Below are 60,948 nucleotides of genomic sequence, written 5' to 3'. Positions count from 1 at the left end.
ATAACAAGACTCACCCTTTTCACTAACCTTTGTTTTTATATTGACAGTCATGAATATAAAGCTTCATTACAACTGTCACACAAACTTATGATTCACGGAAAATGACCTCAGTCAGGAAAATTAAACTGGAAATAGATGCGCCCAGGGACTTCCTATACCAGTATAGGAAGTCCCTGGTACAACTTTTAAAATACCATTCCACATACTAGTACCTATTTTTTTTAAATATAGTTGACGTATTGCAAAATGTATCTTATCAAGGAAAACTTCCTGATCATCTGATGACCTAAGAAAATTAGGTCATGTTCAGATGATAACTTTCAGATGGACAAAAACACATTACAATTATTCCATACCCCAAATGTTGCTGACCTGTGGATTATAGAATTGGAAAACCCAAAACTAAAAATTAAGCAATGAACCTTTAAAAGAAGGGGTGGTTAAATAAACCATGCAAGACTCATATCCATGGTAATATCTTAACCTTTCAAGAAATTATTTAACGCCAGCTGAGCATTGCCCCTTTGTCAACCTTTCTGCAACATTAGTAGCCTACTCAACAAAAACTCCAAAAAAAGTCGGCTATAAAAAGATGGTCTAAATTGGTTAGCATGCCCCATTTTGTAAACATTACAGATCATTTAAACAACTGTCTTACAAGTAAGCCATCTATAAAACAAGAGTGCACACGCTGAAATGTCTCGTCTTCTTTAGTAGTCATTGATATTATGTTGATAGTCCTAAGTATAAAGCTTTATTAAAAACTGTAACATAAACTTAACATTAACCAAGATAACTAAAAAAAGACCAATGAACCATGAAAATGAGGTTAAGGTCAGAAGAACCATGCCAGGCAGATATGTACAGCTAACAATGCTTTCATACAACAAAAACAGTTGACCTATTACTTATATTTCAGAAAAATAGACCACAACACAAAAACTTAACATTGAGCAATGATACGTGAAAATGAGGTCAAGGTCAAATAAAACCTGCGCGACTGATATATAGATCATAAAATATTTCCATACACCAAATATAGATGACCTATGACATATAGTATTACATAAAAAGACCAAAACTCAAAAACTTAGTTTTGACCTCTCAACCCTGAAAATGAGGTCAAGGTCAGATGGCATCTGCCTGATAGACCTGTACACCTTACAATCATTACGTACAACAAATATAGTAGATCTATTGCATAAAGTATGAGAAAAACAGACCAAAACACAAAAACTTCCCTATAAGCACTGAACCATGAACCAGGGATATCGTTACCAGAAATTACAAAAAACATTTCCTTAATTTTTCCTTAGATATAAAGATTTGGTTTTGAAGTTTGGTTGTACCTGTAGAAAACTTATTTCAAACGTGATAGCACATAGTCATTTTTACAGAAATGTTGTTAATCATTCCCGGAAATTTAGAAATGATCCATGTAAACTTGTTGCTCCTTTAAATAAACTTATTCTAAAAGGTTACCTTTTCAACACTGTAATAAGTTCATTGAATATTGTTTTATTGGTATAAATATTGATTTTGTTATCAGTTGATTAAAAGCTGACTAAATATCACTAGTATGTTATATACATAAACATTTTCATGGATCTACAATCTGTCGATACCTGAAACTTGGCATTGCACAAGGTCATGTTCTTCTCTGGCTGTTTATGACTTCTTTACACTAAATCCATTGTATGTTGAATGTGTACGGATTGAGTGTTTAGTCTTAGAGGCATGATTTTTTTAGTAGTTGTTAGTGGCTTTGAACTAGCTGTCAGATAACTGCGAGTACTCTCAGATCTGTTCATTGTGTTTTTTTTGTCGGGATGTATAAGTACCCGGCCACGTCCACTTGTATTTTTTGTCCATCTGATGACTTAAACCTTTTTCAACTGATTTTTATAGTTCATTCATATGTTGTACTGTTATACCACATTATTTATGTATGTGCCTGTAATTCTGTGGTTGTCGTTTGATAATGTGTTACATATTTGTTTTTCGTGCATTTCTTTACACCAATGAGGCCGTTAGTTTTCTTGTTTGAATTGTTTTACATTGTCTTATCGGGGCCTTTTATAGCCGACTATGCGGTATGGGTTTTGCTCATTGTTGAAAGCCGTACAGTGACCTATAGTTGTTAATGTTTGTGTCATTATGGTCTTTTTGTGGATAGTTGTCTCATTGGCAATCATACCACATCTTTTTTTTATATTAACCAATTTTTTCTTTAGAAAAAGCCTGTACCAAATCAGAATTATGAAAGTTGGTTTCCATATTTTCCTTAGGTTGATATACAGTATTTCTAGTATAATATCCAAGTTGCTACTAAATTAGGTTTCCAGTGTAACTGATGGATCTTCAACGAAAAAAGAAAACAAATAGGACAGGCTTGTCTACAAATATATATATACCATACCCCTGCAAACTTAAAACCAAGTATACAGAAAAATTAAACTTCCAAAAGGATTTGACAAGTAGGTATCCTCATTGAGAATAATCCCCTTCCCTATTCAAAAATATGACCAACCAAATTCGACTATTTTCTGTGTTTGTAATGAGCAACTTGATTGGTAACATTTGTTGATCAGGATCTTCTTACCCTAACTGAGTACCTGAGATGACTATCACCTATTGGATTTGCTCTAAATGCTATTAGTTTCAGGGATACTTAAACAAACCTACGAAATCGTGGGCATTTAGAGCTTAGTTGAAAGTATTGTAGGGTGAATTTCTTGGTTCTTGTAGAAAGTATAATTTTTTCCAGCCCTCTCCATTTTTCCATAGTCAGTTTTTTTTTGGTTTTCGTGTTTCTGTATACTTTGAGCATATATATCATAAATAAAGAGCCTTTGCTATTAACTATCCATTTCAAGTTTCTTTTCCATGATGATCACTGCTATATCATATAGTCTCTTTCAACCCAAAAATTATAGTACTGTTATGAAAATAATGTTCAAGTTTAAAACCAGAAGTCTGTTTGTCAGGACGCCTTTAAAATAATTTTTCTGCCAAAATAACACAAACTGAATGACCATCAGAATAGGTGACAAATGTGACCATGCATGGCACCTATAGAACACAGAGACATGTTAAATTTAACAGGTGAGGTATGGTTGACTACAGACGCCAAGAGATGAGAAAAGCTCACTTGAAGTTTCATGCCAGGTAAGCAAAATATATAATTGACACCATTCACATCTTTATTTACAGTTTCAGTACAAGGAGAATAATAAGTGCACTAAATGTGAAGTTAAAGTATAGGAATTGTATTTTAAGATATAATGATGATAAATTTTACAAGATAAACTTTATCACCTGATGAAAAATGTATGTGTCAAAACACTTACCACTTGTAAAACCAGATGCTCCCCAGGGTGCAGCTGTATACGACCACAGAGGTCAAACCCTGAACAGTTGGGGCAAGTATTATAGACACAACATTTAAGCTTGATACAGCTCTGAATTTGGATTGTGATGAAATATTTGACACAACATATGTTTTTGACACATAATGAATGTGGTATAAGAACTTAAGGTGGTACCTAACACTACAGGGAGATAACTCTGTAAAATCAGCTAAACGTTTTAATAACGTTGTGTTGTAAAGGGAATATTAAGCTTTTCAATGATCAAAACTGGTGTTTGTCAAACTGCTATATAACCAGTGTAATTTTTCTGACAAAACAGTTGGTTCAAAATATTTGATTCTTTTTATATTTTTGTTAAAGGATCAAAGTGAATACTTTGTCAAAATTTTATGAAAATTAAACGAGTCAAATTAATTTTAGTGAAAGTGTTAGGTACCACCTTAAATTAAAATTTTTTTTTTTTTTTAAATTGAACATTTATCTATTATGGTGCAATATATATCCAAAATCTAAATACATGGTTAGTTTCGGCATATCATAGAACCCCAAGAATTCAATTCTTGATGAAATCAAATGATGTTCAATTTTAGACCCATTAGACCTCAATGTGGACCAATTTGATTACCGCGCCCAATATTAAAAATGTAAATACATGGTTAAATTCAGCGTATTGAATAACCCCATATATATTTTTTTTTTTTTTAAATCAAACACAGTTTAATTTTGGACCCCGATTTGGACCAACTTGCAAAACTGGGCCCATAATAAAAAATCTAAGTACATATTTAGATTCAGCATATAAAAAAACCCTGAAGAATTCAATTTTTTGATAAAATCAAAGTCAGTTTAATTTTGGACCCTTTGGACTTTTCTGTCGATCAATTTGAAAACAGGACCAAGAATTAAGATTCAAAATACATGGTTACATTTGGCCATTAATTCATTTCTTGATGAAATAAAACAAAGTATAAAGTTGGCCCCTTTTGGCCCCTAATTCTTAAACTGTTGGGACCAAAACTCCCAGAATCAACCCCAACCTTCCTTGTATGGTCATAAACCTTATTTTGAAATTTCATAGATTTCTGTTTACTTATACTAAAATTATTGTGCGAAAACCAAGAAAATGCTCATTTGGGCCCTTTTTGGTCCCTAATTTCTTAACTGTTGGGAACAAAATTCCCAACATCAATCCCAACCTTCCTTTTATGGTCATAAACCTTATGTTAAAATTTCATAGATTTCTGTTTACTTACACTAAAGTTATGGTGCGAAAACCAAGAAAATGCTTATTTGGGCCCTTTTTGGTCCCTTATTTCTTAACTGTTGGGACCAAAATTCCCAGAATCAATCCCAACCTTCCTTTTATGGGCATACACCTTGTGTTTAAATTTATAGATTCTATTTACTTTTACTGAAGTTATAGTGCGAAAACCAAATGTCTTCGGACGACAATGAAGTTGAAGACGACTCCAACATTATACCAATATATGACCAAAAAATACGGGTTGTATTAAAACCCTGTACACATTATTATTTGAACAAACTTGCATCTTGCGCACCTCTTATACTGGATGCAAAATATTTATTTAAAATCAGAATTTTTTTCTTATTGAACAAATGAAAAAGTGTTGTTACAGATCACTGTAACTGAAGTATACTTCGTCATAACAGGTGAAGGTTGTATTGACTTCATCAGCCTGAAAAAGTAAAAACATATAGATGTACATATACTTAAACTAATGTTTCAAACTTCTTGTATTAAAACCTTCAATCAAATTTGCTGTGATAATTACAGATATGAAATTACCATCAATGTTCTGGTAAAATATGTATTTTATAAAATTAAATGTAAACACAAGGACATGTTTTATAGTATAAAGCAAATGTTATATATTTTTGTATTAAAAATCAAAAATTGAAATATTTAATATTCAAAACATTCCATGTTAATAAACTGTGACTGAAGGTGCATGAACAGGTAACCAGTTCATTTTATTTACGCACATTATAATCACATTTGTGTGCAATTGTACGAAATAAGTAGTATGATTCCACCTAGACACTTGTAGGAATGTAGTAAAAATTAACCTATAATCAAATATTCTATAAAGAAAGTAGGCCAACATTGAAATTGAACAAAATTCTGCTTGATTTTTGTTTTTACACTGAAAAATCCTACCATCCAGCTGTAGTTTAAAAAATCTGTATGGATATTTTCCTGTTTTGTAAATGTTAAGTTGTAATTTGATTAGATGTATGCACTAAAAAAAGGAAAGCATTATGGCTATGAAAACAAACTTGAAATATAAAAACAACCTTGGGTAAAGAAGGTGTCATTAAGGTAAATGGCACAGTGGACTTTTATGTTTCTGAATTAGGGTTGCTAATTTGTGTACTGAATTCAATATAACTTATCTGTGTGATTAGGCCAAAAATGCAGTAATTACTGAAACATACTTTCCAAAACTGAGGGACATATTAAGTGTAATATATATGAAATACTTTTATAAACCAGTGAAAATGATGTTTTGAAATTTTTTTGATATTTTGTATTCACTGCATGATAAAATACTGTAATGCTCTAGTGGCCTTAAGTTCCGTAATACAAATGTAGTCTAGAACAGTAAACATTTGTTATACATATTAACATATTCAAATTAATTTCTGAATATGATTTTTTTTTTTAAGTTAGTATGCAAAATTTAAGGCAGTGTTAGAAATTGGTGGGATATCTAAAAAGGCTAGAATTATACCAGGATATACTACTGTGCCACTATAATCATCAATGCCAAACTGTTTGGATATTATAGGCTTAGCACGAGTAGGTTAATATTACTGACAGCTTCATTGTATCTTCCAAGTCAATAAAGTGATTTATTGTCAACATCAAACAGCCAAGTTAAATTAATGATTTGTAGAAGTTAATATCTATTTCTCAAAACAAATTGAGGGGCAGTTGTCATGATAAGCATTTTTTTATAGGTGAATGTTTATTACATTTGTGACCAACGTATTTAAACATAACTATTATCTTATATAACTCTAGTAGGCTAACAATACCTTATTGAGTTTGATATCCATATACTTACAATTGGTGAGATAACCAAAGATGATGGGACAGAGATCAACAAAATGTCTCTGTCCCTCTCATCAGTTATGGGAAACTGATGCCGGCAATCTGTTAGTTCACATACGTCTACACCTACACATTGTAAAACGAACCTTGCAGGCACTGTCTCATAGGGTATGGTGGCAACTAGCCAGTTATAAAGACCCTGTCATCAGAAAAAAATATTGCTTGAAAGCGTTTGGGCATTGAAACATCTACATGTTCTGAAACAAGAACATGTCACAAAAGACAGATTAATTTTTTTGCATTGTAACATTTCCATATTAGCATTTATACCATGATCAAAAATTATATCCTAGTTTATACCACTTGATATGAATAATTGATCTAATTATATGTGTAACATTCCAACTTTCATAGAAATTTGAATTTCTTCAAGACATTTTGTCAAACAAAACAAGAACAGGAATCTTTTACAGGTCATTCAGAAAGAGAAACTCTTAATTATCTGAAGTAAGCAGAAATGTTCAAATGACATGTACATGTACTTTGATGCATTCCCAAAATATCTGTTTCTTTTTTCATAATTACTCTCCAAATTCTTCTTACACTAATCAAACTTTATTCAGAACAAAAGTCCACATACTGAAATGTCTTGTTTTTTTTTACAAACCATCAATATTATGTTGATAGTTCAAGATATAAAGCTTTACTAAAACTGTCACATAAACTCAAAATGATCCAAGAAAATGGGATCAAGAAGGTTAGATAAACCAAAGGAGAAATACATGTACACCTTACATTCAATCAATGCACTTAATAAAGTTGACCTTTTGCTCATAGTTTCTATGAAACACTTCATCAATAAAAACATTAACATTGAACAATGTTATGATGAACCATGCCAGATAGATATGTACAGTTTTAATCCTTCAATACAACAAATTTAGTCTACCTATTGCTAATAGTTTTAAAAAAAAAGAAGACCAAAACATAAATTTTAATTTTAAGCATTGAACAATTAATGTGAGGTCAAGGTAAAAAGAGACCTTCCAGACCGAAATTTCCATTCTTTCACCAGTTTAATTCACCTATTGTAAACAGCATGTGGACCTTGCAAGATAGGCATATACCAAATATAGTAATCCTTTTACTCCTAAGAGAAATGAACATGACGATAAATCTTAACTTTATTTTGAGTCACTGAACCATGAAAATGAAGTCAAGGACAATGGTTATGTCACAAAAATTTGTAACATAAGGCATCTATATACAATGCATGGAGCATCCAGGTATTCCACCTGAAATATAAAGCTTTTAAGAAGTTAGCTAATGCTGCAGCTGGATCACTTTCTCTATGTTTGGCTTTCCGTGAAAAGAATTGCAGGCTTAAAACAAGTAAACTGCGAGCTACTGCTCACTGATGATACCCCCGCCGCAAGTGGATAATATTAATAGTGTAAAAATATGCAAGTGTTTGGTAAACAGGAAGTTGTCAAGTGATCAATCTGAAAACCCATCACACGGTATAGCTGACTTATATAAATCCTGAAACAAAATTTCAGAAATCCTTGTATTGTAGTTCCTGAGAAAAATGTGACGAAAATTTTCAACTTGGCTATCATGTGTAAAATCGTACAAGTGTTCGGTAAACAGGAAGTTGTCAAGTGATCAATCTGAAAACGCATCACACCGTATAGCTGACTTAGATAAACCCTGAAACCAAATTTCAGAAATCCTTGTATTGTAGTTCCTGAGAAAAATGTGACGAAAATTTTCAACTTGGCTATCATGTGTAAAATCATACAAGTGTTCGGTAAACAGGAAGTAGTCAAGTGATCAATCTGAAAACGCATCACACGGTATAGTTGACTTAGATAAACCCTGAAACCAAATTTCAGAAATCCTTGTATTGTAGTTCCTGAGAAAAATGTGACGAAAATTTTCAACTTGGCTATCATGTGTAAAATCATACAAGTGTTCGGTAAACAGGAAGTTGTCAAGTGATCAATCTGAAAACGCATCACACGGTAAAGCTGACTTAGATAAACCCTGAAACCAAATTTCAGAAATCCTTTTATTGTAGTTCCTGAGAAAAATGTAACGAAAATTTTCAACTTGGCTATCATGTGTAAAATCATACAAGTGTTCGGTAAACAGGAAGTTGTCAAGTGATCAATCTGAAAACGCATCACAGGGTATAGCTGACTTAGATAAACCCTGAAACCAAATTTCAGAAATCCTTGTATTGTAGTTCCTGAGAAAAATGTGACGAAAATTTTCAACTTGGCTATCATGTGTAAAATCATACAAGTGTTCGGTAAACAGGAAGTTGTCAAGTGATCAATCTGAAAACACATCACACGGTATAGCTGACTTAGATAAACCATGAAACCAAATTTCAGAAATCCTTGTATTGTAGTTCCTGAGAAAAATGTGACGAAAGTTTCATGGGACGGACTGACTGACGGACTGAAGGACTGACGGACGGACTGACGGACAGACAGAGGTAAAACAGTATACCCCCCCTTATTTAAAGCGGGGGTATAATAAATTAATTGAAAGGGTTTCTACTCTGGTCAGCCATTTTTCATATTTTATGAAATACTTAAGAATTATAACAATTCGATAACATTACTTTTTTTTACTTTTTTATGCTTTCTTGGACTTTATCTGATAAAGAAAAAACTAAGAATTCACCTTGAACTCATTAGGAATTTAACTGAAAATAAATAATCCATTTTATATCTGTAGGGACTCTCCCTTGAAAAGCATTTTTTTCCTAAATTTGGTTTAATTGTACTTTTATTACTTTGAACACTAACCTTAATTGGGGTTGTTAAATCGAAATGACGGGAGTATATGGCATTGTCATTTAGAATCATAAACTCCTTGGAAGATCTTGCCCCTGGTTTTGGTGGGATGAAATCCTTTGCCATCTACAAATAAAAATTGATCCTGTTCATATTGACCCTCAATACTACTTGGAAGCCTGAGGTCCTGTTTACTCCTTTAGGAGTAACATTATCTGATATTCAGCTCTCAGACAGGGTATATAACTGTGACATTCCCAGCTTAGAGTTTATATCCCTTGAGTCAAAGACCATTGGAATTTTAGCAGAAAGTCTGCAGGTCCCACACCCAGTATGTGTCCATCTGAGACCTGAATTACACATATATTATCCTGGTCTAAATTTTTATTTTTTTGCTTTCCAGTGCAGGTGTTTGTCAAACATGCACAATGCAGCATGTACATTCATTACAAATTTATTGTTTCTTAATATTTTGGCTATCCATTCATAGGCACTTTTTCAATCTGGAATTTTTTTATTTTTTTTTAAATGTTTTTAATACAGTTTTGAGATTTTTTGCTATGCCTGCATGTGGCTTTGTTTTCTTAACACATAAGAAAAACCTAACTTATTTGTTATGCATACCTGAAGGAATTAATAACTTGCTGTGAAAATAATTCATATTTCATGAGAATTTATAATAACACTTTAAACAAAATAATTTAAGAATTTGAATGTTAAATTGAGTAGCTTTGAAATCAAAATGTATTTTAAAGACAGAAGCAGGTTATTGTTGACCCTCTGTGAGCCTACGATGTTCTGTAGAGCTTTTGACAACTCCATATAGTACCAGGTGTTATGGAGACTTATTTGAGGTTGCAATTGGTGATACAAATATCTTTTACACCCTGGCAGTTTCCTGATTATACACTGACATCTCAGAGTTGTTATATCAAATTACAAATCTTAACAGATTTGTAATTTAATTTCTATTATATCATATAAATAAGCGTCACAGGACCAGTTATACAGATTTATAAAAGTATGTCCATAATCAAAATTAACATATGAAAAGGTCAACTGTACCTCACTAATGTTCATATACAAAATGTTTCTGTTTAACACTTTGAATTAAAATAGATAAATAATGCATGAATGTAGATGTTGATTTGAATGTTAATACAAAATGTTTGGTGCTCTAATTAGTATTTTCTAATAATCATGAACAAAATTTCTTGTCATAACAATTCATTTATTTGTTAAAGGTGTTACTCAGTTCAGTTTTCTATCCGTACAATATGTTTAAAACTATAAGTTAAAAAACTTACTTCTTGTCGTAATTTTTTTTTTTCTTTCAAACTCAGCTTTTTACAACCTTCAAAGAAATGTATATATATATATATATATCGACGCTAGATTAAAACTGATGTGAAAAGGTAACACCCGTTCACCGAAAGCTTCATTTTTATGAAGCCCAGGTGGTTGTCTTGTCTAGCGGGACGGCTACAGTGCAGGCGATTAGGTGTCACGATATCTCAGTAGCATGGGTTCTAATCCCAGTCCGGGAAGAACAAAAAATTTGCGAAAGCAAATTTACAGATCTAACATTGTTGGGTTGATATAAAGCTTTCGGTGGCCGTGTGTTACCTTTTCTCGTCAGTTTTAATTTAGTGGCGTACTAGAGTACATGATATATAAGGCATGGAGATGTTATTGGTACATATCAGCTCAATTATCTAAATAATAAAAACTATAACACAAATTCCTATACGTTTTGGATATTACGGCCTTCTTCATTGGAATAAATTACAACATTAAAACAACAATTACATTGCTTGGAAACATTACGTTATAGAAACTTTTGTGATGTTCATTTGCCTGGTTTTTCTCAATTCAAAAAAAAAAAATCATAAATGTAAAACAATTTAAACTACAAAAAACATACCTGGTGTTCCTGTTCTAGCTCTTTTTACAATATTCATTGTTGCCAACTGAAAAGAAATACCAAAACAAACCATGTTAATGCTAAGCAGGTGTTCATACTGCCCATATATATCAATACAAAATATCATATGGCATGTTCAGTACCACATCCGATTGAAGCAGAGACAACAATACAGCATAATAGGTCTGCTCGATGTAATTATGGCATGTTTATATATTGAAAAAGCCATATCATTTACTTTTTAACATATCTAATGTTGTAATTTATTAAAAATCAACATAAAACCATACCAATAAGGAGTTTAATAGAGTATTTACATCATTGATTAATATCTTTGGCATGACATTATTGATAATACGTGTTTATATAATAATTTTTTTAAAGCGGGGGTATAATTACATTATTCCATCAAAGATGAACTATAGTATAATCTTTAATCAATAAGATCAAAAACATAATGCCCTGTTATCATAACTGGCCCGGACATATGCTGTAAACCAACTTATTTTCTCGAGCAATTTATTTTCGTGAGTATAAAAAATTTGCAAATATAAATCGTCGCGTATATTTAAAATTTGAATTTCTCCTTATTAAACTACACCAAATAATTAGGAATATCGCGAAATCAAATAGCCCAGAAGTTAATAAGAATAGGTTAAATAAAGTATCCGCGAAATTAAGTTGTTTTACAGTAATCTCTTTGAGCGAAAGAAGATTCTTTGCAGTCAATACCCACTTGATACAAATTGTACAAATGAACATCTTATAGGTTAATATGATGCAATTATAAAGATTATCAATACATGAGTAATGTATTTTTTTGTAAATCACAGTTCAACAACTATCAATTAAAATCTTGCGCTAATTAACTATGAAGCAAATATAAAAATATGTAGTCATGGAAAGCACAATGGTTAAATTAGTAACACAAAATTTAAACTAAGATAGATATAGGAAGATGTGGTGTGAGTGCCAATGAGACAACTCTCCATCCAAATAACAATTTAAAAAGTAAACAATTATAGGTTAAAGTACGTCCTTCAACACAGAGCCTTGCCTCACACCGAACAACAAGCTATAAATGGCCCCAAAATTACTAGTGTAAAACCATTCAAACGGGAAAACCAACGGTCTTATCTAAATAAACAAAACAAGAAACGAGAAACACATATATATTACATAAACAAACGACAACTACTGTACATCAGATTCCTGACTTAGGACAGGTGCAAACATTTGCAGCGGGATTAAACGTTTTAATGGATCCAAACCTTCTCCCTTTTTCTGAAACAATAGCATAACATCACAACATAGAAAAACACACGATAAAATATCAATAGGCAGACTTAACTCAATAAAAAAACGTATGATTACACAATGAACGAATAAATTTGATCTGTGATATCTGAATACAAATGCAGTTAATTAAATTTTGGAGACAAACATTCATGACCAAAAAGCTAACAAACAAATTCAAACAAACCATGGCAGGACATCACTGAAAGACAGATTATTCCACAAAATTATCAGCTTGTTATGAAAAAGTGAGATGAGATGCATGTTATTGCTTATCTAATTACCAGTACCTCATTTTCACTGGTATCAGCATCACTGTCACTTATATTGATGAACTGGGAATCATTCTGGAAGGAAATAGAACACAATTTATCATCCTTACACTAGAAAATGAATTTATATTTTGAAACATTCTTAACAGCATTCTCTCTTTTTAAAATTGAAAAAATCCATCAGACTTGGGCAAACTATGAGGCAGGATTGCAATTCATTTGTTGTCATGCAGTTGTTTAGTTACTTGTTAACTTAATGAAAACAGAAATTGTGGTTTTACTTGACTATTTTGTATTTTTCAATAATGAAAAAAGTCATCCTGATTAATGGAGTTAAACATTGTTTAACTTAATTAATAAAGGGCTGCGCTTTAGGGCATGATACGCCTGTTGCTCTTTTAACTTGTCTTTTATGCTTTAAATGTATTGTCCCAAAATTGGAAAATCACCCCTTTTTTAAGCATAAAAAATCATAACACGGAAATGTAAAATCTTAAATTTATAAAAATTGAAAGGGAGCTTACATCAATAGATATAAACAATTCACCAAAGTTTCATGGACATTGGTGAAAGCCTTTTTGAGTTATTATCCGAAGTGTTAAAAATCCCCCTTTGTTTATGAATAAAGCCCCATAAATCCAAAACTTAAAATCTGAAATTTATAAAAATTGAAAGGGAGCTTACATCAATAGATATAAACAATTCACTTAAGTTTCATGGAAATTGCTGAAAGTGTTTTTGAGTTTTTGTCCAAAGTGTGGTGACGGACGGACAGACAGACGGGCAACAGTATACCATAATATGTCCCGTCTAAAAGACGATGGGTGTATAAAAACCTTAGCGGAGAAATAAAAAAAAAATGAAGAAAAAAAAATGAATCATAGTTTCCTATAGGCACATCTACATAGTATGTCGTTTTTATCTTAAAAGGAATTTATGAAACTATGTTGTGTGTTTTCAGAGGGGTTGTGATAACAAACTGTAGCAGCAATATATATAAGCAGAACCCTTAAAAATTGTTTTTCAATATTCAAGGGACAGAACTTCATTGCAAACAACAGTTACTGGTGGAAACTTCTTCAAAATCTTGTCAATACAATTGATGAAAAAGTACAATTCAAGGACACATAACTCTAGTAAAAAGATGGATTTTTTTTTAAGCTATATGGCTATACATGGTCAAAGAGAAGTTGGATTGAATTTTTAAGCTCAATACTTTTAGATGAGAAGATTTTGTGTAAATTTGAACAGAAAATGAGTGATGAGTGAAGGCACACGTTTGTGTCATGGGAAGAACATCTCAGATACTGTATAGTAAATCAGGTTGTAGGCAAGAGATTCTCATTTTAAGACATAAACATACTATCAAAGTGATGAATTGCATTTATTTTTTTATTTGTTTAAAGTCATATACTGATTTCACATTAGTTTATACCTTGGCTATCTGTACACTTTTTTTAGCTGTGTGAGTATCTGCAGACTGCTTTGGCTTTAGAGCTGTTGTTTTGTACTGGTCTCTTTTTGTCTCTGTCATCTGCTCCGTCTCTATTTCTAAAACACAGACACCATAATTATAAGTCTCCTAATTTGCAAGTTAATTGCAGTCACTAAATTCGGAATGATTATCAGATTTATGATTGATAAAACAGTTTATATAAAATCATTTTGACTTTGGATTAACTTGTAATTGGATTAAAATTTTACCATTAAAAGCGATTTCTGATGCCAATGTATGTTTTATCTCTTTAATCTTATAATCACTAAAATTAGGATACAAACAAGAATGCGTCCACAGTACACCGATGCCCCCCTCGCACTAATATTTTCTATGTTTACTGGACCGTGAAATTGGAATAAATTCTCTAATTTGGCATTAAAATTAGAATGATCTTATCAAAGGGAACATGTATACTAAGTTTCAAATTGAATGGACTTCAACTTCATCAAAAACTACCTTGACCAAAGACTTTAACCTGTAGTGTAACAGATGGACAAACGAACAGATGGACGGACAGACGGACGAACGAACATATGCACAGACCAGAAAAACATAATGCCCCTCTACTATCGTAGGTGGTGCATAATTAATAGGACTTCAATAATAATCAGATGAATATAGGCAAACCCTGAAGGGATAATGAGACTGTATGTCAACTGTGTTTTGAATTTATTGGCCTATAAACGAGATCTAGAATAAATACCATGTGAAGGTGATGTTGGTTCATTGTTAAATCTTAGGATTTGTTGTGAAGAAGGTGATGCTGAAGCAATAGGCTGTTTACTTCTTCTAGCTGTGTGAGTATCTGCAGACTGCTTTGGCTTTAGAGCTGTTGTTTTGTACTGGTCTCTTTCTGTCTCTGTCATCTGCTCCGTCTCTATTTCTAAAACACAGACACCATAATTATAAGTCTCCTAATTTGCAAGTTAATTGCAGTCACTAAATTTTGAATCATTATTCGATTTATGATTGATAAAACAGTTTATATAAAATCATTTTGACTTTGGATTAACTTGTAATTGGATAAAGTTTTACCATTTAAAGTGATTTCTGATGCCACTGTGTTGTATGTTTTATCTCTTTAATCTTATAATCACTAAAATTAGGATAAAAACTAGAATGTGTCCACAGTACATCGATGCCCCACTCGCACTATCATTTTCTATGTTTACTGGACCGTTAAGTTGTAATAAATTCTCTAATTTGGCATTAAAATTAAAATGATCTTATAAAAGGGAACATGTAAACTAAGTTTCAAGTTCATTGGACTTCAACTTCATAAAAAACTACCTTGACCAAAAACTTTAACCTGATGTGTAACAGACGGGCAGATGAACGGACGCACAGACCAGAAAACATAATGCCCCTCTACTATCGTGAGGGGGGCATAGTTAATAGGACTTCAATTATAATCAGATGAATATAGGCAAACCCTGAAAAGATAATGAGACTGTATGTCAACTGTGTTTTGAATTTATTGGCCTATAAACGAGATCTAGAATAAATACCATGTGAAGGTGATGTTGGTTCATTGTTAAATCTTAGGATTTGTTGTGAAGAAGGTGATGCTGATGCACTAGGCTGTTTACTTCTTCTAGCTGTGTGAGTATCTGCAGACTGCTTTGGCTTTAGAGCTGTTGTTTTGTACTGGTCTCTTTTTGTCTCTGTCATCTGCTCCGTCTCTATTTCTAAAACACAAACACCATAATTATAAGTCTCCTAATTTGCAAGTTAATTGCAGTCACTAAATTCGGAATGATTTTCAGATTAATTATTGATAAAACAGTTTATGTCATCAGCGTTTAAACATAAACCTACTGCAATCTTTATTCCAAGATTAATTTCAAGAACTGTTCCTTTTTATCTGTTTTAAACAAGTCAAAAAATCAAAAACGTATGAAAAGCAGGCTTGTCAGATAAAATTTATAATTTTTTTGTTTGCAAGACTGTCAAGAATTTTTACCTTAATGTAACATTTCTTTATTTGTAACAGTTTTACAAAGATAACCATCAACAAAGAGAATACATCAAGAATGGTTGGTCTAACACTTTTCAATGTACATTATCAGAATAATCAATATTACAATTTTCAGTTGAAATGAAATTGTGATACATGTGTGTATCAAAAATCTGATTGACTTTCTTCCCTTCTTTGTGTATGATGTTTGGGGACACTGTGACATTGATAACTTGTGAATCCATGTCCTGTGAGACTGTTAGAAAATTTTATAAAATATTGTAGGGCTGTAACAAAATTCTTATCACAGTTTCATTTAACATAACATTGTTGTAGTGTGTGATTATACCTGGTATTCTAGGTGGTATACCACTTTCATCCACTACCTTTCCTTTCTGTGCCTGCAGTAATAAATCTTGTATTGTCTGTAAATATCAGGGGAAAACATATTGTAAATAAAGAACAAGTTAACTGCTTATACCATATCAAAATAAATCATCCACTTGGCTAAATGAGAACAATGCAGAAATGGTTATCCAAGTCATATGGAACTTCAAGTTAAAAAAATATGCATTATGTTTTTTCTTACTTAATGGCTACCTTTATTATAAAATTATAATTTTCTATGAAGAATTTTAGAAGTTTACTTTAAAATTGTTTAATTGTTTCCAGCAAGAATATCTGTGCTGCTTTGTTGATAATTTATTAATAGGTGACAATGGTTAAACTTCGGCTTCAAATTAGCTGCCATATTTTTACAAATATATAATTGAAATATTTTTGACGATTTTACAACATGTATGTGAAAAAAATGATTAAACCATGCACAGAAGACAAGTTTATGATATATGTATGCATTAATTGGATTAATTTTTCATCGATTACTCGTTTCATATGACTTTAAACCAGAATTTGTCCCTGTAGCACACAGATTAACTTGCTCATATGAACCTTAATTCTCAGATTGGAGAAAGCCTTGATAGTTTGTTCCTGCTAAAAAATGTGTTGACATTTAATGTAACACACTGACTGATGAAAAAAAATGCAGACAGAGAGATGGGAGTGTAACAGTATTTCAATACCTGTGTAATGTTTTTTTCTTTATATTTAGTCTTTTCTACATAAGTCTTTAACGCAAAATAAGAAGCAATACCAATCCTTCTTTCATAAAAGCTGCATATTTCATAAGACAATTCATGTCAGAAAATAAGAAGAAAGTCGTGTCTGTCATTTCATCTAAAAATACATAATGTACCTTCAGGGCTGTACCATATTTTTTCTGCTTAGAGGTATCACCTGCTGACTTAGCACTCTGAACTCCTGACTCATACATTGACAATCTTTCAACCAAAATTAATACTTTATCTTCATTTCCTCCTTCCTGACTAGTAAGTTGGAGTGCAGTATCTTCATCTGATGATAAACTTTCATATTCAGCCTGGTAAATTATAATAGATATAACAAGAATGGGTCAATAGTATGATGCCCCACTTGCATCATCATTTCTATGTTAAGTTGTCAGTGATAATATTGGTTCAAAACTCTAATTTTGCATTAAATTGTGTAAAAATTTTCAAGATGATTGGACTAAAACTTCATAAAAAACTACCTTGACCAAAACTTTAACCTGAATCAGGACATACAGATGAATGGATAGTTGCACAGACCAAAAAAGTAATGCCCCATGTCTAGTCTAGAGCATTATGTGTTTTTGTTTTCAAAGAAACCAACTCTAATTCATCCTAAAATTATAAATTGGCTTTTTATAAATTGAGAAAAACACAGCAATTGCTACATGTACTATTTAAAAGTCTTGTTTGAAATAAGGAAGTAAAATAATCCATAGGGTATAATGGTATAATGGGAAAATATTATAGGTAGAATCTCCAAAGAGACACATTTTATACCCGGATTGCACCTGCTTTGATGGCTGTGCCTTCTTTTCTTATTTTCATCTCAATAGATTTCTCCTACAATGATAAAAGTGAAATAATCATGATCATCAATTATAAGGTTTGTTAGAAATTACACAAAAATAACTGTATATATATATATGCTATTTGCTAATAAATCAAAAAGCCTAACTACTGAGCATCAACTATTTCTTTATATCTTAATCATACCATAAATCAGTATTTCAATCACTATATAATCTGTGTAACCAAACTTTTGATATGATTTGTGCTTCAGTATATTTCAGTTGAGATTTTTTTTTTACAATTTCATTCAAAGCAAATATAACTGGATATCATTTACATGGGAACAATTTCTGTGGGCTATGCTGTGAAAGATTTGACAATGACTGTTGACATTAGGAACTGGAAGTTTATGAGACATCCACTGGTGTTGGTCAATATACATGAACTTGAGTGCCTGTAGAAAACCACAACCTGTGATTGGAAACTAGGGAAAAACTACCACCATATACATGTACATAGTACCTTGAGAGCAATAGTTGAAGTTGTCCTTGATTCTGTTACCCTGGCAACATCGTCCTTGTCTTTTTTAACACAGGGTCTTTCCTAAAATTATGATTTAAGGGAATTAAGTTACAGTCAAGTGGATCTGATGATAAAAAAAACCAAACTTAATCAGCATTTTCACAGAAAAAAGTTACTTAGATAAATATAGATAACCAAAACACAACAGGCGTATTCAAGGTTAGGTTTTTTGTTCCCTGAAATCAGCCAGTATGAACATTTGAAACATAATTGAAGACAGTTTTTAATGTTGATTTTTACGATATATAATTGATTTTATAAATTTCAACAGAAGAACAATGATTTTAAAGGTACATGTAAGGATTATATTGGCACAAAAAATTATAAAATCTGGCCTTAGTGAATTCTTGCACCTAAACATTATTATATAGCTTTTATTTTTAAATTCCTTTATCCAAGTAGGTAACAGTCTAGTTTAATATAAATCATTTAAGGAATGACTGTAATATTTTCTGTCTATGAAGAAATATCATAAACTCAAGAGCCTGTGTTGCTCACCTTGGTTTATGTGCATATTAAACAAATGGACACAGATAAATTCATAACAAAGTTGTGTTTTGATGATGGTGATGTGTTTGTAGATCTTACTTTACTGAACATTCTTGTTGCTACAATTATCTCTATCTATAATGAACTTGGCCCACTAATTGCAGTGGAAAATATTTTCTAAAAATCTTCCAAATTTATGAAAAATGTAAAAAAATAACTTTAAAGGGCAATAACTCCTAAAGCGGTCAACTGACCAAATTGGTCATGATGACTTATTTGTAGATCTTACTTTGCTGAACATTATTGATGTTTACTGTTTATCTCTATCTATAATATTATTCAAGATAGTAACCAAAAACAGCAAAATTTCCTTAAAATTACCAATTCAGGGGCAGCAACCCAACAACAGGTTGTTCGATTCATCTGAAATTTTCGAGGCAGATAGATCTTGACCTGATAAACAATAAAACCTTGGTCAGATTTGCTCTAAATGCTTTGGTTTTTGAGTTATAAGCCAAAAACTGCATTTTACCCCTATGTTCTATTTTTAGCCATGGCGGCCATCTTGGTTTGTTGAACGGGTCAACGGACCCAATTTTTAAACTAAATACCCCAATGACGATTGTGGCCAAGTTTGGTTCAATTTGGCCCAGTAGTTTCAGAGAAGAAGATTTTTGTAAAAGTTAACGACGGCAGACGCCGGATGCAAAGTGATGGGAAAAGCTCACTTGGCCCTTTGGGGCAGGTGAGCTAAAAATGTGGTATGCACTGAATTAAGCGTGTAGCGGGTTATTTAACAGTGTGCACCACATTTTTTATGTTATTTCGAATAGACTGATAAAATATTACAGTTATTTCTTATAATTTAATTCTAAATTCTATTTTATAAAGGAGTAAATCACGAATCTTTGATGACAGTATGGTAACATGACAAAAATGTGTCTATGATATGATAAACAAAATGATGTCATCCAATCAGAAGATGTGTTACATTCAAATTCAAATTATATAAAAATAGTGCACAATGTTGATTGTTCTATCTGTATCATTGTCACAAATTACCTATCATATCTTTTTGAAAATCACTGAAAACTGACAATGACCATAGAAGGAAACGTTGTTAATAAATAGTATCAGATATATGGCATTTAAGGAAAACAAATGAAGTGTATTTAAGTATAATATCTTCTAATATACTATAAGAGAGTTTTAATGTTAAAACAAATCAGTCAAATCTAATTTCTCTCTGCCCTGAAATGTTAAGTTAACAAACAAATGCATTTACCAAACGTAAGAAAATATTTTTCTGAAGGAAGTTTAAGGAGATTCCAGTATTTTGGCACAAAAAGGCTATAATTAAATATATTATCAACTATTAAAAATTGATAACTGGAATATCCTTTAAATAAAAGAAACAAAACAAAACAAAAACCAAACAAAACTATTCTTAGTAATAGAAAAGCACCTGTTCTCTCTGTGATTGATTACATGTAACTAACTTCTTAAGTTGTGAGCGGTCTGGGAGAGAAAAATAAAATGAAATAAATTATAAAATCCAACTAATCATAAGAACATATCAAGTGTCAGATATATGTAAAGTAATATGCTTCAAGTAACAACTTCAAACAAGAATGTGTCCACAGTACACGGATGCCCCTCGCACTATCATTTTCTATGTTTACTTGACTGTGAAATTGGAATAAATTCTCTAATTTGGCATTAACATTAGAATGATCTTATCAAAGGGAACATGTATAATAAGTTTCAAGTTGATTGGACTTCAACTTCATCAAAAACTACCTTGACCAAAAACTTTAACCTGAAGTGTAACAAACGGACGAACGAACAGACGGACGGACGAACGGACATACTGACGCACAGACCAGAAAACATAATGCCCCTCTACTATCTATTTAAAAAAGCGAAATAATACAAGAAGTTGAATTAAAGTTTTATAAAATATAAATTTTATGTTCCATAATTGGACTGATGACTGCAACAGGTCATCATGGCCATAAAAAAATTTTTGTTAATCAAATCTGGAATTACTCATATTCTTACACAAGTGACAGTGAATTCTCAGTTACTTGTTATATTGTATCTTTTATTATTTTTTTGCGAACCATGAAAATGGTGAATTAACACACTGACTTCATTATTACACAACCTGTTTAGCATGTTCGTATTACTAAACCTCCATTTTTTACTTTTGAATTTAAATGTATAAATAAACATGTTAAAAGGATAGAATGCAGCAATCTCTCTTCTTCTGTCAAAGTATCCAAGGTAATGACAAAAAGCAATACAGAGCTGTGCAAATAGCAAATTATAAAAAAAGTCCCACAACTCAACATAAATGTAAAGTAAACAACACTTTTGAAATTCATCTAAATTGAAATGTATATTTATGCTATTAATTTGAGTGTTGAAACTGAATTTCATAAAATTAATAAACTGTTATCAGTTATGTCTTTCTTTTTGTAATTTTGATTATTCAAATGTTTAAATTAAAATAGCCATACCTTAACATTTTATACAAGTTATGCAAACATTCAAAGTCAATGAACCATGACTGATTGACATGACTTAACAATCTCCATGTAAATGAGATGTGCCAATGCTAATTCAACTGCATACCAAATACCATTGACTTATGTTATAAGTTGTTCCCAAATTAAAATACAAAAATTAACTTGTAAACTATGTAATAAATTCAAAGTCAATGAAGCATGAAAAAGGGGGGGCGGCTATGTAATCTCCATGGAAGCAATACTAGCAATGTTGCATACCAAATATCATTGATTTAACATTAAATTACAAAAAAATTCATGTAAACTAAGATAAATTTCAAAGTCATCAGACTATGACTGAGGGTCGAGGCCAAATATTATCCATGGAAATGAGATGTGCCAATGCTTATACAACTGAATACCAATTTCCATTGGCCTACCACTAATGGTTCCACTTGAACTGACCTAATCACAAATTAATACATAACTTTCAAAAATTTTCAAAGTCAATATACCATGACAAAGGGGGCGTAGCCAAGTTATCTCCATGGAAATGAGATATGCCAATGCTGATACAACTGCATACCAAATATGATTGACCTACCACTAGTGGTTCACCATAAACTATACCTAATCACAAACTAATACATTTTTGGCGCCATTGCTGCCGCCACCGGAAACAGCATACCTATGTCTAGCTTTTTGACTCCATCAAGGCAAGACAATAAATCAATTTGACAATAAGACATCCCTATTTAACAGTACAGTCAAGTTAATCAAAATTTTTTAATGTTATTCAGTAATTTCTGGTCTTTAATCCAAAGTGAGGGCAATAATTATACTACAGCCTGTGCTTACAATTATCTCTATCTATAATGAACTTGGCCCAGTTAGTTTCAGTGGAAAATGTAAGTGAATATTTAATGGAAATTGTTAAAAAGTGACTATTAAGGGCAATAACTCCTTAAAAGGGGGGGGGGGGGTCAATTGACCTTTTGGGTCATGTTGACTTAATTTGCTGAACATTAGTGCTGTTTACAGTTTATCTCTATCTATAATAATATTCAAGATAATAACCAAAAAGAGCAAAATTTCCTTAAAAATTTCCAATTCAGGGGCAGCAACCAGTTGTCAGATTCATCTGAAAATTTCAGGGCAGATAGATCTTGACTTGCAAAACAATTTAATTCCCATTTCTGAATTGATCTTAATGCTTTGGTTTAAGAGTTTTAAGCCAAAATCAACATTTTACTCCTATGTTCTATTTTTAACTATGGCGGCCTTCTTGATTGGTTGACAAGGTCACCGCACACATTTTTTAAACTAGATACCTCAATGATGATTATGGCCAAGTATTGTTAGATTTGGGCCAGTAGTTTAAAAGGAGAAGATTTTGGTAAAAGATTAGAAATTACAAAAAATTGGTAAAAAAATGACTACAAAAGGCAATAACTCCTGAAGTGGTCAACTGACCATTTTAGTCACATTAACTTATTTGTAGATCTGACTTTGAGGAACATTATTGCTGTTTACACGTTATCCCTATCTATAATTATAATCAAGATAATAGCCCAAAAACGATGTATTTTCCTTAAAATTGCCAATTTCAGGGCAGCAACCCAACAACTGGTTGTCCGATTCGTCTGATAAACAATTTCACCCCGTGTCAGATTTGCTCTGAATGCTTTGGTTATAAGCCTAAATCTACATTTTAACCCCTATGTTCTATTTTTAGCCATGACAGCCATCTTGGTTGGACATCAACTAGATACCCAATGATAATTGTGGCCAAGTTTGGTTGAATTTGGGTTATTAGTTTCAGAGAAGATTTTGGTAAAAGCTAACGCCAACGGAGGACGACGCCGGACGCAAAGTGATGAGAAATGTATACGGGTAGAATTTTTTGTAGTGGAGACTCAGACAAGATCAATACGGCCTACTGCATTTCTCTCGATGACCATTGGTAAAAGAAATTTACAGTGAGAATTTGTCTTAAATATCTATGGGTTATTCATTTAAGAATTTAAAAATCAATCAGAATTAAAACATCATTTACCTTTGTCTACAAATTTTATGTATGCTTGCAAATCACCGGCCTTCTTTTTAAACTTTTTCATTTCAAACTTCAGGTTTGCAATTTTGAAATCTTCTGGATTGTCAACAACACTGTATCCAGAAGAACAAATTGTCATAATCTGTAGCTTATAATTGCCCTGAAAATATTCATTAACTTTCTTCATCCAGTAGACACCAGTAGACTTGATTGGCACTGTAATAGATATCTTCCCAGATAATAAGTCTTCTGATGTAGGGAAAACTCTTTTCACAGCTGTTTCATACTTATCCAAAATTTGGATTTGTAACTGCACTTGTATATCCTATAAAATTAATAAAGAAAAAAATGAAAGACACTTTCATGCAAGGTTTGTTGTACGAGTATTCCCTATACATGTACTATAGGAGAAAATTTGGAAGATTTGGATATGCAATATCGATTTTATATCAGATACAAATCTAGGACTTTACAGTACTTCCTAATATAATAGATGACTGTATAAAAATGACCCGGCTGATATACATGTAATAGTGAAAAATGGACATTAGGTACAAAAATGTATCATCATGATCATCATCACATCATTGTCAAAATCCAGTAGAAAAATGCCAAATTATGATAAGAAATTAAGGAAAAATGAGCTGGCCCAGCTTTGAAAGATACTGAAGAGGATTATGAATTTATAAATACATGTGAGTATCTTTGTTTTTGTGATTGTGTTGCTCACCTTGTCAGAAAATTGTGTTAATGAGCTTGTTGGAAAGAATTTGTTTTTCTAAATTATTTCAGGCATGCAGAAAGCTTCAATTGATGTTGACCCATACTGGCATTTCCAATTATGAAGTTATTAAGGAGATGTAGGATATATTGCTTTTAGATATTTAAAATAATTCAATCGGTTGAAACAGCCTAGGTGATTATAATCAGATCTTGTGGTTTGACTTATCATTGAGCTTAGGTACTAAGTTTGAAGAAGTTGTTACAGCAACTTCATCAAAAAGGACTTTAACGTGATACCAGACAGAAAAATGACAAAAGGATACCTAGAGGGACACACAGAACGAAACATATAACTCACCTCTAATATCAAAGGTGATGCATAAAAAGTTATCAAATACTAAACCACCAAAATATTTTACCTCTTTTATCTCTTTCATCTTCAAATCTGGCTTCACGCAGCTTTTTTTAGGTGGTGAAGCTTCAGATTTGTTAGTGAGAAATCGTTTTCTCAAAGCTTCCAGACTTTTGCTGCCATCTACAAAAAGGAAATAAATCTTTATCCTGGCCAAATGATTTCTGATTTTGGTTTGGTTTAAACAGAAAAAAACAAAAAGTTCCCTCTGATGTCGGTTCGCAGGGTTAAAGTTTCAAAATCATTTATGATTTATAATATTTCTAATCTGTTCATATTCGACAAAATTATATTCCAAAAACAATGAACTAAAAACTAAATTTACCTTGAATTACCACAGAAAAGCAGTAAAAATCACTATTCATGATGGCTTTTCATGCAATTAAATGAATGATTAGTCATGTTAGCATTATTCTATAAGCATAGTAAACAACAGTAGGAAAGAAAATGAAGCTGGTGTTCAAATGATAAGTAAAGAGCTGCTAAACTAATGCCTCCTAAATGGTAATGGAGATGAATTCTATATTTTGCTGATATGTAAAAATGAAAATATTGTGTCATTTTAAAAGAAACAATCACATACCTATGTACTACACAGCTCATCCGAGCTCATCAAGTTTGAATGTTTACTGTCTTATTGTTATAGTTAAAGTTATACTGAACTATACAAAATTCAATTTTTAATAGCTTTCATCAGAACAGCCAAAACAATTTTTTGAATTATGTCATATCCAACTATATATATATAATAACAAAAAATTTGCGAAAAGCAAATTTACAGATCTAACATTGTTGGAACATCCCATGCTACTGAGATATTGTGACACCAAATCGCCTGCACTGTAGCCGTCCCGCTAGACAAGACAACCACCTGGGCTTCATAAAAATGAAACTAACGGTGAACGGGTGTGACCTTTCCGCGCCAGTTTTTATCTAGCGTCGTACTAAAGTACATTATATAAAAGGCATGAAGAAGTTATTCTTACAGATCAGCTAAATTATCTGTAGTAAAGCAAATAATTATATTCATAAGTACGTCTGAGTCAGTGACAACTCTTCAACCGATTTATCCATCGGATCACCACCAGTGATGGTGATACATGGCTGTGTAAATAATGTATATATATATACAACTTGTCTAGACATCAACCCAGCAATGTTAGATCTGTAAATTTGCTTTCGCATTATCACTGTGGGAATCTAAAGAGCTATGAAATGACTTTAATAATAATCATCTGTCATGTTATTTACATTGTATTGTATTTTTGACCTTATGGTACACGTTTATATGTGTGTCTGAGTAATTTCTAATAAATCTTATCAAATCATACTTTCATTTAGGTACAAAATATGTGTACATGTATCGTTCTTTGACCTGAAATTGTTATCTTTTACATTCATGACTAGAGACTTGGAGAGTTGTCTCATTGGCACTCATACCACATCTTTTTATATCTTTATAAAATTTTATAGCAGTGAACCTCCTTAATAATTAAAAAAGAGTCTGTATCTAGAATCAATTCAGATTAAATGTCTTATAGGAAAAGTCTGTCAGGAATATCAATTCAATCTTGCCTATCATTTCTTTGCAAGGCTCATCCGGCATTGCTTTTATGGCCAAGTTTTTTTTTGGGGGTCCAATCAGTTCATTTCAAAGTGGGTCTCATTGGGGTCTAAGCGTGACGTGGGATTGCCGATTATTTGTAAGCGTGACACATGACAGTCAAATTATTGTGTCCTGAAAACGGGAAATGAGGTCTTGCGGGACCCGGGAAATGACAAAACTAGCTCACCTTGGTCTATGTGAATATTAAACAAAGGAAGCAGATGGATTCATGACAAAATTGTGTTTTGGTGATGGTGATATATTTGTACATCTTACTTTACTGAACATTCGTGCTGCTTACAATTATCACTATCTATAATGAACTTGGCCTAGTAGTATCTGTGGAAAATGTTACCAGTAGTAAAAATTTAATAATTTTAGGAAAATTGTTTAAAATTGACTATAATGGGCAATAACTCCTTAGGGGTCAACCAATCATTTTGGTCATACTGACTTATTTGTAAATCTTACTTTGCTGAACATGACTGCTGTTTACAGTTTATCTCTATCTATAATAGTATTCAAGATAATAAACAAAAACAGCATAATTTCCCAAAAATTACCAATTCAGGGGCAGCAACCCAACAACTGGTTGTCTGATTCATCTGCAAATTTCAGGGCAGATAGATCTTGACCTGATAAACAATTTTATCCAATGTCAGATTTGCTCTAAATGCTTTGGTTTTTTAGTTATAAGCCAAAAAACTGCATTTTACCCCTATGTTCTATTTGTAGCCATGGTGGCCATCTTGGTTGGTATGGCTGGTCACACCACACATTTTTTAAACTAGATACCCCAATGATGATTGTGGCAAAGTTTGGTTTAATTTGGCCCAGTAGTTACAGAGGAGAAGATTTTTGTAAAAGTTAACGACGACAGATGCCAAGTGATGAGAATTGCTTACGTATATAGTGTAAGCGGGTTAGGGGAATATGACAAAACAGTAAGCGAGATCCAGGATTGGAACCCACCGATGAGACCCCCTTCAAAAATCTATAACCAACTTAACTAGAGCCTCTAAAGAGCCTGTGTCCCTCAACTTGGTCTATGTGAATATTAAACAAAGGACGCAGATGGATTCACAACAAATTGTTAAAAATTGACTATAAAGGACAATAACTTAGACCATTTTGGTCATGTTGACTATTCTTAGGTCTTATTTTGCTGACTATTATTGCTGTTTACAGTTTACCTCTATCTATAATAATATTTAAGATAATAACCAAAAACAGCAAAATTTCCCTAAAACTACCAATTCAGGGGCAGCAACCCAACAATGGGTTGTTGGATTCACCTGAAAATTTCAGGACAGATAGATCTTGACCTGATAAACAATTTAACTCCTTGTCAGATTTCCTCTAAATGCTTTGGTTTTTGAGTTATAAGCCAAAAACTGCCTTTTACCCGGGTCCCCTATGTTCTTTTTTTAGCAATGGCGGCCATCTTGGTTGGTTGGCCGTGTCACGCCACACTTTTTAAATTAGATATCCCAATGATGATTGTAGCAAAGTTTGGTTTAATTTGGCCCTGTAGTTTCAGAGGAGAAGATTTTTGTAAAAGTTAACGATGCCGGACGCCAAGTGATGAGAAAAGCTCACTTGGACTTTTAGGCCAGGTGAGCTAAAAACAGGTATGAAATATACTCATTTTTGGTGGATTTGAACAAATGTCTGTATACAAATGATATAGGCCCATATCATTTCAAAGATGATTCATTTCACATTTTGCACATGCTTAACAAGACAGTCTAGCACACTTCAGCATAAGTCTACAAACCTGACGATAATTCGGTTGGCATTAAGCTTTCACATTCTGCAAGAAAAACATTTAAATAAATATTAAACATGACTGAAGGGAACATCAGACACTATATATATCTGGTATCAAATGGTCTACTTTTCAAAGAATTTTATAATATATCTGGACTTTAACATGTATAATTTTCTTTTATATTATTCAAAATAAGTGGACTCCTTTTTTTAAAAGTTATCCCCCTTATAAGTTTTTCTATTATCTTTTCTACAACAGTAAAATGGCCCTTTCATGAGGAAGGGCTGTTCCCAACCTGATAATAACAAATACATACATGTATTACATGTATGGCATGTTTTACAAGGCTTTGACCAGACCAGACAGCAAGCTATAAGGGACTCCAAAATTACTAGTGTAAACAATTCAGAAAGAAATTATATAGTACATATGCAGCAGGTATGGATAATTTTGTTCCGCCACATATATAGAGGATCCAAGGACCCTGTACAGTCTCACTCAGCTGATGTTGTTATTTACAATTGATGCATAAAATAATGGATAGTTTTGCAAAATAGTGTCAGAGATATAAATTGAAACTGCATTTCCCCCTTAAGTTCTGTTGTAAGCCATGACTGCCATGTTGTTTAACATTATTGAAATTTAAAAAGCTTTGGCTGAATGGTTCATGAGTACATGCAACAAAATCAATGGAAATACAATTTTTCACTATCACAAGAACCATAACTCCTGATCAGAAAAAGTGAAAATCACAATTTTATTAAGATTGACCTCAATTTTGTCATCAGTAACAAGATATTGAAATTGGAAAAGCTTTGGTTGAACAGATCATGAGTGATTACACAGACACGACTGGAAACATCATTTAACCATTTTTCAAGAACCATAACTCCTGAACAGGAAAAGTCAAAATTGCCATTATTGATCTTGACCCCATTTTGTTGTCAGTGACAACATATTATAATTTTAAAAAAAATACACAGACAACATTTGGCTGTCATTTACCAGACCCACTGCCTGCCATTCCTCTCCAGTAAACAATTACAAAAAAATGTAAAATTTGACAATAACTCCTTATTACATGTATTAGGTCAATTGAACATATTTGTCATGTTGACTTATTTGTAGATCTTATTTTGCTGAACATTATTTCTGTTTACAGTGTTTCTCTATCTATGATGTCTATATTCAAGATAAATTTCCTTAAACATGATAAAATTATTAATTCATGGTCAGCAAACAAGAAACAAATTGTTTGATTCGTATCAAAATTTTAAGATAGAGAGTTTTATTTTCACCTACTGTCAAATTTGCTCTAAATGCTGAACTTTCAGAGATATAAGCCAAAAAACTACTTCGTCGATACACCTGCATTGCTGCAATATTGCTCAAAGAACTTTAAAGGTATCGTCTGAAAACTGGAAAATCCCATTTTTTTAAATGTCTATGGTAATTAATTTACATACAAATGTCTTTTCATGTGTTCAAATAAACCTATTAAAGCCAGGTGAGCAATTCAGGTTCTTCAAAACATTTAGTTTTGTTTTGTAACGAAAGATTTCAGAAACGCTGAATGTTTTGTTCATGTAATATGTTAACATGTACATATTCGTGATATTCTATCTGTCCAATTAAAAAAAAAACAATTTCATCATGTGATTTTAACATGTATACAGGAATAATAAATGTTGAATTATGACTTTGTGAATCGACATGCACTTATTAAACACATGTGTATACATGGTATATATCTCTTACCTGATGATGTGGGGGCTGATGATGTGACAGACTTGCCACAATTTGTGCAAAAGTGTGCACTTTTGGCAAGATTTTCCCCACAGTGTTGGCAGTACATTGTAACTGAAACATAAATTAAAACATACAATCTGATGTACAGTAGTTGTCGTTTTTTTATGTAATATACATGTGTTTCTCGTTTTGTTTATATAGATTAGACCGTTGGTTTTCCCATTTGAATGGTTTTACACTAGTAATTTTGGGGCCCTTTAAAGCTTGTTGTTCGGTGTGAGTCAATTCTCCATGTTGAAGGCCGTACTTTAACCTATAATGATTTACTTTTTAAATTGTTACTTGGATGGAAAGTTGTCTCATCGGCACTCACACCACATCTTCCTCTATCTATACAATTGTATGACTATGTCATGGTTGAATTAAATTTTTGAAGTTGTAACATGTAATTGTTAAATGTGTTACCTTCGTTAAATAAAGAATTTTATTATTATTATTAAAGTCAAGGAACATATGCGCATATTAAAATCTTTAGACCAGAACAAAATTCTAATCATAACTTGATCTGTAACTTGTCCCATTCCAATCAAAGGCATGGACATTTGAAAGGGGCTAAGTGATTTCATTGTAAAAACTCAGGCCCCCCTTTTGAGAAAAAAAAAATGTTTATCATATAGGGAATCACTGAAGCATTACGCATGCCGGCCACCTTTATGAAAATTTCTAGATTTGCCCCTGGGGACATAGAGTTGGGGAACCCCCTTTTGAGAATGGCTAGATCTGCCCGGGAAAATGCTGTGGCCATCACAGGTATTTGGGGAATGGACCCCCCTTTTTTTTGGACCTCACTAAAATAAAATTTTGGCGTTTCTTTATTCATTTACAATTTTCTACAATGTATAAACATATATCAAGTCTCAAAAATCCATTGCTAGTCGATTACAATAATTTTTTTACTATCCATACGAGCCCCAAGTGAAAAAAGAAGAAGGTAATTACCTTCGATGAATTACCTACTTTCACTTGGGGCTCGTATGGATAGTAAAAAAAATATTGTAATCGACTAGCAATGGATTTTTGAGACTTGATATATGTTTATACATTGTAGAAAATTGTAAATGAATAAAAAAACGCCAAAATTTTATTTTAGTGAGGTCCAAAAAAAAGGGGGTCCATTCCCCAAAAACCTGTGGTGGCCATGAAACTTAATTATGTTTACAAAATTGTCAGAGATAGCCTGACAAACAAAATTATGCATCTTAATTAGATCATCTTACCACAGGCACAGGAGTTTGAAATCCTATCAATAAGGGGATAAAATATACCCTTATTGAAAGGATTTCATTACGGACGAACAGACGAACGGACAGTATATATACACCCAACCTCTATTTTGTTACGGGGGCTTAAAAAATATCAATTCGCTTACGCACACACTTACAAAATATGTAGTACATGCATACTTACTATATAGTCTGCACGTGTTTGCGTGTGTAAGTTTTCCAGTTGTAAAAAAACACCTACATATCTCAAAGTTTCTTGATATAATGAGCCAAAATATGCAAATCTAGAGAGCTTCGAATGTATTTCTCTGTCCCGCGCACGTTCCGCGTCTGCATTTTATGATAATAATCGTCGGTGAAATTTTAAAAGCCGAAGATTATAAAAAGCCGTAGATTTTTAAAGAGCCGAAGATTTTGAAAAGCCGTAGATTTTGAAAAGCCGAAGATTTTGAAAAGCCGTAGATATTGAAAGGCAAAGATTTTGAAAAGCCGAAGATTTTGGAAGCCGAATATATTGAAAAGCCGAAGATTTTGAAAAGCCGAAGATATTGAAAAGCCGATGATTTTGGAAAGCCGAAGATATTGAAAAGCCGAAGATTTTGAAAAGCCGAAGATATTGAAAAGCCGAAGATTTTGAAAAGCCGAAGATATTGAAAAGCCGAAGATTTTGAAAAGCCGAACATTTTGAAATGCCGAATATATTGAAAAGCCGAAGATTTTGAAAAGCCGAAGATATTGAAAAGCCGAAGATTTTGAAAAGCCGAAGATTTTGAAAAGCCGACGATTTTGAAAAGCCGACGATTTTGTAGTACATGCATACTTACTATATAGTCTGCACGTGTTTGCGTGTGTAAGTTTTCCAGTTGTAAAAAAACACCTACATATCTCAAAGTTTCTTGATATAATGAGCCAAAATATGCAAATCTAGAGAGCTTCGAATGTATTTCTCTGTCCCGCGCACGTTCCGCGTCTGCATTTTATGATAATAATCGTCGGTGAAATTTTAAAAGCCGAAGATTATAAAAAGCCGTAGATTTTTAAAGAGCCGAAGATTTTGAAAAGCCGTAGATTTTGAAAAGCCGAAGATTTTGAAAAGCCGTAGATATTGAAAGGCAAAGATTTTGAAAAGCCGAAGATTTTGGAAGCCGAATATATTGAAAAGCCGAAGATTTTGAAAAGCCGAAGATATTGAAAAGCCGATGATTTTGGAAAGCCGAAGATATTGAAAAGCCGAAGATTTTGAAAAGCCGAAGATATTGAAAAGCCGAAGATTTTGAAAAGCCGAACATTTTGAAATGCCGAATATATTGAAAAGCCGAAGATTTTGAAAAGCCGAAGATATTGAAAAGCCGAAGATTTTGAAAAGCCGAAGATTTTGAAAAGCCGACGATTTTGAAAAGCCGACGATTTTGAAAAGCCGTAGATTTTGAAAAGCCGAAGATTTTAAAAAGCCGTAGATTTTGAAAAGCCGAAGATTTTGAAAAGCCGTAGATTTTGAAAAGCCGTAGATTTTGAAAAGCCGAAGATTTTGAAAAGCCGTAGATTTTGAAAAGCCGAAGATTTTGAAAAGCCGAAGATTTTGAAAAGCCGTAGATTTTGAAAAGCCGAAGATTTTGAAAAGCTGAAGATTGTAGAATTTATAATAATCGGCGGGATTGTCAAAGCCGAAGATTTATTTGTATCCATGTATTTCCAAGGGGAAAAAATAATAATAATAATAATAATCGGGGGGTTCACTGTGGCTTTCCATAGTATTGCATACATGCAATTGTTATTGTTAATAATACAATTGTGTGTATGCTATATGCCCTCCTTGAGCCCTGATTTGGTAAATAAAAATATTCTATATTATATAATACACATCAAGGCACCACCTGTAATAAGCAAACACCTGTGTCAAAAGACCACCAATTTTAAACCCCTCTGTAGTACATTTCATATAAATTGAACCTATATTAAAATACCAGCTTTTCTTCAGATACCACTTATTTGCTCTTCCTTAAAGAGGCACTAGCTGTCAAATTCAAGTTTACCGATTTTAATTAAATTCTTATATTTGATTTATGACAATGTGAAACATTTATCCAAACCACTTTTATAAAGTATAAAATAATCAATCAATAAGTCACAGACATGAAAATACGTAGATTCGAATCGTTTGTATTCTAGTATATACGCCATCTAGTTAATTATCGAGTTGACCTCTAAAGTTATTCAATGACCATGTAAGCGATGTAAACATAAATATAGATATCAATAGATTGAGCAAACTCATGCTGTAAGATAATTCTAGGTCTATTTAATTTCAAATTATCATAATTAATATGAATAATAAATGTTTATCATCGTTTTTACGTGTATAAGAACGATTTGTTGTCGATCGAATCATCAATGAAATGATTTACCTCTGTTTCACTTTCAATATGGACATTCGTTTCCTTAAAATAACTTTACACATACAATTCATGTGTAAGCAATGATTCACAATCTAAGGGGTTATATTGAAGCTCACATAAAATACGGATTAAATGAGGTCGAATTCAGAATCAATGTTTTTGAGCGTATTCTGACAAAATTGAACCATACTGGCTGCTAAAAGCGAATTACTATTTGACTTTTTTTCATTTCATTAATGATTGAGCAAAAAAGATAAAAATATTTTAGTTTTTTATATCCCGTAGCTACATGTACTGCCCTTTAAGTTATCTCTTATAAGAGGTTAATTTTAAGTACATGTATGCACCTGTTTGAAGGCTGTACAATTTTAATTTCTATCGATTCCTTAATGAGGTTTACCTTTTATCTTTAAATATTCACTAAAAGAAGAATACACCGTAACCTGCATATACCATTATAATGAATAGTTCTGTTTGGACGAGGACACTAAGGTTAATGACCCCTTCTGTAGGCATTTTTGTACGAAATTTTCCAACTTCAATATTACCAAAACTACAGATATAACGAATACTAGAGATAGGCCATTTTGTACATATACCAAGGGTAAACTTGATGCAAAGTATAATTATTTACTGTTTCATTGCATTTAATAGAAATTGAGTACTTTGTGGAAAATAAACCAAGATTTTTATAGAAAATCCACAGCCTTTAATTCATAGATTTCTATTATAAAAAATGAAACATAGATTACTCACTTGTTTTTCTATGATTTGCTAGCGTTTATAGTTTACAAAAAGTTCTGAGCAACCTGTAAATTTAAAAAAAAAATCGTGCTGAGTCATTAAAGTCGTGTGCACCTTAAAAGGTAATTTTGTCCATATACATATTTGTTTTAACCAATATGTACATTAATAGACTTGTTTTAAGGAAATCAATGCTAGCACTGCATGCAATGATCATATATCTATCAGTCACCAAATTGCCAAATATGAGAGTTCAAGGATAAAGGCTGTGGATTTTCTATAAAATGTCCATATGTTGAGCATTGAATCATCACAAGGGTACATAATCCTTACTAAAATAAATTCGACTAAACATAAATGTATTCAGTTTGTCATTGTGCCGTAATCTATTAATCAAAGTTCATCCAACTGTCTTTGAATGCACATGCATAGTTCCCGATACACCTCAAAACAAATACGGAAGGATATGATCCTTCTCGTCTGTATGTAGATCATCTGCCGGGATGGGAAATTTTATTTAGGGAAGAAGTTTTTTTCAATGAATTGCTCTGCAACTCGCTAAGTCTTAAGAATCAATAATTTATAGATATAAGAACCATCTTGTGTCATTTTGTTATTGGTTTTAATTTAATTGGTTTTAAGGTTACTGTCTTTTTAACTACTAGACAATATACAATGTAAAGTTCAAATATTACCACGTGCCGAATAGCTACCTGGTGAAATAATAAAAGGATGTATATGTTTTTTTTATAATATTAGTGTAAGCCGTTTAACCGATATGCGAGGAAAAAAATGATTTATCCATACATATGATTTTGTATAAGCCTCCTTTTTGAGAGTATTAAACTAGGCAAAGGCAATAATAATCAGTTATATGCAACCAACACTGAGTTTGAAGCGGAACAGACGAACGAACGAACGGGAAGACGAATACACGAACGGGCGCACATACCAGAACATATAATGCCCATAACTGATGTATACAAATTCAATTCATTGATATGTTCTAAAAATATTTTAAGATAAATGGCATATCATGCCAGCAGTTGCAGTTTATAAGATATGTTCTTGTATACACCTGTTTAAGAGAGAACTGAAAGGGCCACTAGCTACGAGATAAAAACAACTAACATATTATTATTACTTTGCTCATTCATTAATGAATTGAATAAAAGTGAAAAAATAGTTCGCTTTTAGCAGCCAGTATGGTTCAATTTTGTCAAAATACGCTCAAAAACATTGATTCTGAATTTTACCTCATTTAATCCGTATTTTATGTGAGCTTCAATTTAACCCTTTAGATCGTTCGAATGTAACACACACAGAAACGTACTATAATATAACAATGGCCATATTCCTGACTTGGTACCGGACATTATTTAAAGAAAAAATGCTGGGTTGAACCTGGTTTTGTGGCATGCCAAACCTCCCTGTTTTATGGCCATGTTTGAAATTGTAAAAAATGACAAAAGAATTATGTAACATTTGAATTTGTAAAACAGATCATCAAAAATGAAAAAAATGACGTCACATTTGAATAAATAAGATAGAATTTGGATTGATTTAAGATTATATTTGAACTAAATACTGACATTAAATTTAATAACAATGCACACTTCAATACTTATTAAAAGCAAACTAAGGTAGCAATAACTATATATGATGCTGTATTGACAAGAGGACAATCCATTATTTGAATATATTTCTCTAAAAAGTGTTATTCGTAATCAGCTGATCATGTTGATATGGTTCGTGATTTTCTAAAGTTAAGAGAGTGCAATATCTTATTAAATGCTTCCCTAAAAGGTATTTAAAATATACGTGTATGTCACTGTAAATAGTTTTGTAAGTTTAATAATATATGGGTGTTTAAACTTTAAAGAGGAAAACGTCACGTACATACAAAAGATTCATAAATAGAAGTATTAGTTAGTACTTCCTTGTTTGACATTTGCACTATTTACATGGTTTAAGGATGAAGCAACTCAGTGTAGTTGTGGTGTTAATCTGGTATATATGTGTACATGAGAATTATTTATTCACAAGAGCTGGTAAGATACTGAAAGACTTCTAAATATTGACATATTCTTTATTTCGTGTCTCCGATATTTACAACACATATTGCAGGACAGTAGAGGTTCATCGAAATGATTACATTTTATTGCGAGTACTTTTCAAATACAGGTTGAAAAACTACAAGTCTAATTTTCTGTCAACTTGAAGTACACGAGAAGAATCAAAATGTATAAGCTGAAAGATCAATCTTTTTACTGTTTATTGTACTTTTGTTTTGTGCGAAACGATCTCTGACAAATGCGAACAACATCGTATATACATCCCCATTTCCATTCTCAATTCTATCTTCACAAATCTGAAATGTAGAACCCATTTCCAACTTTAAGGGGGCTCGCGGGTCTAAAATCAATCTTTTTATTTAATATAGGATTTCTCTATATTTTTCTATAAATGAACTTTGTCTTATTCTTAATAGAAAAATGAAATAAAAAAAAATTGAGTCACCAATCATTTACACTCACAATTTGCCTTCGAGAGAAGCATACATTTTTGTTAATGTTCTTTTTTCTGTAGATCTAATAGGAGAAATAGCGGTAATATCGAGATAAAACAAGAACTGAATAACAGAAATCGCTTAAATTTTACAATTATTTACTTTATGTACAGCTTATTCGAAAACAACAATAATAATATAGGTCACCGATAAGTTAAAAACGATATTTCAATTTTAATGCAAAAAAATGGCATTTTTGCACCAAAGGGAGATAATTTTGAGCTTTTTGAATGATATCTTAATTTTAAAAGTCACCTTGGGCAAACACGAAATGATTTTTTGGAATGATTTTTGTACCATATGGTAAAGAAGGAACTGCTTAAGGTAATAACAAAACAATGTATAAAATTTTCTTTAGGTGGGGGGGGGGGGGGGGGTGCCCCAGTCCATGTCAATCGTCTACATCCATTTAAAAAAAAAATCTTTATTGTTCGTATTTGACAATTTTACAGCACAATGACAGGTTTTAAATTACAAGTAAAAATGACGAAGCACATTGAAATCTGGGACATACTATATTCATGGTTAGTATAATAGCCAGAGCTTAAATTAATACTATCTTCGTGAAAGATTACATTTGAAAAATAACCTGAATTTGTCATTTTATTCAGACAGGTAATCCAGAATATCTTTTCTCGTTAAAACATTTGATATGAAACTGAAAAAAGAATGTTTTTCTGAGATAAGTATCGATAACATCTTCTTTTTCCAGTAACTAACCCCTCCATGCTAAAATAAAAAAACATGCGTTACGAACTCTTGAAAGAGAAGCAAAACTTTTCAAGATTATTTAAGGATAAGTATAGTGATGTCTCTTCTTTAAAGGAGCATTATCTACGATTAAGACAAAAAAACACCTGAAATTAAACGGGGTGTTTTAATGGCAAATTCAAACAGACTTTTGAAAAAAGTGGTCAGTTTGGTCATAAATTGTCAAAATATTTTCAGAAACATAACTGATTTAGTATTGACTTCAAGTCAATCTCTTAACCTCATTCGAATTGTATACATGTGATCTTCAAAATAACTCTATTAGAAAAAGATGGTTTTACCCATGCACTTGGGTTGTAAAACTATCATGTTCTATAAGGGAAAGAGTGTCAATATTGAAAGTGAAACAAGGGTGAACTAATTAGCTTGATGATTCGATCCACAAACATTCTTTCTTATTAACAAGATCAAGACGATTTTTTTTAACAATAAAATGAAAGAAAACGGGAATAGAAAAGTCCAATTCAATTGCAAGGGCTTAGCTATCCATCTAATATATTTATAATTTTATCGCACATATAACCATCGCCGTAATCGGAAGTCAACTTGGCGGTTAATTAAATTGCGTTTAGACAGAAATACATGCAAAATGCGTAAGTATATCGTTGATGCCATACAGTGTTAATAATTAGACATTTTGTGAATTGGGTATACGATTTCGTATGTTATAAATCAATTTGAGTCAAATCGGTGAACACGAATTTGACAGTTAATGGATCATTTCATCTTTCGAAAGAACCGTGATAAAACGTATGATGAAAGAACCGTGATAAAACGTATGATGAAAGAACCGTGATAAAACGTATGATGAAAGAACCGTGATAAAACGTATGATGAAAGAACCGTGATAAAACGTATGATGAAAGAACTAAAGGATAGTATAAAAGAGTGTTTGTTTTAAATAGCTTTCATCCGAATCGCCCAGTTGAGTTAAGTTTTAAAGTTAAATGCAAACCCTAGAATCATTATGGTTCTCATACCTGATAACGTTTTTTTCCAAATTACTTCTGACCGTCTATCATCAACTTATTTTGAATATCAATTCGACCAACACTAAAAGCAACAATTTTAAAAGCTTCAAACTAAAGACATTATAAATTCATTGAAGATATCGATCACCAAATTTGATAAACGTCATGCTATAAATATTTTTAAAATTTTTAAATGTGGCCCAGTATGGCAATACAGACACACCTTTTAGCTCACCTGACTCTTTATGCCATGCAAGCTTATGTCATCAGTTGGCGTCCCTCCTCGTCCTCTGTTGTCATCGTCACATTAAGCATTTTCAAGAATCATAACTTTGGACATGTAGATACAGATGTATATAAAATGATTTTCTTTCTTTCTTTTCTTTCTTTTGATAGATTGTAATTTTTAAAATGGGTGTGGCTTATATTTGAATATATCTTCTTGGAACCAAGAAAACCTCATCGAATATAGGAGTGAGATTGGAACTAGGTAGACTTCCAGTTGAAAAAATTTATTACAACCCAATCTATTTGCCCTTGATTTACAAGGTGTATAGTATTGGTATACATGGCTATACATGTCTTACCAAACAAAAGCATCAAAGACAAAGCGGCCAATTGTAACATTATTACAGATGTAAGCCATTTAAAATCACAAATTAAAAAAAAGAAATAAATTTTCTATTATAAAGACTTATATAAAACCAAAATAGAAAAAGATGACGACAGAAGCAAAATTTTTCTGTATTAAAACTTAAAACCTTCACTTGAGGCAACTTTTTACCTATTCATCGGTTTAATGATTTTTCTTTCACAACTATTGTAACTAAACTTCGTAGACTTGATAATGATCTTGAAACAGAAAATGGTCGTTACATTCCTACAGAACAAAGATTATGTAAAACCTGCAAAAACATCGAAGAAGAATTTCATTTTGTTCTCAATTACAAGGTAAACGAAAATATCAGACATAATTTTATGATGATATACAATTAGATGATAAACATTTTATCCATTTCCCTGATGATCAAAAACTATTCTATATATCGGACACCACTTCCTTTAGACATGTTAGAAATATTGGCTTCTTTACTAAAGGGTCATTAGAACTGAGGACAGAGGTCTTATTGTAACATGTCTATATTAGTAATTGTAATATTATGAATTTAGTTTTTGTGTCTACATTTGATAAACGTTCGTATATTATTGTGCTTTTCTTTAGTTGTTTACTGTTTGTTTAAATTTATATTGCCACAAACATTGTAAATGTTTAATTACATTGTATTTCATGTTTAGTTTTCGTTAAGCGACTTTTTAAAGAGGCAATATAATGATCATCATTTGCAAATCAATATAATATAATTCCGATTTACCTTTTTTTTAAATACTAGAAAAGGGTATCTGATGTCAACAGAACAGCTGAAAGGCGATTGATAATACCAAAATGTCGTATATAGATAAAGGAAGATGTGGTATGAGTGCTAACGAGACAAATCGTCAATCAAATAACAATTTATTAAAGTAAACCATTATAGGTCAAGGTACGGCCTTCAACACGGAGCCTTGACTCACACCGAACGACAAGCTATAAATTACTTATGTAGATCCATTCAAACGGGAAAACCAACGGTCTAATCTATATAAAAATTTGTAAGGGTTCCGCGGAACCCAGTGTCTCGCTTACTTTTGCTGTAAATTGCAGGCTCAACAAAAATGAGGAAAAAACCCAAAAAATATTCCTCTTGATACAATCTTCCAATTGTAAGAAGCTTTTGTCCAATGTTGGTTTAAATCCAGGATAGTTTATGAATCTAAAAATGGTTTAAAAACAACTGCAGACTGTACATGTATGTATGGGTAACTGGAAGAAAATCTAAGTCCATTTAAAAGTTAAATACGGAAAAAATTGATTTATTTTTTTACAAAATTTTCTTCTGGTTACTATCTTATGATCATAAACAAGCTTCTGTCCAAGTTTGGTACAAACCCAGGATAGTTTAAGAAAGTTATTAAAATTCTAAAAACTTTAACCACAGGGTGAATGTAATGTTTCCCCACAGAAAAACTAAGTCCATTTAAAAGACAAATATGGAAAAAATGGATTTATTTTTTTACAAAATTTTCTTCTGGATACTATCTTATGATCATAAACAAGCTTCTGTCCAAGTTTAGTAGAAATCCAGTATAGTTTAAGAAAGTTATTAAAATTTCAAAAACTTTAACCACAGAGTGAATATTTGTTGACGCCGCCGACGACACCGACGACGACGGAATGTAGGATCGCTTAGTCTCGCTTTTTCGACTAAAGTCGAAGGCTCGACAAAAACGAGAAACGGGTATAACTTCACAACATAGAAAAACACACTATAAAATATCAATTGGAAGAACTCAATAAAAACACGCAAATTAACACACAATGAACGAATAAATTTGATCTGCGATACCTGAATGCAAACACATAGTTCCAAAGGATTAATCATTAAGGTCAAAAGTAACCAAACAGGTTTAAATAAAGTTAAAGTTAAATATCACTGTGAAATATTAAACATTTTTTAGAAAATCGTCACTTTACGAAAAAAAACCTGCGTCATATCCTACACAGGTAAATGAAAATCAAGTACCTGATTTGTGGTACAGACATTTTTATTTTTCATTGAATTGGGTTTTATATATGGCATATGGATATACCTCTTAACAATAGTCTTCTGTTGATGATTTTTTTAAACTAAATGCAAGGTATCACATAAAGTTGCTACCCGATGTCATATCAACACTGGTTCAAATATAAATCAAAGTGTAGACCACACATAAGTATTTGCATCATGTCACATACGGGAATATATGCTACCGAGAGATTAAACTCATATATATGTTAACAGCGGCAGAAATTGTCGTGTATCATTCTTATAAGGCTTATATTATTTAAAATGTAAGCAGAGACGCATCTTAACGTACCCGTTCATGTGATTTAGTATTTCCCTTATTTCCCCTAATATGTTAACAAATTAAAACAAATTTCTAGTTGTAGGTTCACATTCTATTACAGAAAGAACTTTCTAAATACACTCTGTAGTTCAAAAGTACAAATCCTTGGACTAGTATAGATTAAAAGACTTAAATTGTATTAGTTGTTAGTAGCTTCAAACTAGCTGCCAGTAACTGCTAGTACACTCAGATCTATACTAAGTGTCTTTTTGGTGTTGGAATATACAAGTACCCGATCACGTCAACTCTATGTAGACAAGTATTTGTATTTGTATCCATCTCATGGTTCATGGTTAAATCTTTTCAACTGATTTTATACAATGTAATTCGTTCTTATGTTGTACTGTTGCACCACTGTCCCACGTTACGGGAGGAATTGAGATTCAGCTAACATGTGAAACCCCGCCCACCTCTGTATGTGTCAGAAGTGAGTAAATCGATGGTAATTGGTTGTTTATGGGTTACATATTTCTTTTCGTTCATGTTTTGACTCAAAATGACACAGAAATTTACAACTATGGGTCAACGTACGACCTTCTACAATGAGCAAAGCTAATACCGCATAGTCAGCACAAAAGGCTCTGAAATGACTTATTTAAACCAATTTAAACGAGAAAACTAACGAGCTTATTCATATGCAAAAGTTTTGAACAAAAGACAAATCAATTTATTATACTTCACGTTAAAATGACATATTTTGATTGGCTAAGACGAGGGTGTCAATTTACTCTATCACATGGCTTAGCGGGTGACCATTTTTTTAATGTTACCCTCTAGTCTAGACCAATCAGAAATCGATAATTCAAAGAACAATGAACTGAATTTACATCAAGGAATTAAATACAATGGTAAAGTTCTACGTTTTGACTCAGATTTTATTATGGACTGTTTAAATAAATAAAATAAAACATCTTGCTTGACTTTTTTTTTTATAATGCCCGTAACGTTGTTATGAACGTCACGTCATAGAAAATACTTTTAAAATAAAAATAATCTGTAAAAGCCAATAATAATAGGACATTCAGTATAATAAATTAAATAACACATAGCTGAGAGGACAACAGAGCAGATTGCAACCCATCGAAAAGGCATTGTCAACCTTGGCTTCGCCGCGGTTGACAATGTTTTCTCGGGGTACCAATCTGCTCTATCACCCTCTCAGCTATGTGTTATTTATATAATGTAACACAGCAATTTAAAAAATCAATCAATACAGGTGAACCGTGACCGGGTACTGTACACACCAACAACAAAAAGAAGCTAAGTTTCAGGGACATGCATATGTTCTTACAAACTGTATTTTTTCTAAATGCTCTACAGATTGCTCATTGCTTTTGATTATATAACATTAAATTACACCAAAAACATTGTGATAAACATTAGTTGCATTATCAATCTATCTCACTATAAAAGTAGCGACTGGATACATAGCACTGAACATATACGTAGACGACTGGATGGGACTATTTAGGTATCACAACGCATGAAATAAGTAAATAAGCAAATAACTCTTTTAATTCACACACAGTATTACATTTCCCATGAAAACCTTAAAACTTGTTTAAACAGGATTAGAAAGTGTAATCCATGGAAAAAGAACTATTTGAACCATAACGTTTTGTTCATAATTTATATTTAATGATTTCCAATTAGAAAAAAAAATAAAACACTAATTATGTCAAGAAATATTAAGGCAAATTCGGCAATACATTATTTGGTCGTTTGAAATTAAAACAAGGATAAAAACAAATAATTATAGAGTTTGCAATGAACCTTTTTCGCATTTTGTGTAGGTTACTATAGAATGGTTCTATAAACACTGTAAAAAATTTAAAGTATTTTTATTTCATTTTATAGATAAATTGATAACCCTTAATTTAAACGAAAAAGTTGCTGTGCCGTTGTCCTGTAACACTTTCTCTAGGATACGTATAGTTGATATATATATCGACAAAGAAAGCGTGCCATACAGTGATACGGAATGTAAATTGAATGCAGCTGACATTGCTCATATACATAGTACGTGTGATGGAAGAAATGAATGTATACTTGGAATGGAATGGTCTACATCATGTATTCGAGAATATGGTTATTACAACGTTTCATACAAATGCAACGGTATATATAAATATTATTATTTATTTGCTGACTCAATATTTTTGATTTTTGTGTTTGTTTGTTTGCATGTTCTTCTTTACAAAAAAATGTTGTACATCAATGTTTTTAATATACCTAAACACAGTCAGGGTATCTGTTTAGTTCATATGGTAACGCTTCCATAATTATTTTATTTATACATTTATCTAGTTTATAAATAAGAATGTGATATGATCGCCAACGAGGCTTCTCAAAAGAGACTAAATGATACTTTTACAACTATAGGTAACCTTACGGCTTTCAAAAAATAAAATAGGGAAATATGTGGTACGGTTGTCAATGAGACAACTATGCACCAAAAGCTCAAATGAATCAGTTTGGTTTTTTTTCAAAAGTTTGACGAGGTCAACTTCTACAATTGAATTCAATATATTTCAAAGTTTTATTCAAAATCGATATTTAAAAACAACACGAGCTCATATTTGATTTCATGGTTTTGCCAATCTATGTATACATAGCCTTTTGGTAATATGTTATTTGTTGAACATTTGAACCCACGATTCCAAAGAAAATAGGTGTCCAACGAAAAAAAATGAATCCACAGTATGTTGGAAAGATAAAGCCTTTTGAAAAAAATGTTATTCGTTCAACATTTGAACCAACGAACCCACGAAAATTGGTGTCCAACGAATAATAATGAATCCTCACTACGCTAGAAAGATAAATAGCAGATGATAGCGACTACAAAAGTTAAACAAATAAAACAGTAAAAAGAACATAAAAAAGTACAATCATAAAAACACTATATGCATGCCAATGTCATGAGCTATTAATTGAAATCCCTTTATGTACAAATTTCGAAATGGTAAAAAAAAATTCCATTCGACAATGATTATGCAGCTCATTTCAGATTTTTGCCGCATTATAGCGAAACGATTACATACATGTACCATGCCTGGTAGTTTTATACTCATGAATGTTGATTGCAATCGAATCTGGAAGATAACTTGGAGTTTTTGTTAAATTATTGTAAAAGTTTCTGATAGAAAGCCACAGTGAACCCCGAAATATGCGATGACACTCAGATCCTATTGGATTAAAAACTAAAAACAAAGTATTTATTTTCAATCATGTATTCTAAACACATTGTGTTGGTAAAAGACTTTTTAAATTGACATGACCGTCGATAAATTGTAATAAGTCAGGTGGATGAACCTGAAAATTACAATAAAGAGGACATTTTGTTTACAGGAAAAGAAAAAAAGCGGTTATTTACCGTAACTATTGAATAGTAACGGAAATAATTCTTAATTTTCTTTTCTTTTCATCATGTTTATGTCATTTAAACTCCATTCTTTGTGCTCTGGTGAATGATGAATAGTATTACTTTTGTATGCCCCGTTTATGGGCATTAGGTTTTCTGGTCTGTGCGTCGTTTGTTCGACCGCTCAGCAGTTCGTCCGTTTATCCATTCGTTCGTCCGACTGTCTCGCTTAAGTTTTAGTTTTTCTTAGAGGTAGTTTTTGATAAAGTTCAAGTGCAACCAACTTAAAACTTGGTAGAGAAGTTCCCTATGATATGATCTTTCTAATTTTAATGCAAGTTAGAGGTTTTACCCCAAATTCATCGTCCACTTAACATAGACAAATGTAAGTGCGGAGGGGCATCGGTAAACTATAGACACATTATTGTTTATTGTCTGTTTCAATTAATTCGATTGAGTAAATAACATCTTGTATCTTACTTGTGTTCTTCTAATACATGTAGTCAATGTTTGTTAAAAAAAATAAAACGTCGGGTTTGTGTAAGGAATAGTCATCCAGCATCAACAGATGCGACAGCGACGTAATCTATTCGATTCTGACAGTTCTACGTAGAACAGTTCTAGGGTAGAACTGTTCTATGTAGAATTGTTCTAGGACAGGTTAGAACAGTTCTATGACAGATTATTCTGACAGTTCTAATGAGAGGTTAGAAGTGATCTCCACTGTATGTGTTCAAGCCATATATTAGTAGATATAAATTTTCTGCACACTGCCTTAACATTGAAACTGGTAGATTTCGAAATATCGTAGTATTGTGGTAAAACATGATTGAAAATGAATACCATTATATTTTAGAATGTGAGAAATATTCTGATGTAAGGAAAACATATATAAAACCATTTTATTGCAAAAAAAACATCTTGTTATAAACTTATACAATTATTGTCTGTTCTAAACATAAATTATAGAGCTTAACAATCTAGGTAAATACCTATATTTAGCTAATGAGATTCGTTATTCATAATATTATACTTATATTTCATTATTTATATTATTTGTTGTCATTCTCCGCCATTGATACAAACTATTTGTAATTATAAAACATGTATGTAATTATTCACTGATGCTATTATATTTGTAAATGTAAATTCTATAAGCTGTATTGCTTCTGAATAAAAGACGATTATTATTATTATTATTATTATTAATATTAATTTTATTATTATTATATATCTCAATTCATACGTTATGCTCGTGAATGTTTAAACTATACGAACTTCATATGCAGGAGTGCGATCCTTATACATAAAAAGGCTCAATAGAGATGAATATCATCACGAATTTGTTGATCTGGAGGGTATGTCTGTGTTAACACATCCTAACGAGTTTTGAGTCTAAGATTGAATTTCTATCTACGTAGTCTCGTCTGCTAAGTACCAAATGTGAATTGTTCCCTATTCTTGTATCGATAGTTATTAAGTGGTTAGCATGATATAATTAACTATAGAATGAAATTCAAAAAAGTGTGGTTGTGGCTATTGATTGACACATTAAATTCATCCATTGACCGGGACAATTTAAGTAAACGTTTGTCTGTAACGGCCACTGTTAACGACGTACCTACGATAGACATTTAAACTGTGGGGTCGCCAAAGGTTTCTAAACGCCTTTAATAATAAAAATAATTCGAAAAATTAATCATGAATAACCTTTATGTTTTGAATTATATAATTGATATAAATCAAAACATCGTGTTATTTCTGATTAAATTTTCGAATTACTTTATTTAGGTGTTTAAAACCATCGGTGACCCCATAATTTAAGAGTCTTAAGAGTTTTAAAGTGCATAGTGAGCAGTGGTCGTTACATACAAACGTTCACCTAAATTGTCCTAGTCAATGGATAAATTTAATGTGTCAATCAATGGCCACAGCCACTCTGTTTTGAATTTCATTCTAATTATATTGATTATATATGTATTTCTTATTCCTGCGTGTTCTTATGTTTATTTGTATTGTATTCCTGACACGCTTTGTTGCCATTTTAGCGGTATTTTTAATATTGACATATACGCAGGAGGTTTGGCACAATATAACACAAGGTTCAATCCAGCAGTTTGTGTCTTAAAAGGACCTTTATCAAGTCATTAATATTGCAGTTATAATACAATTGTCCATGTTTCTTTGTATGTTGGTGTTTGTTTGTTGTTTTATTTAACACCGCCACAGACAGCTAAAGGGAATTTTGTTAATGCCTGCAATATTTGCTATTCTTTATTTGTTTTGTTATAAATCAGGTCAATATATTTTTACAATGTTCATCATGTTCATAGCCAATCAGCAGGATATTTTATAATTTTTTTTGCTAAGTTTTAAAGGCAAAGTGACTGCCTATAGGTGTTTACACCCCATCATTTGAACTTTTATGGATAGTTATCTCATTTGCAATCACATCACATCTTCCATTTTAACATTTATAATGTTGGGATTTTTGTTTGTCTTTTAAAGGCTGTTTTGGTCAAAATTACTGTAAAGTTTCAGATCAAAATTGGTTTATTAATAATGCTTGCTATCTGTTGAATGCCGGCGTTACACATTGGCGTATAGACCAGCGTGCACCAGGCGTACAGAGAAATGCGGTATATGTTAGTTGAACGCCCGAGGAACGCTAACGATCGTAAAACGCACGTTAGCATAAGTGTGAAGTACGTCAAAAGGCAAAGATATACGCTTGGTGATTTCTATAACTTCAGATAGTTTTTATGCAGCATAAAAAAATGCATCCAGCCCAAGCATTTGTCTAGCGTATACCTGTACGCTACACTCGCGTAATACGTAGCTATTGGCGCGTTAAAAATGCTACTGATAAGATTGAAACATGTTTAGGGCACGTTGTATACGCTTCAAGATCGTTTGACTTTTTTCCTTCGTATATCTATATTAGACAAGCGTCAGGTATACCCCAACATACGTTACTTGAACGCCCGATAAACGCTACAGTACGCTCCTCATACGCTTAATACACGCTTAAAGTTCGTTGTGCACACGATACATATATGATTGACCGGTTGAATACATCCAAAATTACTAGCGTGTTGGCAGCGTACATGCTTTTTTACCAATAGTTGTAATCGTTGTGAAATTTGATTCTAAATTGAAGATGTTCGAATTTTGACGTGACGTATTAATATCTATCACAACAATGAACAATAAAAGTAAAATGAATTAGTTTAAAGTCTGATTAAGCTATTAATAAAAAAAAAGTATTGTGTCGGAACTAAGACCTTTTTTTGTATCCGATATGTTGACAACTATATATTTAAGTACGAATTTAAAGAAGTAAATGTGGGTGAGGGTTTTTACGGTCATATAAATTAACACACCAACTCATTGTAATTGCTTATTAAATATGTAAAATGCTTGCAATATAAATGAAAAGGGTATGAAACAAGATATGTTTTTTTATAACTTGAACGACAATGCTGTATGTAGTACATATATTGCAGCAACATGTAATTTTGAGGAGTCCGAATGTGAATTTAATACCTCATCAACAAATACACTGCAATGGAGACGTGTCAAGGGGAGTGAAGTTCCTAGTATAATTGAAAATTCACAAAACACACCAATATCTTTCCCAGACCATACGATGAACACAAGTACGTACTAACTATTTAGTTTCTTTCCGCAAGTAAACAACTCAATAGCACATATAGTCACATGTATTAATTATTAGGTCTTTCCATTTTTTCGTGGAGAGACCTATTGTATTTGTTCTAATTATTATTATTATGAAGTCTTTCCACTTTTCTGTGGAAAGACTTATTGTATTTGTTCTGATTATCAGGTCTTTCCACTTTTCTGTGGAAAGACCTATTGTATTTCTTCTGATAATTTATTTTTTCTTCCGCCAAATTTTGTTCTTGCGATAAATATTTGTTTCACAATATGTCGCTTAGATATTTGGTATATGATATCGAACAGTTTATGCGCCTTTGAAATTTACACAGCGTAACCAAATAATTCTCTTTGCAGTAGTAATTTCACCGAACACAGTTTTTCTTGTGTTCACATCTCCTCCATAACAGCAAACGAAAGCGATAAATTTGTTTTATAAAATGGCTCATTATATCCTTCGCATAAGTTGTTCTATTATGACCGAAGCGATATAAACACTCCATATGAGAATAATTTTCCCTTATGCATTTGATATAAGTGACATGCAGTTTTATCTTGTAAACAATAAGTGATAGAGACCTAGTATCTTTTGATTTGAGGTCTTTAGTCCAAAAAAAAAAAAAAATTAGGTCTAGGTAAAATCCAAATTGTAGAATTTTGCTTATTTTCATGTATATCCTAAAACTATATAAGATATCAACAAATTATTTTTCCTTAATTGTTAGTTGCGACATGTCATAACACGTAAATTGTTATTGCAAGGGGTACGTTGAACGTAAAAGGGAGTTTTCTCCCCATCTTGTATTTAAAAATATGTGTATGGGGATATAACTCATTAACCAAATATAATTAAGACCTATTTTTTTTATATGAGGTTCTTGGTTTATAACCTTGAAATTAATCTCAACGTCATAGATTTATTTGACTTTAAGATTTTGACCTTTGCTTTTTATCTCATATGTATACAGGATAAAGCCATGGGACTTTTTGCAATTGGTTCAAACCATGTACCCTTGATAAAAAAAAACGCAAGTGACCTTTTGTAAACCGGAAGTATCTATTTTATTGTACCTTATTAAAATAAAAGTGTATAGAACCAGATATTTTCAGAATCAGTGTCAAGTAAATATTCAAATAGTACCGGAAGTAGGGTTACACTAATGACTGGACCGAATGACAGGACCGAATGACAGGACCAAATAAAAATGCTAATAACTTTTTCATTTTTCAAAAGAATTATCTCAGATTTAAAAAATAAAATGATATGTCACAGTTTGAAATATCTATGTTATAAAAAGTATAGATTTATTGTCAAAAATTTTCAAAAACGTAACATGACCATCGCTGACTGACAGGACAAACCTCGACAATGACCGGACCAGATGGCATTGCTAATTACTCTTTTATTTCTCAGAATATTTCTATGAAAATTTAAAATATGAGAAGATTACACCATTTTATACATAAATATAAGAAAAAGGTATAGAAAGCTTAATTGCGGAACTGTGACCAAAATAACGTTGCCAATGACCGGACAATCATCTACAATTAATGACAGGACCAAATAAAAATGTTTATTATATATTTGTCAGAATATTTCTCTCAAAATTGAAATAAATGACAATTTATACCATTTCGCACATCATATAAGAAAAATATAGAATACAACGTATTGAAAGCTTGCGTTTGTGTGACCTGACCAACATCAGCTATGATCTGGCCGATGATAAATCATAATGTCTTTCTTATTTTACTGAATTTGTTCAATTCTGATCCATAATTGATAAGATATATCTTATTCAGGAAAAAATATTCTATGGTGGTTAAAAATCTTGATCTAGCTACTAAACATATGTTGGCGGAGAGCAACAGGACAAAAAGACACGAATGATCACTATATTTAAGAAAGAGATCTTGAAATATTTATATGTTATAACATATAATCATTTTAAAGTTTAAGAGATAGTTCATTTAACTATAGATTAATTAAGATTTATTGAATAATCATCATAATATCTTGACATCATGAAGCCCAATTTAAGCCACTTTGGAAAGGTATCAAACTTTTTAAAGTAGTCCGTGAAAAAACGATCAAGATATACCCTGCATATACTCAAACATACATGGAAATAATTATTTACTGTACTGAAAATTTTAATAAAACAACGACATGAACTATTATGTGATTTTCATTACTGTCATCACAATCTTTATTGGATTTATCAACTTATTTATGGCTTATGTCAAACCTTTTGTTTGTTACCTTATAATTGTTTTCAGACGTGTCAGATTATGACCGGTAACTAATATACAAAGTATTCTGAATGAATGAATGAATGAATGATCTTTACATAGTTTATAAAAAAAACAACATATAGTTGTACTAGCGAGGAGGATAAACTTTCACAGAAATTAATTTAATAAATCTACAAAGTTTCTCAAGCTCAACAATATTTCTACAACTCGGATTACAATATACCAATAAAAAGTTCAAATAACGCGGTGGGCGTTCGCAGACCTAACGTTTTCCCCAAGTTATCTTTATTCCCTTATTTTCTAAAAACTTTTCATTCAATCTTAATTATGCTTTTTTCATAATTCTTATAAATTTCAACCAGGATTTCTAAAGAAGAACTTTGGTCATTTCACGTTTTCGCAAAATTGATGTATCTTATTATATTTTAAATCTGACATTATTCCTTTTCAAAATTAAAAAGTGAATAGCATTTTTATTTGGTCCTGTCCTTGTCGAGGTCATATTACTGCAAGCTTTAAATAAAAATTTTCTATATTATTCCTATCTTTATGTATAAAATGCTTGAATCTGATTATATCTTAAATTTCAGAATTTTTTTTTTTAGAAAATTAAAAGTAATTAGCAATTTCATCTGGTCCTGTCATTGTCGAGGTTGGTCATGTCAGTCAGCGATAGTCATGCCACGTTTAAACTTTCAATTTTTTTTTTAACATTTATGTTTCAAAATATGACATATGATTTTATTTTTCAAATCTGGGAGAATTCCTTTGAAAAATAAAAAAGTTATTAGCATTTTTATTTGGTCCTGTCATTGTCGATGTTGGTCCTGTCATTATCAGAGTTGGTCATGTCACGTTTTCTAAAGTTTCTTACAATTTTTGTTAATTTTTTTCTTAAATCTATTTATCAAATGATGAAATCTTATTATATTTCAATCTCAGAAAAATATTTTAAGAAATAAAAGAGAAATTAGCAACTTCATCTGGTCCGGTCATTGTCGAGGTTGGTCCTGTCAGTCAGCAATGGTCATGCCACGTTTTCGAAAGTTTTTGAAAATAAATCTATATTTTTTATAACATTTTGGTGTCAAAATATGGCATACCATTTTATATTTCAAATTTGAGATAATTTCTTTGAATAATAAAAAAGTTATTAGCATTTTTATTTGGTCCTGTCATTCTCGATGTTGGTCCTGTCATTATCAGAATTGGTCATGTCACGTTTTCTAAAGTTTCTTACCAAATTTTTTTTTTTTTTCTTAAATTTATTTATCAAATGATAAAATCTTATTATATTTCAAATTTGAGATCAATCCTTAAAGAAATGAAAAAGTTATTAGCATTTTTCATTTGGTCCTGTCATTCGGTCCAGTCATTAGTGTAACCCCCGGAAGTATCATTTTTCACACCGGAAGTAACACATTATCTCCCTTATTAAAGAACGATTGTAAAAAAAACATATATTTTTGGAATCAGCGTACAATAAGCTATCATTTGACGTTTGAAATCAAACCCACTTTTACTGCTTTCATATTTAAATACACGATTTTTGGTGGAAAGACCTTAAATGTTTTCTGAACAATTGGTTTTTTTTTTTTTTTCTTCTGTCAAATTTGTTTTTTGCGATAAATGTTTGTTTCGCAATATGTCACTTAGATTTTTCTTATATTGTATCGTATAGTTTATGCGGAATTCAGTTTCCCCCTGCTAAGCCGAACCATTTTTTTTAAGTTATCTCCCTTTTCACTGTTTATAGTCAGTGTGCATCTACTCCGCAACAAAAAAAGATATCGCTAAATTCTTTTTACAACTTGTTCGTTACATCCTCAGGAATTTTAGCTAATTTGGATCGAAGAAATTCGATGAAATTTATAGGAGTTGTCTACCTTTACACAGTAAATTTGTCGGAGAAACAATTGCTCAAATATATGAACTGGGTTGACTTAACATGTCAAATCTAAAACAATACACCAAAGGATTAATAACTTTTATAAGTTACTTTATACTTGTACTGAAAATTTAAAATAAATAAATTATTCTTGGTTGGTCCAAGAACACAAATAAAAAATCCTTAATAGCAGGAGGTTTTTAATGCTTGGACTAAACTCCAAACCAAAATAGCTATTAATAATGAATATGATTTTATCACATCTAATCTTTGGACATCTTCGCTAGCCAAGGGTTACGATCCACTCCCGCTCTCTTCACTGCAAGAGAGCGGGAGTGGATCGTAACCATTGGCTAGCGAAGATGATCTTTTGAATAATTTAAATTTAAATTTAAATTATTTTCAAAAACAAGAGACTCAACTAGAATATCAAGAAACTCGCTATTGATTTCATAGCGGCTTGATAAGTTTATATACTAAGTTCTGAATGTCCTAGCAAGTAACAAACAAAAGAATGTATGATTTATGAGTTATCGACAAAATGTATAATACACAAATAAAGTTGCAGACGTCGCTTGACCGTTGTCCGAACTTTTAAGATGCTCTTTATAACTTTACTATACATATATGTAATTTGGTAACTGCTGCAGTCTCATTGTTCAGACAAATTCAATAGTTTATAAAAGTGCTTATTTGACATAATTGAAATATCCAACGCTTGAAAAATGTATAGAAAATTTAAACAATAATTTTATGTAAAATAGTTTACAAAGTAGAACCCGCATACATTAACTAATAAACCATATGAAATAAAATAAATTACATTTTTCTATTACAATATAGCTATCACACTCGACACGCTGTCGACAAATTTACATTTGTGTTTTAGTTATAGATGGTCTTGGAGCATGGGTATTACATTAATATAATATGATAAAATAAAAATTATTATCGCTTGAATGAACTAATCGAAAAATGTGGTTTGACCCTTTTAATGTGTGACATTGTTAAAAACCTGCTTAGGTTTCTTCCAAATGAGTTATTCTATTTTCAGTGATTATGTCAGGCGCAATTCAAATGTGGCTTCTGTGAAAAAATTTACCGACCAAGTTGACTGAATTATAGGTCATGCTATAGATATATACTTAGAAAAAACTATTTATTTCTTAAAAGAAAAGAAAAAACATTCATACTAACAATTGAATCCAAATACAGTTCCCAATTACACCTGTAAATGAATTTTAAAATAGAAAATATTAATTCCAAACCAATAAAAATATGTAAATACTTTTGTCCCGAACTTTAAAGTTGCTATCTGTCATCCTGATAAAAAAAAAGAGTTTAAAACAAGTAATGAAAATCCAGTTTAGCAGACTCCGACTTCAAATAAAACAAGCCTCCCAATTACCTCCAGCCATTAACATTAAAACAAACATAAAACAATACACCAAATAAAACTCAGTTCAAAAGATGTCTGATTCCAATATCAGAAAAGATAAACAAAAATAAAATTAAGCACATTAACTATGATAAATAAGTAAACGAAGAACTATAACCAGTTATTGAAATGCCAGCTCCAGACTTTAATTAAACTGACTAAATATTATGTCTTTATATCTATCCTCTCGTAAGCGGTTTAGTATTATACGACCATAAAATACTCGGAAGAACATTTTTATCAATCAAACTGTTTTAACTTGAAAACGAGTTTATTGACCCCTCTTTTTAAGGTCTATCCTTTTTCTTTAAGGAAAGACCTTACTGTATTTCTTCTTCTGATTATTATTATTCTTTCCGCCAAACTTTAACGACATTTCCCAAAAGAAGTACGCGATATGTTAAAATGATATTAGGTATCTAGTATCGGTTGACCAAAATCTACCCCGTAACATATTCTTTAAAAGGGTTATGTCCCCTAACACCGAAAACCTTGTTATCATTTTAACTTCGTAACCATAATAGGTAGAAAAAAAAGAAATAGTGTAATTTGTTCAGGAACAGACCCTGGTTCTTCGTTACATATGGATCAAACAGATTCAACCGCTCATTGGTAGGGTAATGCCCCTTCGAAAATTAACCGATGTCGGTTGGCCACTAAAATTCAGAAACCTGAAGTTGTAGCCACCTAGGATCTTCACCAATGATCATCAATTTACGTGACTAAGAAAATTGACCTAAAGTCAAGGTCATGACCTAGATTTTGACCTAAGCTTGTTATCGAATTTACTAATTAACCGTTAAAGATGGCTGATAAAATATAACGGAAAAAATGTGTGTCTTGTCCAGATCTATATGTTGGGTTTAAAATTTATTGGACCATAGTATGGACCTACATGTAGGGCACGAAAACTATTTTTCGGGTCTAAAATGATGATTTTTCGCTTATTGTGGATTCATTATTATTCGTTGGATACCAATTTTCGTGGATTTCGTGGGAACAGGGGAACCACGAATTTAAATGTTCAACGAAATACAGATTTTCTAAAGGAATGTATGCTTAATTAGCCAAAACAACGAATATGCAGGTTTTCATCAATCCACGAAAATTGGTACCCACGAAAATAAATGAATCCATAGTATAACTCAAAAGAGGTTAGAGATAGAAAAAAACTATGAAATGCAAAAATGTTCATGATAATAAGATCTATAAAATTAGGTCAAGGTCAGAGGTCAAGGTCCCTAGCAACGACATAAAACAATTTAGCAACCATATATTTTTGAACTTAAGAGGCTATGAATAATATAAATAAGAAATTTTTAATACTGGAAATGCCATTTTTGTCCCTAGCAACGACATATAACTCATTGTCAATGACTTATTTGTTTTTATTTTTTAAAAATGTTCTATAAACATTCAAATACCTTTTTTGGTATTTTTTGTATGATTCATATCACCCACAATTTCGATATTTTTAAAGTATGAAAAGCAGTTTGTGTCATAATTTGCATACATAATTTTTGATACTTTGAAAGACTATGAATAGTACATATGAGATTTTTAATACTGGAAGTTATATTTTTATCCTTAGGAATGATTTTTGTCCATAACAGCCATTTGTAATGAACATAAAAGTACTTAGCAACCATATATTTTTTAACTAAGAAGGCTATCAATAAAAGAAAAAAAAGAAAAGACCTTCAATTGCTCATGAACAATTGACTTTTTATTTAAAAACTATACTTGGTTTGATTACGTATGGAGATTATTTTTACCAATTTTAATAAAGAATTATGTCTTTATCACAGTTAATAATAAGTCTATTAAAAGGTTTGATTAACATTTGAGGTGACTGCAGATATATATTTTCAAACAAAAAGATTTATTTATTATTAATATTGAAAAACTTGTTGACAAAGAAAAACAGTTCTTACTCATATCAAAGCTATTCCCGTTGAAAAGATACTAACAAAAATATTTTTACGTCTAGTGGAAACCTTAAAATTGCTTACTATTTTACTTACATTGATATACAAAAACACTTTCATCATGTTTTAAACGTATCGCATTCATATTTGTAATGACTCCCATCTATTCTTTGCTTGGCCTTAAATAATGGACTTCTTTAAAGATAACCGTTTTATTTATTGTCATATGATCCACTCTATTAACACAATGTAGCATGAATAACAAAGGTATGCTGGTGTTCAATGAATGATTACAAATGATCACAGGTACGTAAGTGAACTTCAAAGAGAACGGTAAAAAGCTGAAAGAACAAATAAAAACATAATATAATACTTATCAATCAAACAGATTTACCAAAACATACAAAAATACCAAGTTGGGTGATGACACTAATTGTGTCCCATACATTGATATAAAAAATGAAAGCAATAATAATTTACAAAACGTATCAAGTTTGGTTACATAATTGTGAGTCAAAATTTGTGGGTACAGCTATTAATAAGTATCAACAATTATGTATGCAAATTATGACACAAACTGCTTTCCATACTTAGAAATATCAAAATAGTGGGCTGCTATGAATCATACAAAAATTACCAAAAAGGGTATTTGAATGTTTATAGAACATTTGTATAGTGTAAATATTGTCTCTGTGTGTTTACAAGTAATAACAAACGGTTGTGAAACAATAAAACAAATGATCTTGGAACGTGGCATATTTGGTCATCATTGTCATTTACTTAACGTTTTATACGTCATTAACACACAATACATGATTACAATAAACAGTTCTTTAAATTGTCAATGTAATATGCTTTAAACTTACACTGTGCTGGAATCAAAGATATGTCAATAAATGATACATGTTAATAAGGGGAAATTGCAACAGAGGGGAAAGTAACGAAGACGATAGTAAATGTATGTCAACTTTCAGAAACATCCTGAGACATTTACGGACAAGTCAGTACAATATTAGAATTGATAGGATTTGTGTGTTTCTGTACTTTAGAAATACACAGCTCTTTTACTTTTACACGTATATAACTTTTGTTTGTAACTAACTATTGAATATATATTAAAGCCTAGTTGTTGTTTGTATTTGAACGAAATGTTTTAAAGTTGTCATTTTCTCAACAAAAAATCTGTTTCATTGCCGAAAATAACCTTTTCCACATGCGGTGTGTCTGCATATTTACAATTTAATCTTAAACAATATCGTTATTTGGCACAACTTTTTGAACTTTTGTATCTGCAATGCTCTTCAACTTTGTACTTGTTTTACTTTATAACTAATGTGAGCTTCACTGATGAGTCTGATGTTGACGAAACTCGCGTCTGGCGTACTAAATTATAATCATAGTATCCTTGATAATTTATTTCATATAAGAAACGTTTTTTATCGATTCGCGTCTTCTATAGACTGGTTATTATCACCCGATGACAACTTTACACGATACATGTTATTCAATATTACGCCGTCAATTATGTTCACCATCGTACTATGTTTAATTATGTTCCACTGTTTCCATTTAAAAATCATCAGCTCTCTTACAAGTAGGTTTAGATTACCATAACAAATCATACGTTTTAGACTTACAACTTACTTCGTGTAATCAGTAATATGTAGTTGAACATGACCTATGATTTATTTGCATACCATACACGTATTAATGTTTTCTTTTACAATATAGGCGATGGGCATTTTATGATGATAAAATCGGGAAGAGATCTTAATGGCACAATGAAAACCCAAACGTTTCATTACGCCGAACAGTTTTGCCTTTCCTTCTGGTATTTTTCATATGGATTTAAGAACGATTATGATGTTGATGTTGTATTGTATATATTCAACAAAGAAACACTTTTTAGAACTAAATATTTCAAAGCAAATAAAAGATGGCATTTTTTTCAAGTTCAAATTTACATCGGAAATGGTGATTACATCACTTTTCGTTCTTCTTCTAAAAAGAAAAGTAATGTACTTTTTGGACTTGACGACTTTGCATTATCCGCATCCACGAACTGCAAAGGTAAGTTATTTTGAGTATTTTTAAATATGTTTTTCTCTTAATTTTTGTTTGGTGTTCTGTGTATTTACTTTGGATATAATATTCATCTCACACGTTTTGTATCTTTATATTTAAAATCTATTGGTATGTTCGTTATAAATTATGTCGATGCCAAATTACTGTACTGATAGTTGAGTTGCTGATACCCTTGGGGACTGACATAGTTCACTAGCAGAAGTGTCAACCAAGTCCTGTCAAAATAAAAATAAAATGTTATAATTTGCAAGAATCCAAATGCGCTTTTTCTAACTGCAATGAGACAACTGTTTTCCTCATACCAATTGAGGTAGATTGAAGCAACTATAGATCGCCGTATATCTTCATGAATGAGTTACACTCATAACTTCATTGCCAGCTTTAAACGTCAGGTAAAAAAAACAGCACGTCTCATAAGCGATTTCTGGATTTATCTTGATCAGAAATGCTCATGGTTGAATACGTGTAAACATAGGATGTATAAAAAAAAAAAAAAGAAACAGTTGAAGAAATATATAACCAAAAAAGAACTCAAAAGTAGCTAAAAACAGCAAAAGTTAACTTCATCTGAGATAGTTAAAATGTATAAGCTTAGCTACTTCATAATCTCAAAATTTATAAACGAACGATTACTTATACATAATCAGGTGGTGTTTATCATTTTCGAGGCTGCATAACCCTGCACTTGTGTGTTTGAGTTGTTTAACAGCACATCATTATAAATATGTCCTGATAAACAATGACAAGAGATTTGACTCCACAAATTGATCTAAACAAGAAAGGACTTAACAAAAACACCAAAAACTTCGAGAACCAATCCCGATCTGAGAGTATTCACTTTGAAAGCCAGTTCCAAAACAGTATTAACATATAGAAAATTACGTACCAGGCAAAGTGTAAACAGTTCAGATCAAATATATTTTTGTGTGAAGACGTCTTAAATAGTCTGGCAAAGATGACCGTATGCGATGCCAAAACCTAGGAAACGATTTAATGTGCACATGGAACCGTTAATATCAATTACCATATAGAAATACATATTTAGCCATATTTAACCTTTTTGTAAAATTAAAAATGACAAGGATGAAATCCTAATTTACGACGTTATTTCGCCTCTCTTTTAAACGTGATAGTTTTTGACAATAAATTTATTTGTTAGTTGATTTACGGGTTCTTATCAACATCATCATATAAACTTCTGAACCTTAAATGTTTTATTTATAATGGACTGTAGTAGACGTTTTCAATAAACTGTGGTAACGAAGTCCTTTGCCTGATAATTTACCAGTGATACATATGTAAAATTCATTGAAGTCGCGAATATAGCACACAAAACACAGCAATTTACAATGCATAGCCTGGAAAATGAGGTTAGGAGCACATTTTTAAAATGTATCACAAACAAAAATATGAGGGTAAAAAGCATGTTAAACTTTCATTTAGTAACCTTTCGCTTTACAATATATGTGTAGTTTCACCGAGTAGCACGGTTGTATAATGATGTCTATTGTGTATATGTTAGTTCTTTGTATGTTTGGTATCGATATATTGAGTTAAGTCATTTTATACTAAAGTTTTAATAATTATGTTGTGCTGTGTTAAAACTGACTTTCCAGAAGGATGAAGATTCTTAATGTAACTGTCCCAGGTCGAAATCATTTCATTGAGTGGTAATCGTTTCTTTATGTTTTGTTACATTTATCAAGTTGATACTTTCTAAAGCTGGCTTTATGTTATGGGTGTTTTCAATTTATATACCACTATCCCAAATGTCAAATTTAAAACCGTGCAAAAGAAATAAAACAATACAATTATGGTGGCATATGCTATAATTGTATAGCTTCCGGCAAACTTTCGTTAAAAGTAAACAAAATGGTAAAAGATAATGAAAAATTAAAAGATCAAAGAAGCCACATTATTTAATTTCAAGTTCAAATATATTCATGATATTGAAGATGTTCTTTCCTTTAATAATTCAAACTTTACTGATTGAAATTCATTAACCTCAAGAACTAAAAATATTAGAAACGGCTTCCTCCGTTTGATTTTTGACTCTTTTCTATCGTACATTATATTATATATGCCTTACTGGAAACAATAGATCTGTTATTGTTTTTTTTAAACAAAACAAGAAATGTTTTGGGTGGTCCAGTCGAAGCATGCATACCCGAAATGCGGGAGAAAGAGGGTTCGAATCCTGGCCAGGTCAAACCAAAAACTTTAAAATATGTAACTTATTCTACTCTGCTTAGCCCTTTGCATGAGTAAGGATAAACACTGGCCATCTACGCGACAGAACAAAGTTTGCGGGTTCGGTGATACTTTCCGATTGGATATTGCCTTGTAAACCATCACGTTTAAAATCCGGCTCTGCGAGTCCGTCTAGTACACATCAGGGTTTAATATTCATATTACATTTGTAAATTGTCATCTTGAAAAGGCGTCAAATGTACCAGTGGACGTTTAGCAGCCATTCATCATCGCCATATAACTATATTTATTTGCATGTACCTTCTTGTATTTCAAATACTTACAGTGTAAAATTTTACTTTTATAATTTTATCCTTTCTTCGTAAATGT

The 60,948-nt window shown here is 31.7% G+C and overlaps 1 protein-coding gene across 1 annotated transcript; it reads right to left on the bottom strand.

Moving 5' to 3' along the window:
* Positions 1–3,185: 3,185 nt before the first annotated feature.
* Positions 3,186–30,537, bottom strand: LOC134726479 (uncharacterized). The gene is made up of 18 exons (XM_063590884.1): positions 30,025–30,537; positions 28,273–28,308; positions 24,897–25,012; positions 23,758–24,079; positions 20,657–20,709; positions 18,643–18,723; positions 18,109–18,171; positions 17,457–17,639; positions 16,551–16,626; positions 15,753–15,932; positions 14,948–15,127; positions 14,182–14,297; positions 12,765–12,821; positions 11,179–11,224; positions 10,562–10,608; positions 9,267–9,380; positions 6,461–6,646; positions 3,186–5,068 (listed from the first exon to the last, which is right to left on the bottom strand). The coding sequence occupies exons 1-18, from the start codon at positions 30,119–30,121 to the stop codon at positions 5,003–5,005; spliced, it is 2,019 nt and encodes a 672-aa protein (XP_063446954.1). The 5' UTR covers positions 30,122–30,537; the 3' UTR covers positions 3,186–5,002.
* Positions 30,538–60,948: the final 30,411 nt, after the last annotated feature.

Source organism: Mytilus trossulus, chromosome 7 (genome assembly GCF_036588685.1).
Source record: "Mytilus trossulus isolate FHL-02 chromosome 7, PNRI_Mtr1.1.1.hap1, whole genome shotgun sequence".
In the NCBI taxonomy this organism is placed as follows: Eukaryota; Metazoa; Mollusca; class Bivalvia; order Mytilida; family Mytilidae; genus Mytilus; species Mytilus trossulus.
The sequence above is the reverse complement of the archived record's forward strand: the minus strand, read 5'-3'. Positions and strand labels throughout refer to the sequence as shown.

Coding starts and splice junctions, on each gene's coding strand:
- LOC134726479 (XM_063590884.1), bottom strand. CDS start 30,121: ATGTACTGCCAACACTGTGGGGAAAATCTTGCCAAAAGTGCACACTTT. Junction 25,013..28,272: donor GCCAACCGAATTATCGTCAG/GTTTGTAGACTT, acceptor TCCTTTTTGTAG/ATGGCAGCAAAAGTCTGGAA. Junction 12,822..14,181: donor AAAGTGTACAGATAGCCAAG/GTATAAACTAAT, acceptor ATTTCCTTCCAG/AATGATTCCCAGTTCATCAA.